The sequence below is a fragment of the Amphiprion ocellaris genome, chromosome 13 (assembly GCF_022539595.1).
Source record: "Amphiprion ocellaris isolate individual 3 ecotype Okinawa chromosome 13, ASM2253959v1, whole genome shotgun sequence".
In the NCBI taxonomy this organism is placed as follows: Eukaryota; Metazoa; Chordata; class Actinopteri; family Pomacentridae; genus Amphiprion; species Amphiprion ocellaris.
The window spans coordinates 13,846,417-13,907,364 of NC_072778.1; the positions used below are offsets into that span (position 1 = coordinate 13,846,417).

General features: G+C 39.6%; 1 protein-coding gene across 2 annotated transcripts; it reads left to right on the top strand.

The window, feature by feature from the left end:
• The first annotated feature begins 29,264 nt into the window (after positions 1 to 29,264).
• On the top strand, positions 29,265 to 59,948 carry xpnpep2 (X-prolyl aminopeptidase (aminopeptidase P) 2, membrane-bound). Of its 2 annotated transcripts, none has more exons than XM_023290599.3 (21): positions 29,265 to 29,388; positions 39,162 to 39,223; positions 39,472 to 39,582; positions 39,671 to 39,734; positions 40,424 to 40,528; positions 43,763 to 43,849; positions 44,016 to 44,159; positions 45,193 to 45,294; positions 47,977 to 48,058; positions 48,238 to 48,439; positions 51,058 to 51,147; positions 51,398 to 51,507; positions 52,263 to 52,340; positions 54,781 to 54,852; positions 54,945 to 55,005; positions 55,132 to 55,201; positions 55,373 to 55,477; positions 56,994 to 57,053; positions 57,505 to 57,581; positions 57,688 to 57,777; positions 59,462 to 59,948. In XM_023290599.3, exons 1-21 carry the CDS (start codon positions 29,280 to 29,282, stop codon positions 59,648 to 59,650), a joined length of 2,070 nt encoding a protein of 689 aa, XP_023146367.2. In that variant the 5' UTR covers positions 29,265 to 29,279; the 3' UTR covers positions 59,651 to 59,948. The 2 variants fall into 2 exon arrangements, with proteins under 2 accessions (XP_023146367.2, XP_023146368.2); XM_023290600.3 differs by lacking the exon at positions 29,265 to 29,388 and adding an exon at positions 38,294 to 38,469.
• The last annotated feature ends 1,000 nt before the right edge of the window (positions 59,949 to 60,948 follow it).

A 60,948-nucleotide genomic window follows, 5' to 3' on the forward strand; every position in this document is an offset into this window, starting at 1 on the left:
CCTGGAGCAAACGGAGTCATTGTAAAATGGAAGCGTATGTTTGGCTAATGAGGCTCAGCTGTCCAGTCAGTTTCACTCATGTATATCTCCTAATCTGGTGATGGGTCTGTGAGGATAAGGGGGGATTTCAGAGGCGATACAAACAGACAGATAGCAAAGTGCATGGCGGAGGCCTGGCCCAGGATGTCAGTGTTCAGGGTGGGTGACAGTGTTATTCCCTGCCATCTGTTTCCCAGGCGGCGGTCCAGCAGCACTATGTTGAATGCACAGGCATGAGGGAGTAAGGAGCAGCCCACCATGTCACACTATTGGCATTGCAGCATTTCAGATTAACATAGCTGTGTGTGCCGGCCTCCCGTGCCTGTTTTTAGAGGCGAAATGAGTTCGTTTAGGCTACAGACAGATATATAAAAAAAGCTCTCTTGCACTCAGACTGCCCATCTGTCTATCGTCTGTCTGTTTTTCATGTCTGTGGCATTCTCTCAACTCCAAGATAAAGGACTGGCACAGCCACAATTTGCTCCACATTGCTGAGCTATAAAGTTACAAAATGCGGACAGAGAATGCAGAAAATGGAGATTATTGAATTAGCACAAGTACGACTGTTTGTTTTCTCTCTGCATTTCGGCTTAAAGCTGTCGCTGCTTGCGAATTTCCCATGAAAAGCCACTTCAGCTCTCTTTTATGAAGGCGAGCAGGATGCTGAGCGGCGTCAGTGTTTGGTGACACTGCAAATGGCGTAAATGGCATATCATTTTCTGTTTGGGTATGTTACCCAAACAGCAAAGGAATGTTATGAGAGCAGTAGGGGTCTCATCGCTCAGCCTTTTATGAGAAGACCTCACAAAGGCCCGAATCACTCTTCCTCTCTGTCTCTGCTGTCACCCTCAGCAAAAGTGAGCACACCGTAAATCACGCTGGCAGCTCTGTGTTTTGAAGCGACAGACTGCCTGTAGCCAGTGTCATTTTATAGCTTGTTATTTCACTCCCAGTTGCAGTGAGACGGGCTCTGAAATCATGTTGCTTTAAATGCAGATGTGTTTGCTTGAAGTGGTGAATCAAAGTCGGGATGAATGGGGGGACATATACAGGGAGACGGCCCAAAGTTCACTGGGGAACCTAAATCCAACCTTTGTCCAGAATCTGAACCTCGAGGAATTCAGCTAATTCTTTTAGTATGGAAAGTGGAGGCTTTATTGCATTCTTTAAGGATGTGAACCTGAACGTATAAGTTAACTTGCATTAACGTGAGCTTTATGTACAATGAATTACTTTGTGTGAGGGCTCATGGGAGAGGTTTATAGAGAAGACTATAGCGGGTTTTGGTTTGGCCCATTCCTGCAGAGAACAAGTCCACGTTCTGCGTGTCAAAGTACAACAAACTGATAATAATTACCTCACTTGGGGAAAAACAAGATTTTCAACTTCAGAGACCTGTCTTAGTTTTCTGTTTCTCTCACGTGTGTGTTAAGTGTTTCTGTTTGATTTCAACCCAAAATGTTTAGTCGCAGACGCAGCGTGTCATAAGTGCGTGCATGCTTGCATGCATAAGTCTGCACAAATCCCAAAACAGGCTCCTCATAAGCTCTAGAGAGAGAGAGAGCGGGATTATTTCTCCCTGATGCCCTTTGTTTGAAGGAAAAGGTGTTGACTGACAGCTGAGCTTGGAGACCCTACTCAGCCAGGGTTCAATGCGGATGCCTGGCTAATGAGGTCGACTACAGGGATTATAATCAGACAGGGAATATTAGAGTTCTCATGTGTCAGTCAAGACGGGAAAACCTCCCACTACTGCAGTGTCAAACCCAGATTTTCAGCTTCCGATTGGTTCATATTTACCATACAACAACACAGAGTCGTGTCACAGCGTCCCCAGGGCAGATTTAAGGCGTCTCGAGCCCCTGACAGTTAATGGAGGAAGGAGTTATGGTGGGAAATCTCACCATGGGTCCAATTCCAAGGCCCCAGTGGATACAGAGGACACTGCAAAACGTACAAATTTTCTCCTGTCGACTTTTTGGCAGTAAAATGTGGTCGTTTTAACCTTGCAGTCTTTAACCTCACAACAATCATTCAGCGAAAGGTAGACTTCAAGCTGGGATTGAATCCGCGGATTGCACTGAAATGTATTAATGGGCATCACGTCTGACCCCCTCCAACCTCAGTGGCACTCACCTCTCTCTCTGTGCTCAGACCGTTTTAAAGAGCAAAACAGAGAAGGAGATGAGAGATGGGAAAAAAAACATTAGAAAAAAGCAGCGACTCTCGAGAGCGATGTGACATATGGAAGCCATCACAAGCCTGGACTCCCATCTGTGTCAGCAGTCATGGCCTGCTGGCACCCACCAGTCACTGCGCAGGATGGGAATAATCCAGGAGAGAGGATCCGTGGAATTGTGATAAGAAGAGGCAGAATCCCTTGAGGACAAGATTTCAGCGTGGTGGGGAGGGGTGGGAGGGCCTTCGACTGCAGGGTGGTATTCTGAGGTGCAAAAGCTTGCTGGCATTTGCAGAAAACAGGTGCCCCGACAGCTCAGTGGGGTTCAGCTGGGTTTAGCAGGGCTCAGTTTCTCACGTTTCTCCCTGCAATAAATACCCAGAACACGACTGTATCTGCAACACGACCGCTTTCTTGTTTTGCATCGGCCTGTAACAAACTCTAAATGTAAGCGACGCATTCCTTCACCATGAAATTTAAACAGTTTGTAATCTGTGCGTTTCCTGCCCTGCAGTCGCCGAGATACGTTTGATTTATTTCTGTTTGATTTTTGTTTGAACTACAGCAGCAGTTTTTTGGCAAACGTAACAAACTGGAATAGAACTAAATGAAAGGCATAATTGGAAAAGGAAATTGGTTTCTCATCTCAATTTACATGTTTGCATTGTTGAATTCGCCTAAAGGAATGAATTAAAAGTGTGTTATTGTAAGCCTCAGCGCTGAGTGGAGAGCTAATTTAGAAGTCTCCTGACCACATCTATTCAAGCTTCATATCCTGGTTCACCGGCGATGTAATCAGCAAGTTGAATGATATTTGCTCCCTCTAGTCATGTTCAATTTTGCTCTCCTTAAATTTGCAACATATACAAGCAATCAATCAAAAGAAGCTATAATTTTACAATTTTATGCACGACTGGAAAGATTTAAGTGATGGTTAATATTCAATTAAGCATCATTAAATCTGAAGCAATGCTTTGAAGGTTTTGTAAATCCTCTTGACAAGACCATCTTCTTCTTTGCTAGACCTCACTAACTGGCAAGTTTTTTTGTCAGTGAAAAATTTATTGTAAAGTGGTAAATTTTTTATCACCCCATTTCAGAGGACCCCTGATGGTAGGCTGTGGAGCTGTATCAATCTGAGAGGGAATGCCCTTTAGCATTTTCATGGCATGCATCCTGGCACACACTCAAACACGCTCTGAATTTACACACTCCACAAGATTCGAGGAGGACCAGCATCTTGTTTACCACTGAAATGAGCGAGCCATATACTTTCAAGCCACAGAATAAATGCAACATGTGATCTTGTGTGACAGTGCGGTCAGGTCTCTTGGGTCCTCCACCCTGCACAGCTCTGCGCTGCCCCGAGGCCACGGAGGGCAGGACCCTTCAGATTTAACACCTCACAGACACGAACACATGGGATTTATTAGTGAGCGAGCCCATGTCGCGGCATGCAGACAAAAAAGTCTTGGCCTTTGTCTTGAACAGAAAAGAAAAGTTGTAACTTTGGGCCTGTTTCCTTTTATTCTTCTTTACCTGCATTTCATCCGCTTCCCTGCTGCTCATCCATCTTCAGGGGTCTTTTGGGGAACAGGGGGAGTCCTTTCAAGCTTGACTAATATGGTTCAGATAGCGTGCAGGATGACGATGGGGGAGCACCTTGATCTGGGCCATACCTTGTTTGTTGTGGCGGCTTTACTTCAGCCGATTCCACTCTCCTTTTTTCACTCCTCACTGCTGCTCTGCTTCAGCGATTCAGTCAAATGAAAGAACAGCTGCCTGACCTCTTTTCAGCCTGGTTTCTGTGGTCTGGATCCTCAGGACGGAGCGTCATGTCGAGGCCGTGTCTCAGACAGGATGTAGACCTCGTCATCGCCGCGGTCAACAGCTCTTGCCTCATCTCCTGGCCGCTCGCTGTAATCAAGCTCTTCTCTTATCGTCAGGAAGTATTTCTGCAGGAGATATCTTTTGTTTGTTTGTTGTTTTTAATTATATTTATTTCCTTCAGTGCAAACGGTAAGACAACAACATCCTCGGATGGGGAGGGGAGCGTGCCAGTGCAGTGTTCAGCTGGAGGTGACACAGCATGCTGTGGTACAGTAATGGAGTCATCCATCAACAAGCCCCATTAAAACACCTTGACAAGCCAGCTGAGGCCACTCCAGTGACCATGGTGACAGTCTAAAGGCTGATGTTTGTTCTCAAACCGCAGCTGCAGAAATACAGTGGAGAGACAACCCCACTGAAATGGAACTGTTAATGTGTTTGCTGTGTATATTACAGTGTTGCATGAATAATAAGCAAAATAAGTAAGTGAAAGCACAAGTCATTTAGCACCTTGGTGGAGATCTGACTGATCATTACAATTATTGTGTTTACATATACAGAAATTATTGCCAAGGATAAGTTAATAATTCACTGTCACTGACATATTCGTGGCTAACCATGAGATAGACAGCTTTGCTCTCTGTGTTAACCTTTTGCAGCCATCTGTCAGTTTCAATTTGCTAAGAAACATTTGTTAAAAGTAGACATGTCTATATAGTGTTTTCAAATCTGCTAGAAGACATATAATAAGCAAAAAAAAAACAACAACAAAAAAACAGCTGAGTATTTGCTCCTTGAAACTGCAGTGTAATGACGATAGTCTCAAGAACACAGTTTCAGACTTCTGAGGTTTCATGTGTAACAAACCTAAGGACGCAATCATGTCGACCTTTCTGTATCATATTTCTTCAGAATCTTTTCTCGGGTTGAACATGTCTGGCTGAATTACTCAAATATTACAACTTGCCATTTTGTAGTCTCACAGTGTTTACACAGAGCCACATATGGTATTAGAGGGGTGTAGATAGAGGCCTGGACTTTATAGATCCTCACAGTATAAAGAAAGTATGGGAGCCCCATCTCCAAAAAATTACTATCTGTTATTCTGAATTAGGTTTGGAAACAAAAAGTTCCCCATCTGTGATCCTTCCTGCCTAAAAGATCCACAGACTGGAGGAGGTAGGTTGGAGAAATCAGGATCTTCACCCAATACCTTGTTCTTAGACTTCTGAGAAAAGGTTTAGCTTTCACTTGTTTAGTGAAGTTTAAGCACCAAAACTACACTCAGGATAAGGAAAATGTCATGTTTCGGCAGACACTGTCACAATTTTACAGCATGTTAAGGGCTTAGTTAAGGTTAGACACCAGAAACATGTGGATAGGTTGAGGAAAATTGCATAGTTTGGGTTCAAATACACCAAATATTCAAATATCTAATGTTTGACTGGTTGACTGAAAAGAAATGACTGTTAAGTAGTATAACAAGTGGTGAAAATATATTGATTAAAAATGTATTTGTGATACGTTATGAACAAATGTGGAGAACATATATTTACTTCAATAAATTTGGTTAGGAATGTCATTTTTTGTAAACAGGTTTGACAGTGAGTTACATATAACGCAAATTTCATGGAAATAAACTTTTAAATATGTAACTTTAATACACCGAGACGTAACATAGTACATAAAAAAGAATGCCCAAAAAAATAGTCCTTGAAACTGCTTTATCAAGGTTAGAAGTGGTCGTGATCTAGTTGAAGGTTAGGAAAACAGTGGTTAAAAAAGGACTTTAAGTCACACACATGAATCTAAACAGCACTGTAACGATGTCACAATAGACAAGACAGTCATTAATCGTCCAAAGATAACATAAACCAGCTTGTTTTACGGGTTTGTTGATGGTGTTGTATTTCCCCTGCAGACAGACTAAAATAACAGCGTTTAATGCTGTTTATCCAGCACACACAGTAACATGGATGTCCTATTTCACTCCTTTTTTCGGCAAACTGAGCAACTCAGGCCCAATTGTAATTCACATTGTTGCACTGCTTTGGTTTGTTATTTCCTGAAAAAATAAATTGCCATCTCAGTTTGCTAAATTTTCAGCTTTCTGCACCGGCTACTAGTTTGCTTTGTCTCTCCTTCAATTTGCACTGGGCAGGTAGCGTACAGTACAACAATCAGCTTGTGTTTGATTGTGTTGGGAGCAGCTGCCTGTGGTTTTATATAAACTAACATTGTTGTGGTTTGAGCATGAATGACTCTAATAACAATGAACACTGACAATCTGTCTATTTGTCTGTCAGAAAAATTTATTTTGTGAAAGAATTGTCCCCACTGTCACTCCTCACATCTGATCAAAACATCTGTTTAGTGTTTATTTTGTTTTTATCACATCTGTAGCCTGCAATGTGATTAAGTATATAAACAGTTGTGTGTATTGTGCAGAGAAATACATCAATAAATATTTTTTTAATATGAACTCACATGTGCTGCTGGCCAAAATGTCTTTTTTCTGTCCTTGTTGCTGTTTAAGAGCGCCACTGTTTGTTCCCTGCACTTTAAGCCCTCTGAGAATTCACTCGTGCTGAGATAGAGCAATTATGTGCAATTTCAGCTCTCAAGCCCGTCTTCAGCAATCACCATGGCGATATTTAAAATGTGGTTAGAGTCACACAGACACAGAAAGTGGCAATACAGTATGTTTCCTTTCTTGCTGACCATTCTTTGTCCTCTTGAAGTTTGGCCAGTTTATAAACAAATACATCCTTCCTCAAATCCTTTTCACCGGCTTAAATTATTCCTTTTTTGCCTCACCACAATCTGTTACGACCGGATGGTGTTAAATTATTGTGTTTTCTGTTTGGGACAAACATTGAATCCCCAAAGCCTTGCAGAGGGGTGTTATTTCTTCGGCTTGGAGTTTTTATTTTTCTTATGGCCCAGCTGAGAAAGTCCCAGTGATCCCCCAGTGTGTAAACTACCTGCGAGCAGTGATCAGGATCCCATTCAGAGAAGCATATCTCCTCCATCTGTGGCATGTCGACAGGCATCCTCCTGCATTCCAGTCCTTTTGTTTGCAGAGGTAGGGGAAGGACATTAATGAGTCTTCCATTCACTTAACATCCTTGGAAAGTCCGCCTCGGCCTCACACCTGCTGCCTGTGCGCTGCTGGAATCTCTGCTCCATCGCTGCTGAGGATGTGCAGCCTGGAAAAAATGCGGGCGGCTCAACGCCCCAAAGGTAAACGCAGCATGCGTCGAGGAAACGGTGAGGAATGTCAACCTGAGCATCGCATCCACATCCACCAGGACGGCCAAGAATGCAGCCATTGTTTAATGGAAATGGGCTCTTCATCATCGATATTGAGCACCTGTAGACTTAATATACTTTCAAGCTCCATTGTGTTGTTGTCTTTGTTTTGACGGCGTTGCGCAGGCAAAGGTCAGAATGTTGTTGTGTGGTGACAGAAGCATGATTGATGATTAATTACTTATTATTGTTTATTAACATAATGAAAAACCATGTGTTTATGAAGTCTGCCAAGAGAAACATTCAATCTACAGATGTGATAAGTGGCGAAAGGATCAAAACACAAACACCTGTAATGACACTTAAGGCCCCATAAACCAACAGCTTGTCATTTTGACACTTCTTTCTCTGCATAGATTAAACAAATAACAATCTAATGTGGTACTTTATGAGCTTCAGAGATATCTGTAGAGGTTTTTGTTATCTTTGTGCTAGTCTGACTCACTAGATGTGGAGTTTGGGTATCAGCCTTATCATACATTTCACTGTTTTTTTCTCCTTGCATGCAAATGTTCCACCAAAACAACTTCTTCATCACTATTTTGCGCCGTTACTGCATCATCAGCGTAGCACCAACACAACTGTAATTGGATGAAATACGGACTAACACACCAAAGCATTCACTTTTCACCAAAAGCAGAACGATAATGAGATGCAGACAGACCATTTTCCAGAAATAACACAGCAATGAGTCGATAGCTCTGGCTATGAAGGACTACCTGAGGACAGAGCCAGGCTAGCTGTTCCCAGTGTTTGTGCAAAGCTAAGCAAACCGATTGCTGGATGTGGCTCCTTATTTACTGTACAGACACAAGACTGCTATTGATCCCCTCAAGAAATAAAGTTATTGTATTTCTCAATATATAAAAACTATCTAAACAATTTCTTTGATAATAAACGAGGAAAATACACAAAAAGCTACAAAGTAAGCGACACAGACAGGTGTTGTAAAGGTTTTCGGAGGATGTCATAGGAAATAGGGAACCTGAAATTGAAGTGATGGATGGATTTATTTTTTGAGCACCTGAATTAACTTTTTTTTTTTTTTTTTTTTAGATTTTCTTTCTATGTCTAAGGCCAAAGCTTAACATGCAAAGGTGGTACAGCTTGACATACCTGACATTATATATCAGCAGTTCAGCCTCAAAGGTCTGTTTCATAGCTTTCAGTTAAATTTCTCTGAACTCTAGTCATTCAGCCTGAGCCTGGTTCTTTTGCTTAATGACACAATGGCACCACGCGTAATAAATACCAATATATTTACCTTTCAAGTTATGTGTTTGTATCACACATCAAAATGATTATTTGATCAAAAATGGTTGCAGCATCTCATGTGGACAGACTCTCTAGAGGTTCCCTGAAGCTGCTACAACCAAAACCGACTGGTTGTATCAGCGGTCTCACGTGAGCCTCAGATAAAGATGTACAGCTTTCTGTTTCCTTCCTGCCAACTTGAGCATCTGTGACGATGAGAGTCAGATGATAGCAACTGTATTTGACTTTGATATGTGATGGCACCTCTCCAAAGCCCCATACCACAGTTAGCAAATTTATCTGAGCTGCAGCAGCTGCTACTGTACATCTGATCATCGCTGTTACTGATTTATTTTGTCCCAGTGGAACTAGATCAGTCAAACATTAAAGAGTCTCTATTGAAGAAAAACGGAGGATCAAATCTGGAGCTATCAGCACTTAAATCTGTCCAGAGAGTTATTTAATATGACAAACGTGCATGCTTCTACACCAGTGTTTAAAAATCGTGATGGGGTTTAAATGGCAGTACCAGCTTTACAGACACCTGGTTCTGTGATCTAGAGATGGTTTATGTTACAAGGCCAAATAGACTCTTGAGACTCTCTCATGAAGACTTTGACAGCTCTGCAAAGCTCAGGACGAGGCTAACACCTGAACAAAGGCTCTCCTGGATAGACAGACAGGCAGACATATGTCACTCTGCCACATACATAAGGAAGACATAGTTAACATTTTGAGATCATGAGTTATTTAACATAAAATATGATCACTTTCTTTCAGAACGTTGCATATTTATCTTCACTTTGAACTGCTCTGTCTGTAATCTGGCTGACAAGAACTGTCTGTGCAAAAAGCATGTTACGCACTGCAGGCCATCAGAAAAATTGCTGAAAGGTTAGACACACCATCAGGAAATTCTCAATGATGTTTTGCAGCAGCTCAGCGGGGTTTCAGATGCCTGCTGTTCCAGCATGTCATGCCTTTCCCTTTCCTCCATGACCCCTAAACCCAGAACGTACCACAGCGCTGTGCTGCAGGAATGGCCTGGAGGATCTCAGAGGGGCCTCTGGGAGATTTATGAGTACCATACTTTTGTTTAGTCAAAGCGTCCTGCTTATTTTTGCTTCTGTGTTAGAGACTACAGGTTGACATAATGAATCAACAGACGGGACTGAGGTTATAGATCCACAGAGAGCTGCTCCTCAATGGTCGCCTGGTTTCACCATTTCTCTAGTTACAGTTACAGATAAGCTTCAAACACTCCGTTTTAAATATTGTTAAAAGGCTTTTGAGACTTCAACCACAAACAAATGGCACGATTTAGTACTTCAGTCTTCTTTTTTTGGCAAATGAAGAATATATAAAATATAGAAAGATAAAATATCTGCTTCCAACTGCATCTCCAAATAGTTTCTACATTCATTCATATAAAGCATGACACCATTAGCATAAAGCTCAAAGCACAACTTTGCTTCCCTACAGCCACACAGAGTCACTACGAAAGGAACTTCTTTTGCATCTATGGTTTTAAGGTAAAAAATTGAAGCTAGCAAATTTGATAGACAAGACCTCAAGGTAAATCTTTGCTTTTTGCTCTTTTCGCTGGCCGTTAAGCAGCAACATGTACAGATACAGACAGTCAGTGAAGTCAGAGTGAGAACTTAAACCTCTGCTTCATGCAACAAAATGTCCGGATTTCGTTAACAGAACTTAGCACATCACTTTCGCTTGTCATCAGTTATTTTGTCTATCAAAAGTAGGCATCAACAAGTCTACACCTATTTTGATAACTCATATATCATTTTAGTAATTTTGTCAGAGGAAAATGCAAGGCAGAAATCCTGATTTAATGCTTTCCTTTGTCATATATGATTGTCAACTGTTTTTTTTTTTTGTTTTTTGTTTTTTTTTAGATTTGGACTCTTGGTCAAACAAAGCACAACATCAACATAGACTACCTTTGGCTGGGGAAAATTTCAGCCGGGTCTTCTTGTGATTTTCCATTATTTCACAGGGAAATGGGTTAGTTGCAGCCCTAAATACATAATAGTTTGTGAACTGGGATACAAATTTACACATTGCTAAATCAATTCCTGGTACATAAACAAATAAAAAATATAGAGGATATGCTTGGTTTGAAGCCCATCATTCAAAGCCAGTCATGTGTAACCAGAAATATAATGAATCTGCAGCAGTGACAGACAATGACAATGCATCATTTTAGCCACTATTTTTCACTTCACCCTCTGAGATCCCATTGGTGTAGCATCAATGAAATGTATTATGAGACACAATACATTCCCTGTTCCTTTCTTCCCCAGTTATATATTCAGTGTTATGCTTGGCTTGTCAGACAGTCAGGGTTTGGCAGTTTTTAAAGACTAAAATAACATTTGTTCACAGTGATAGAGCCTGGAGATGTGGGCTGGTTTAATCACTTTAAAATGTTAGATAAGGGTACAGTGAAAGGTATAGCTCAGTAATAACACGGCTATAAATAGCATTTGCCATCAGAGCTGGGAGAAGAAGGTGTCTGGGCTAAGACGCAGCCTGGATGATATGTCGACTGAGGTCAGTGTGTGTGTGTGCCGACCTTAGCGCCTCCATTTTTCCATTGGTCACTGCTGACACCCATAAAAGTCGTGCACATGACAGCACTGCAGCAGCAGAGTCTCATCGCAGAGATTAGTTTTTATTCTCCTTCCAAGAGAGGCTTTAAAATCTCTGCCTTCAGGAACTACATGGGCTGAATTTCACATAAACCCTATTGTTCTCTCAGACTGACACAATAAGCGAACACATCTAAGAGTTCATTTTGATTGCAGTTTTTAATACTGCACAGTATATGTCACTCAGTGTCAGCCTTTTGGATTGAGGAATGATTTATAGCTTTACATTCCTATTAAACATCAAACATATGAATATTTTGCTCTCTTCTGTTTCCAGTTTATTCAGAAATAAAGTGTTTTCTCTGCCTAGAAAACTGTGACTCACCACTAACAAAGATTTCATCTTTACTTTGAGGTGAAGTAGCTTCGCCTCCAAGTTTGTCTCCAAGTTTGCTCATTATCTTTTTATTGTAACATAGCAATTTCCATGGAGGGTAATAATGAGATTTTACATTCTTTCAAACAAGCAAAAATGAGAATTGGCAGTTTTCCCCCCTCAAGTCTTCCTCTACTTTCCAAATATGCCGTATCTGCATCAAAAAAGCAGCTTAAAGCTCCCTGTGACAGCAGCTTCAGCTCTGTTTCACTGTTTGCCAGAGCACAGCTTAACCCCCAACCAGTGCACATAATGGGCCAACTTGACTGGTCGGGTTTGACATGCGGTCCTTCCTTTGTAATGGAGGTCAGAGCCTGACATGGTGGAGCAGTTTACAAGTGTCAGAGGAGAAGAGGAATTTGTGGGGACAAGGCAAAAGCTCCTGCAACTGAGAGGCAGATGCCTTTTTTTTTTCATCTGCTGCCTATTCGCAGTAGTGCAAAGGCCTTATTCTGGAGGGTCAAGAGGTCAAGTTAGGCACTGCACTAATCCCTTCACAAGCCTCTTATGAGCTCCTGAATGTGTGGACACGAGCTGTGCAATACTTTAAGTCGGAACCAAAGCTCTGGATATACTCTTATTGTTTTACCAGCCAAGCTAGGGTTAGGTCCTTTATTTTTAATGCCCCTTCTAACTCACTCCATAGAGAGCAGAATGTTAATGTAGGTATCTATGGTTCTCAGAACATGAATTGTAATAGAAGTGGGGATTCATTGACTTTTCCTCAAAACAGCACATCAAAGTTTATTTAGAGAAATATGTATTTATTGAGTTACCACCTAATTTTGTACAAACATCTGTGGTTCCCTGATGATATATTCTGCTGACTTTGGTCACCTACTGACTTTTTGTATGGTGCCACATTTGACTCTAATTTTAATTTTAGGCATCTTTCTAACTGTCAGATTGATTATATTATTATTTATATTTTTGTCATGCCCCCATATATGATGACAATAAAGCTATTCCAGTCTATCCGATGGCTATGAAATCTGATGCTGACATTCATTTTTCCCTCAGAATAATTTTTAAACTTTAACCAACATGAGGACCAAGGCTTTTGTTTATTCAGTCCTTTGTTTTATGATCAAATACTCAGGTTCCCATCAACCTTAGCTGCGGTTTATGCTTAGTGCCAATTTGCCATTGTTTGCATACTAACAGGTCAAACTACAGTGTAAAAAACAAAACAACAAAACACATTATAAAAGAGTAGTATTTTAGCAGCAGGCACACCAGAAATATACCGTAAATTAACAGAAGATAACCATCTTATAAAAATACACAAAATTTCCATAATCAAATTAAATTTTCTACACGAGATTATATGTATGTTTTGGATTTTTAATTCTTAATAAAGGATATTTGCATATTTGCCTTCGATTCAATTTTCTTTAAAGAAAATAGGTTATTCACAGTCGCAGGTTTTTAATGGTATTTTACTTTAGATGTGCAAATCACAGTCTGTTTTTTGTAATTTAATTCATATTTTCTCATCTATCAAACATACAAAATCAGTAAAATATGAAGGAAAAAATTTGTAAAACTACTATTTTAGATGGTGAGCATACCTGCTAAACACTATCATGCTAACTTTAATATTGTGAACATGTCAGTATGCCTTTTTTAGCATTCATATTAAAGCAGTGTTGTGTTTAAATGCAGCCTCACACAACTGGGAGCACAGCTGTAGACTTTTAGTTTTGTGGCCACATATAGGCAGAGGAAACACAGTGAAAACAACACTAATGTACTCTCACTAAAGATTTATACAGTGAACTCTTATTTTATTTTCTGATCAGGCCTGTTTTAGTCGACCGCATATTTCTATTTGTGTAAACAATATATTTAGTTGCTAAATAGTTAATTATGTTCAGCAGTCTGCCACATAGTGATGGGTATGATGCATACAGCTGAGTTATAGGTTATTTTCTTTTTTTTTTCCCTTAACTGCTGCCTGCTGTGTCTGAAAACAATGACAGCAGGAGCCATGAGAGGTAACCAAAGCAGTAACATAGAGGGCCTGAAAACCAAAACAATGAGCTGAGAAACAGGGGAACTTTAATAATGTTGAATGGAACGGCGGTGTCCAGTAATTCTAGTGACCCCTTCACATTACACATACAGTAGAAATCTGATCCACTGTTATTCTAAAAATATTGATTAGTGCAGCGTTGTGGCTCATTAGCCTGGACACCAAATGTTTCCACTGATTTCTCATTAGATTTTTCCTCCTTTGCTTCCAACCTGCTGTCGCTAATTTACTTAAAACTTATCCATGATTAGGGATTTGTGGGAAATATCCACTTCTAATCAAGCTGCAGGAATTGAGCCACGCAATGTCTGTTAGGGCTGCGGGAGCACATGTGCTGGTGTGCGATCACCCAGTCATCCATAGAGATTAGCGAGCACAATGGCATCCCTCTGCACGCAGCAACATCCTACGGAATTAAAAAGGAGCAAATTCCAAAGTGCAATTAATGATACCAATTATAGATATTGTTGAACAAACAAGCTGACACAATGACAGATTCAGTGGGACACACACATCCACACAAACGCCCACACAGGATGTCCGAAAGCAAGGAAACTGTGTGTCAATAGGAAACAACACAGTATGAGCCGGAGTGTGTCCCTTGTCCCTGAAGGCACTGCGCACTTGAACCAGGTGCCTTCCTCTGTGTATTTTCCTGTTTACCGACTCGCCTGCCTGCTTGCTTGGGTGTTTTCTTTTGGTCCCTGAAGTCAATATCTTCCTGTGGACCGTGCAGCTCTCTCCTGACTTCACCGCTCTTTTCTGGCCACCGGATGTCATTAAAAATGCTCAAAATATCAGCCAAGGGAAGTCTGATGGAGTCCAGTGTGCGGTGCATTGTCTTGAAATCATACTGGTTTGGGCTTTAGCTATTTCTGGAGCCCCAGAGCTGCCTCCTGCACATCAACTGTATTCAACTGTAAGAAGTAGTTATTGTCTACCCACGCCTTCATTGCCAAATAAAACAATGCCGTTTCCAAGGACTTCCTTTAAGTATGAATTCATTTCCTCCCTGTGGAGTGACAACTTTATCCGTCACTCAAACACAGAACATTTTTAAATGTCATGTGAATATAACAGATTTTACCTTTACAAATAAATAATGATTTTATTTGCTTGGCATCAGAAGAATTGATTCATTTAGTATTTCACATAGATAAATGATTGTTTTGGGTCAAATATCGCAACATTTGGAAGGATTTCCATGAAAGTTGGTGCCTATATTCATGGTCCCCCTCAGGATGAGCTGTTTTATGTTTGCTGATCTCCTGGCTCCATCGTCAGGTCATCATTTTTCCATTACTATGGTTTATGTCCAAATGCCAAAGTCCAGACAAATGGCATTCCTATCAGCTGGTCTTTGTACAAAGTGCTTTCAAATAGAAGGATGAGCATAGTAAACACTATACCTGCTAAATATCATCATGTCAACATGTTGACAGCAGCAACTGGTGCAAGAGGAAGCAAAGAGAACATTTCTGGTAGATGCTTTTGTAATATTTCTTCTGTGTATATGGTGATTATCACATCACAGAATAAAATAGCTGTCGTTCTGACAAATGAGGCTTATTCTTCAATACGGAAGATCTGTTTACTCACATTTTGCCTCCATTCCTCTTAGTAAATGCAGCTTTTCCCATGCTGTCAGAATTGCTTGATTGTCAATTTCAGTATCATCACTCTTGTCCAATGATCTGTCAGCCCCCAGGCCCCGTTCATTAAATTTATTGTAATTCTGTCACTCTTTCTTCCAAGTCACTAATCATGCATCCATCCTCTTCCCCATTTCCACATCATATAGGTTGTCCAGGGCACCTCAGTCAGTCTCCATTAGCCATCTGCTAACTTTGCTCCATCACCAGAGTCTAGACTCCGGGGGGTGTCTGGACTCCAGACTCCGCTTTATGATGTCGCTTCTAACTGGGGTCTAACTGCAAAAATACTTTGATTTAGCAAGCTCATGTTCCTGCAACACCCTTTTGTTCTCTACTTTCATACGATCTCTCCTTTTTGAACTGACAGCAGCAATTGGTGCATGAGGAAGGAAAGGGAACATTCTTGGTAGATGCCTTTGTAATGCAAAAGCAGTATTTCTTCTGTTTATATGGTGATTATCACATCAAAGAATTAAATGGTTGTCGCCACGATAACTTTGCAAATGTAAAATCCTGCCTCAGAGTATAACATATTGCTGTGCAGTGTTTTGTCGTCTGCTAAGTCTTGATGAAGTACTGCATGTGTAGACTTCAAGGTTACACCATAACTGCCATGTGCCTCCACAAATATGTAAATACATGTCAGGGCTGCGGCATCGATGGGGACCACAAAAACTGTAATTGTCTACCTGTGTTTTTCACGACATGTTTCTGATGCTGATGGAGTCTGTTCAGAGTGTAGACGATTTTAAGGAGGTTAAAGACTCTCAGTAGGAATGAGTAAGTATTCAGAGTAGCGAACTGCAGTTCCTTCAGTGGCCACTAGAGGCTGGCTTTAAAAGACAGGCAATCTCCATAGATCCCCATGTTGAAATGTCCAACTTTACAGCAGAAATAATCAAGTTTACAGCCTGGTAGAGGAAACGGCTTTGGTCTCTTTAGCTAACTTCCCCCTTACATGAAAACTATACAGGAGGAGATTTTTTTATAGTTGACATTATGATGGGTACCTTTACAGGACCGTCCATGACCCAGATCCAGAGACATTGCCGTGGTCCACCGCAGCTCCACTTAGTTCCATCTAATCAGGTATTGCCAAGATGGTGATGGCTGAGACTTACCACACTGAGGTTCAAAACTGCAGTCTAGACAACATTACAGAGGGTCCTTCTATCTTTAGATATATCAATTCTTCCTCAGGGACTAGAATTGAACTACCAAGACTGCAACTTGTTCTTCTACCTGAGTCACTGAGACACCACAAAACACCATCTAGAGTTACCTAGATGAGTCTTCAGTGCTATTAATCTTGGTCTGGTGGACACAGCCACTCTAGATTACAAAGTAAATGTAAAAACAAAGATAAAATCTGACTGTAAATCAAAGCCTACCATAGGTGCCTGCATCAGGACTCTTGTGTCAGCTATAAATCCTGGTTTAGTCAAACAGGACTCTTCGGATAACATTTCATGTGTCCCTAGTACCTGCAGCAGCCCCCCTCCACCAACACAGCCCTTTGCATTGTTTTAATGCAGGGCAGATTTCAGTCTGAACACCACTAACTCTGTTCAGGTTTGTCCACACTCTCTTATCAGCTCTGGGATTAAATTGAATCCTCCTCATATCCACTGACATTTCTGAGCCTGATTCCTGATGGCCTTCTTAACCTCAGGCTGTGATATCGCTCAGGTTTGGTTTTCCCATGCTCAGTATGTGGGTCACTGATGGCTGCTTTACAGTGTAACCTTTGCTTTAACATGTTATCAGACACAACATAGACCCCAGACAGCACAAATCACATGCCCATGCACAAATACACTCTACTCAGTCTGTTTGCTTACACACTGCAAAGCTCTACTGCTTTCATGCCAACCCAAGACAAACACCATGATAACAAAGGATTAGTCGGCCTTCTGCAGAATTGCTCTGCTGACTCTCAACATATCATACACTCACTCCAGCCTTTATCAGGCCTTTATCAATTGAAACCTGCTACTCTAGCACTTATCTACTGTACTCTCCACTGATATGTTCTCCCTCCCGCTTGCAACAAGTCGGGTTATTCCCTCAGCAGTTTGGAATTTGACACTCAGAGAGAAATGAAAGTGTAACAAGTCTCTCTGGTGAATGTCCAGAGGCACGGAGCATTGGAACAAGACTCTGTCACCTCACACCAAGCACATACTGTTATCATCCTGCACTCCACCAAACATGCCAAAACCCCACCAGCTGCACTTGGATCAGCCAGCACTTTTTTGCCCCCCCCAAGAATGACAGCGGCCTGCGCCCTTGACAGAACCGCCAGGACCGCTTTGGCAGTGGAATCTAGAGCAGTAAAACAACTTAAACTAAACTTGAGGACAGAAACAGCTCTGAGGTTTTCTATTTCTTCGAGTGACTCTTGTAATTGTACACTGACCTCAGTCTGCGTAAAACCAAAGTCAGTCTCATTTCCCAAAAACAGCCGTTGAATGTGAGCATGATTACTTCCAAACAAGCCTAAAGTATTGTGTGTTTAACCCAGTCGAACGCGAGATTCACCACAGAACAAGCCTCGAGCTGAAATGGTGTCTGTGGTTAGTATTTTTAAAATTGTCATCATTGAACTTGAGCTGGTAATGGGGGGCAATTTGGGGGTTATTCCAGGCTTGTTTTAGTGTTTTCAGATAATGTCAGGCTTCACTGATTTGAGGTGGTTACACTGAAGAATACCCATATCAGGAATTAATTCTTTTCACAAACCTTCTTAAAGGATCGTGGATTCCTTCACTGATACTTTCTGACACATTACGCCACCATGCTTCTTCTCAGCAGTACAGTATTTACACAGAAGGTATTCATGAGGGTCTATGGAAAGGAGCAGATTGCATGTGATGGTCTTGTTAAGGAACATAACTCAACCGTGCCACAAAGTTCTGCAAATTGCCTTAACCATGCTATCTCATAACCTAAAAGTCGATTACATTATTGAAGACAGACTTGAGGAATTGCAGACTCTGGCCATTTGTTCCCCAGAGCCCCACATGCTGCTTTACTGTAAAATGCGATACCTCTTCATTAATCCTGCTGATTGGAGCGCAGCCCAGTAGGATGTATGCAGTTTGAGGCCTGACTGCACAGCTGAGCTTTTGTGTGTGTGGGCATGCACACACATCTGCTGTGCTGTGAGTACGCTGGTGCATGTAGGTTTACATCTAAACACATGTGCATCTGTGCATGGTAAGTGAAACATTGGCGCCTCGAGACTCAAGCCCCTCCACCTCTCAGTGTGTACGTGTGTGTGATTTGAGCACCAAAGGAGAAGTCTTGCATCCATCTCATCTGACAGCTCTCGACCTTCCAGTAATCCCAGTATTTCTCACTATCTCGCCCCATTTTACCTCACACATACACGCACATACACACAGACGGCAGGCATGTGACCTACTGCAGCATCAAAGCCAGCGAGCTCATTCATCTGAATTGACAGGCAATCGCACTCAAGACTCCGATATCAGCTACTGGCCAAAGTCTGCTGTCATTCTATCTGCATTCCTGCTTTAAAGTTCGGAGTCCTGCAGTCCATGTTATATCATCTCTTCAAGCCTGATATGGAGAGAGACGTCATTTGTCTTTAGTAGCTGGAGAAACAGCAGACTCAACTGTGATGGGATACAATTTCTGCAACGACTTCCATTGGATGTTTGGTTCCAGTGATGGCAGTGTTGTTCTGTCATTGTCAGTCAGTCCAGCACTTTGGTCCAAACTGTGATGACTCAAAAGCTATGAAATACATTTCCATGAAATTTGTTGCAGTCATTCATGATCTCCAGAGGATGAATTCCAATGAATTTTGTGATCTCCTGACTTTTCCTGTAACGCTTCCATGAGGTTCACATTTGTGGTTTTGAGTGAAATGTCTTAACAATTGGATGGATTGCCATGAAATTTGTTTCAGACAGTCATGTCCTCTTGAGGAAAAATTGTTACAACATTGGTGAGCTGGTGAATTTTCATTCAGCACCACCATCAGGTCAAAAATTATTAAGTTGTTCAATGCTCTGGCTAGTGATGAAACACATGGAAAACTCACATTGGCACTTACTAATTCTACACTTAATCACGATATAGTTACAACACTAAACCCACGTCCATTTGCCATTCATAAGCAGCATATAAACATGTAATAAAATAGTTTAGAAAAGTGTTGACCATTGTTAATGTACTGGAGGAATGGGGTTAAAGTTATGGGGTAATTATGCTTTTCTTGTCTGTGTGTCCACAAGGGTCTCTAGGCATGACGTCAAATTAGTCATCCACCCAAGTCTACAAGGGTCTGTACAGACCCCTATGTGGAAGTCCACATGCAGTCCATAACTGTGACCATGTGACTGCACAGGTGTCAGGAAAACAGATGATGTTCAAAACAAAAGCTTGCCTTGAGGAGAGGCTGCGCAAGTAGATTCACCGCCATCCACACCTTTATAAATAATCATTAAAAGAGTTGTAATTAAAGTACTTGCTGCAGGATGTTAGAGGAGCCATCAATGAGGCACAAACACAGTGGGGACTTCCAAACTTTCCTAAAAACTTGTGTCTGCCCCACTGTGCTCAGTACACCTCAAGAATAATCACGTTGGTACGGTGCTTATAGCCCAATCTGTAACCATCCTCTATAGACTGAAAAAAGTGTAAAGTCACAGCAAACCTTTCAGAAACCACAGGGTTTTATCTGTGCATAATGTGAGGGGCAAAGCAATCAACCAACATGTACCTTTTGTAGTATGAATAGAACTGCAGGCATGTCTGGATTAAAAGGCTGCATCGGTCTTCAGACGAGAATGCGGAAACTATGAATTAGCCCTTAGGTGTTAATAACATTCCTGTCAACCTCAGCTTTACTTTGCCTTTAGTCCTGATTAGCAAGTGTGACATGGTAAAAACAAAGACAAGCATAGAAAACACTAAACCTGCTGAACAACAGCAGCTTAGGACTGAACAATTTTTTGATTTCAAATTGAATTCAGAATTTGAAAGAATGCATTCAGCAAATTACAAAGGCTGCAATTATGGATATATGATATGCAGCATGTCTGAAGCAAGGTTTAAAGTGTTACATCAATGGTTTTATAAATTAGTACTTTCTGTGAAGCACTCTTTTAATGGTACATCATGTGGTAATGCTTCTTCATGTGTTTTACTACTGTTACACAGTGAATACTGAGCCGATGAATACTTTTTTAATTATATCAAACATCAAATCGCAATCACATTATCTATTTGAAAAATTGCAATGATAGATTTTTTAGAGAAATGGTTCAGTCTTAACACTTCTGTCTTTATGAGCATATTAGCATGCTGATGCTAACATTAACATTAAACATTGTGCCCAAGTACAGCGCTGCTAAAATAGCTGTAAACTTGTAGTCCTGCTCTTCTCCTTTGAATGTCATGATCACTGCATCACTTATCCTGAAAGTGGTGTGTTGAGGTGCAATGAAACCGTCAGCACATCACTATACAGAACAGATTTTTATGGAAGCTATAACTCTCCTGATTGTTGCTACCGCACAAAGGTGTTAGTCCTGGTCTATATGTGAATCTCTGGCTGCAAACGTTTGTCTCAGCAGCATCTGATTTACCGCCAGTTATCTGCTTCCTCTATCTCTCTGAACAATCTGGTTTCACTTGGGCTCCCAGCTCTATTTAAGAGCACTTTGTCAACACAGTGAGAGGAGGAGGTATTCTTCTGAGCCAAAGCGTCCAAAATTATGTATTGTGTCGTAAAGCAACAAAAAAAAGGAAGACCTATTTTATATGGCTGGTGCTGAAATCTCCTAATTTCTTCAAGATGTTGGGATGTTTATGGCACAGATGAAGAGAAGTTCCATTTTTCCAAATGCAGCATATGTTTGTGATCACAGCTTATCTCAAGTAAAGTGTACTCAAAAAAAAGACATCATTCACAGTTTACAGCTTGTTCCAGAGTATGTATACAGCCAAAATGGATCTCAAAATTTAAAATTAGACTTCAGAAATATAATTTATAATATGCATGTGGAGATATGAATCAAGAGTAGATTAAATTTCAGGGTGACCTTAGACACAAAGATCTGGATGATTGACGGGGATTATGGTGACAACGATCAGATATAACTTTGTCCTAGATGTGATGATGAGAGAAACAAATTAGTAAAGCGGCTATATTCACTAGCATTTCCAAGTTTCATTTGCTTGATCTACAGCATCCACATTATAAAACCCACAAAAAAAAAAATCAATGTAATGACAGCCTACTCTATCTATATTTGAAGTATCATTGATGTGCACTTGCCTGGCATGTTTATGAGAGCATTTGGTGTCATTTTTGTGTTCTCGTGTATATGGATATTTTGCAAAACAACATTTGTGTGGCCAGATTTCTGCTCTGCATATATACAAAGTTTCTGACTTACTGGTGAACATAGCAGAGCATTTAGCAGATGAGAAGACAGTGTGTCCATCAGAAATTGGTGAAGACCAAAACAGAGCCCAAAAGAGAGTGAATATTGGGTTTGCATTCATCACATGGCCACAAAACACAACCACACATAAATTAGAAAGTTGCACCATGACTGCTAAAGCTGTGAATAGGCAACTATTTGCTATTTGACTGTTTTGGGGTTAAAAAAAAAAAAATTAAAAAATCTGCATTTGTAAGTTTAGACAATATCATGAATGAATCCAATGTGGAATTCAAAAACTTTATTGTATTCACCGATAAGAATGTAAAAAAGTTCACCCCCATTGCCAAGTTTGTTGTAATAATATCTGAGGATGTTGTGAAACCATTAACTATCGAATACTTGTTCATTTTGGTTGGAAATTTGGATTATGTTTCTTTATCCTATTACTGGGAAGCTGTGTAACTACGTCCCCTATGGGTTCATGGTGGAATAAATACAAAGTACAACACCATAACTTTGTACTTTGTCCCAGCCTTCCTGAGCAAATATGAACTTGGAAAGCCTGCAATGGAGCAGTGCAGAAGCATTTGACTGTTACATAGCTGTAATCTTGGGGAAGTGGCAAGATTTGTAATCAGCTTCCCCGGGCCTCTGCAGTGGCACAGCAAACAAAGGCAGCTCAAAAATTGGAAGTGAGTGACCCCAACTTGGAAGGTTGTTGTTTACTTTATACAGAGACTGATGGCTGCGTACAGGACTGCACTGTGTATACGTGACTGAGGTCACAAAATGCAATTGCGTAACAGGACAGGACTGCTAGTAATTAACTCTTTTCTTTTCTACTTATTTACGGCTCTTGCCTTTTGGAATTTGTTTCCAAAGTTTCCTCATTATCTTTCACTCTATTGCGACCTATTGTCCCCTCTGTAGACTACATTAGAAGGACTAGTAGGGCTCTGGAGGCTGGCATCCACTGTTTGCAGCACTTTAACTGATTTACACCCAATCCACAACAGCCATTATGGTCACTTTAAAAATGTCATGTACCCCTCTGAGATACAGGAGAATGTGCATCACAACCACAGTTCATCCCAACAATCCCAGAGCAGCAGGGGGAACACCCATGTTGTATTTCCTTCACTGTTTACTGTGCACTAATCCTTCATGTAGTGGAAACCGTTCAAACATCGCTGCACAAGTCATTTAATGTAATTGCTCTGGTTTACAGTGACTTAAAGCAAATAAACCTCTAAATCCCCGTGTGCCAAAACCCCAAAATGATTTCTCTCTTGTAAGAGCTCACCCATGTAAATGTCTCAAATTCAGCCCATCCTCTGACTCTTTTTGGGCACAGATGTGACACTGGTTCACAGCCAGACAGTATCCATGTTCGGCCAGGGTGCCCTGCCTTCCCCTCTGCCTGAGCTCCTCTGACTCGCACACTGAACACTGTTGCCAGGGCTACCATTTATTAATATTGGTCCATAACTTTGAGCCTCATCTCCAGGCTGCAGCATGGCCGATGGCTGACACAGGCACTGAACCCCCTGACGCATGCAAACGTACACGCAGAAATGACTCTGTGTCCGATTGACGTAGATTGTGAATGAGAGCACCTATATTGGAGGAAGCTTTTTGAAGAACAGGGTGTTCACTGACAATGGAGAGAAATGGAAGTGCAATACTTTGGACACTAGTGCCCCCTTATGGTCATGTTTGGTGAAGTGGTCATTTTTTCTCTGATGTGCCGTCAACCTGCCTAAACTCAGCATTTTGTATATTTTGCGTCCTAAATCCACACCACATGTTTACTTTAATTACTTTAATAAGTCAGTATGGTGTGAATCAAGAATGCTCCTGATCAAGATAATGACGAGTTAGTAGAGAACAGACTGTGAGATATATTAATTACTATTTCGAAATCTGCAACTTCTCATTAATTTCTAATGACTTGATGTTATGACCCCGAGTCATTTCTTTTGATAAGTCTGATCTCTCTCCTCATTTCAGCCTGTGTTGGTGTCTGGGAGTGTGAATAATGCTGGAAGAGGTGGTGCTCTGTGACTGGTCCACATGTAGGAATTGCGACTCCATTATTGGACCAGTCAGTCAAGGAAGCCTTTTAAAACTGAAATTCACATCCTTCTTCCATCACCAACGAATGGCCGGCCTTCCAAGTCTGTGTATTCTTTGGCAATTTTGGTGTGGGTAGGGTAGTTCTAGAGCCACTCTTTTGGACTTTTGTTGCCTCATTTGAATATTCTGTCGAGGAGAGAGATTTGCTTAGTTTGTGTATTTCAAATTTTTGTAAAGAATAGCAATCAAGTAGGAGTAAGAAGCCCTTTTTGATAAGAGTGTGAGGAGGGGAGAGCAGTACATGTGTCCTAAAATAGGTCTAGTCCTCCAAATCTGAGACCTTCACGTGACTGTCTTCTCATATATGTCACTTAGTTGGTCCTGGGACTGTTGTGAAGCTTCAGATATTGAGTTTTGTTCTGTTTTTTTGTGTGTTTTTTGCAAAGATCCCCGCCTCATGTTTCTTGTTTTATTTGCTTCCTTTGTCTGTTTCCCTCCTCTTTTAATTGCCCTAATTCATTTTCAACTGTACCTTGACTTTCTAATAAGTTGTTTCTGCGTATATAATCCTTTGTCTTCCCTTGTCTTTTGCCATTTCATACTGTAAGATACGCTCATGTTCTGTCTTCCACCTGCCTGATTCTCCTTGGCTGCATCTGGGTTGTAATTTTAGGCTTTTTTGGATTATGTTTACTTGCTTTGTGTTTGCCTGCCTGTTTGCTTTCCTCAACCTCTTCATGCCCCTTTGATTTTGCCTGTTTTGCCTCCACAAACACCAAAACTTTTCACCACTACAGAAAAGTTTGATTGAAGATCTTAAAAGTTCACAAGCCATGACATTTTCTAAACCTTTCTTGTTCTGATTGTCAGTGTTTAACTCTTGAAGCAACAGGAACCAGCTCATGGGAAGCTGTTCACTGTTCTGCATCTGAACCAGAAACAAGAGGGCATTGTGGTCATAAAAAATAATGGTCAGTACAAGACTTGGCCCAGCGTATACTACAAAGTGTTGTAATGCTCCTAGTTGGGCTACAGCCTCTTTTTTAATGGTGCTGTAGTGTAACTGGTGTCCCTGTCCAGTTTAAATGGGCGCATAAAATTTGGGGCAGCAAGTACAAGGTCACTGCAGAGGTGAGCTTTGGCGGCCAGACTGACCACTTGAAAGAGGATTTGGGACTAGAGCTGTCAACGGAGCTGCTAATTACAGGTTATTGCATAAGGCAGGATAATACCCAGCTATTCCCAGAAAGCAGCAGAGTTCGAGGAGCTGGGAAATCTAAGATTGCCCGCAATTGGTGGCAACAACACAGTATTACCTCGTTCAACTTGTTTGGAAGGTGGCTGTCACATTTCTCAACCCAAAGGGCACAATGGTGTGCTGTAAAAAAATATCCAGGAGCGATAAAGGCACAGATTTCAGAGGTACACTGTGTCAGCAGGACTGGCCAGTATCCTTTAAGGAGATCTAATTTGGTAACATACTTGGCAGATCTCACAGGATCACCATCAGTCATCCATGCATGAAAGTGGGAAAGAATCTGAGCTCAGTCTGATCAAGTTTGGGGACAAGGAGAAAAGGCGAACTTCAGAAGTTTTACTTGGAATGGAATGGAATGGAATACCCTACCCTGATCATTGTAGATTGAAATGAAAGATTTTTGTCTTGACGGGCCTTTTTGGTCATGGTTTCCACTCTTTTTGAGCAGATACTTGCTAACAAAAATGATGGAACTTTTCCCTGGGTTTTTCAAACATTCAAAAATACAACTATCATCAAAAGATGAAGAGCATTGAAAGTCCAAGGTGTAAACCTGCACTATGAGAGGAAAGTGCTCTGTTGGGATAACATGGTACAATAAGGTCATTAAGATATAAACAAGCTTGATCATTAAGAGCTTTGTATGTGACAGAAGGGTTTTAAATCTGATTCCAGATTTTATAAAGAGCCAATGAGGAGAAACTAATAAGAAAGAAATATATCTCTTGCTGGTTCCTGTCAAAATGTGTGCAGGAAAAAGGGGGCAAATGAGGTCTTTGTGGACTGGAAATGATGTCTGATATATTAAAAAGGAAAATATTTTTATTTTTTCTGAAATGTGCAAGCCTCAAATTTTGGGGAAAGAAGTTTCTGAGTTGTGGACTTCTATCTGCCAAAGTTCTGCCAGTGTTCCAGTCTTAATCCAGAATGTAGGAACAGTCAGAAGAGCCCTGAGGATGTGGCTCAAACTGGACCATATGAGCTGTTCTTCAGTGAAGTGAGGTATCAACATTTGTATTTCATAAATGGTTTCTCTATGGATTGTTGTTGTCAGAAAAAAATATGAGTGGGCCAGAATCTTTAAAATGACTAAAAGGACGGACCTGATAAAAGGCTAAGGCATAAAGAAGTAAAATAATGCAGAGATGTAAGCATAAGGGTTAGGGTCATCTGTAAATCATGCTAATTTCCAAATATAAACAAGGGAATTAGACATCCCAAATACATAGCCTAAACATCGTAAATGATACCAGTATTGCCCCGTGAAGGTCATGCATGACTTTGCTATAAAGTACACTCCTGGTCACAACTGTGATTATTTGGATACAAGTTAGTGTTTCCCAGAGTCACACTTTTTCTATTACCAGGGACACACAGTGTGTATTTGCACGTTGTAACTATTAGGCCCAGCAAAAAGCAGCTGTAAAATAGTGGACATCTACAAATACAACCAACCATAACAGACGATCACTTTGCAGACGATCACTTTTTGGCATGACACCTACAGGAATTTGATTTTTGCCTGACAAATTTAGAATAATAAAATGCAAAGATGCACAAACTATGCTCTTTTTAATCCCCTTCACCAAAATGTCTGCACCACAATAAGACTGACCTGAAAACTGTAGGACACCACCATAAATCAGAGACACTTTGCGCCAGATTTGCAGGATAATTATGGGAAGGTGTTTTTTCCCCCGACTAGAAAATCAGAACCCTCAGTAACGAATGGCCTGAAAAACCCATTTTATAAAGAGTGTCATGTGGTTTGTATAAAACCAACTGGAGACGGTATTTCACTATTTCTAGAAGGCTCTTTTCTTTATTGAGTGTGACAGGCAATGATGAGGTGTCCCTGGTTGTGCCATTAAAAACACTCCTGTGTTCTAGCGGCATCAGTGGGGTGACAACAGGAGCTTTAAGAGGATCTATAGTTTTTACAAATGGAACTGAATCACAGCAAACTGGGGAAGAGAAAACACTGCTATCTGTAAAAACAAACTCATCTGCCAAAACTGTGACAGTAGTGAGGGATGTTACTTTGTGCTCATTTAGGTAAATGACAATTTTTACAGGAAACTGATTTATAAATTACTCCATCAGTACGAGCTCACACAGATTATCCAAAGCTGTAACCTTACTGGTCTGACATTCTTTGTCAATAACAGCGCCTTTCTCTCTTGCAAACTGTACACATGTCTGGGTGGCAGTTTATTCACATTTTCTAAACTTTTATCTGAATGCTTCTGGCATCAACTCAAAACCACACAGAACAGCGGCTTTCACAATGTCATATTTGAAACCATCCTCAATTTAAGCCCTCCTAGAAAACTTGCATTGGAACAGAAGTGGCCACACACTCTTCGGCCACTGTAATGTTGCAGCGATGCACCTGAATGCATTGACATATGACTCTACCTCGGATTCTACAATAGTTGGGACTATAGTGCGATGTACCTACTCACATCAAAGCTGTCCTGAGGCCTTGGGGATGTGACAGTTTAAGGTGGAGGACTGACAGCTACAGCCACTTTTCGTTCCAACTCCAGGGCTCTCACACTTAAATGCTTGGCTTCCATCTCCAACTCCTGGTTTCTGGCTGTAGGCCATGTTGCTCTCCTCTGCAATAAAGACAAAGCTTGTTATTAAAATCCACTGATACAGTGTGTGGCTGTGACATTGGTTTGTATTCTGTTTTACGTGAAATACTCACAATACTGTCATAAATACTCATGTATACTTTCTTTGGTTTGAGGGTCTCTGAAAATTGTGGTTATGGTTTCTGTCAAACAGAGTCTTGCTGTCATGCTTGTTGTGGTTTCCTTTATGTTTCCATTGAGATGGTGCAATATATACCTAACTTTCTGATTGACAAAATTCTTGAAATTGCCTCTTTACTTTGTTTTTTCTTGTAGATCACAGACAGACATTCTCCAAGTTCCTTTGAGTTTGTGTGGAATCTTGTTTACTCGTGCCTTTATGTTAGCAGTGTTGTCCAATATCTGTCATCTCACTGGTACATCATATGAGGACCAAGGCAAAAGACTGTAGCACAGTGCCATCTTCTGGCTACATTGTTGGCCAGTCCAAGGCCTCCTTTACATAGACTTTTGCAACTTTGTAGCCATCGCCATACAACTCCTTTAGTAATTGTTTTGCTTTGTTGAGCATAACCTGCTAAAGTTCCATGAGGATACCACTCTTAATCAACTCCTGTGGTTATCCACTTGTGTAGTGCAGCAAAAACTGCAGGTGATCACGACTGTCACGGGTGCAGCATGTTTGAAAGACTTGATAAAGAAGTTATATTTAATCAGGTCATCCTTGAATGTTGGAATGCTGATATTTGGCAATGAAGATGCCCTGAGATTCCTTAGATGGCACCTTGTGGCATTGGCTGGCTGAGAGATGGCTTCACATTAACTATCAAGTACTTGTCCGTCATTGATTTCAGCGTTTGGTGCAGGTGGAGTTCTTTGAGTTGTCACTGAGGATTCAGTTTATTGTTGGAATATGCTGTGATGGTGATTGAAAGATGATTTTCATTCTGTTTCACCAATCTGCTCGTCCATTTTAATGATGTTCATGTCCACTTGTGTGAAGACGACTCAGGAAAAGTTGCCTTCATTGCATGTTTGCTTTCTATCCTTTATTGCAGCGTATATTCTTTGTCACTCAGCCCTTAAATTCATCCTCTTGCCATTACTCTTCTGCTTGTACTGGAGCCTCCCTGCATAATAATCTGTTTTCTCCTTCTCTATGGGAAAATTTTTCCCTTAAAGCTACAACCTTTGCCTTTAAGGATGTTTGCTCCTTTTCAACCTTTATTTTGACGATGGAGATGATGACACACTCCCACAGTGTGATCCAAGTCTGCTTTGGTGTTTCATGGTCATTTTTGATTATCTGCATGTGGTATATATATCTATTGCACTCCTTAGCCTGCACTGAGCATTTCATAAACTATTTTATTCATTTCAAGAAGAAATCAACCATTGAATTGTTTGTCGGTTCAAATCGACTCTTGTGTTAGTGCAAAAACTCCTCCTCAGCCAAAAATCATTGCAAACCGGAATTTACGTCAGCAAATTCTTGATGCAAACCACTAAAGTCAACACGCAGTTTGTTTGACAGCGTTCACGTTTGCATCATCATCTCAGTTAGCTTTAGCATGCTAAAGCTAGGACAGTTCGCTTGTACCTGCGTATCTGGACTTGTGTTCTTCTGCAGCCTTCCTCGTCATTTTTACTGTTCGTTTTCTGCTCTTTTCTTCAACCACGGTAAGAAAAGTTTTTATACTCGATAAAAATGTCCAAGTATGAACTTTACAGGATAATGCAGTCACAAAACCGTCCTGGAATGCTAGCTTCAATTAGCAACGCACAGCTAAGAACGTTAAGAAACAACTTACAGCTTTCTGTCTGCTTTTCCCAAACCACCGTCATGTTCGCGTAGTTTAGGTCCTTCGTTGTCTTGTTCTTGTCAAGCTGTTTTAAATCCACAAAGAGACAGTTTTTTTGGCTAATAATGTAAGTTCCAATTAATAAAGTCTGTGAAGAAAATCCACAGGACCACCCAGTAAAGTCGACCTGTTTACTTTAACTCACGCACAACAAAAATATTTTGTTCTAGGATTATTATATTTTCCAAAATAAGAACAAAATTGAGATCAGATAATTGCAAAGCTCCGCTCTCTGTTTAACTGCCCACTAATTAACCACCCCCCACCCATATGCACCTGGATTAAAACAGCAATTAAAGGCACACTGTTACCTGGAAGCTATGATCTCAGCCATTACAAAGGTATATCAATGTATGTTTTAAACATTTTATATCATCCACACACTTTAGTTGCAAGGAATAAAATTACTAACTTTACACAGGACTTAGTGTTGTTAGTGTTGTGTTGTTTTATGGTCTAATAGCTAAGTAATCCACGAATATTCTCACACAATGCATACTGTATGCATAGAATTCAGACATTATGGTTACTAAAGAAGCAAACCTTTTCTTAATTTTTTATTGGGATATGCTTTCTGACATCTATTATTGTTTAACAGAATCCAGGAGTTTCTACACAAACATACACATAATGTAACTGCACAGTCTTTGTATATGTACCTGTGATGGTTTTTGCTCCAGGTGCGTTTTGGCCTGCATTCTCTGAGGCTGCAAGAAAAATTGTGGAGCAATTTCACCCCCAACTGGCCATTTGAGTTTACTGCTAACTGTTGATGCAAAATTTGTATCAGTGTGACGATGTCGACATCAAACACTTTAATTTTGAGAAGCTGCAGACGCATGTGCTCTGTAGATTCCTTTGTAAGGTTCAAGATTGGTGATGTGTGATTTCAGTGCACACTAGCTTTTTAAAAAAATATCATCGGTGGTGGGTTAAATAGCTGAGTAAAATAAATATGCTTCACGCAGCCTTTTCACATGCGATAAATGTATTAACTGAGATAAAACTTTCATTTTTTTAACATATAAATGATTATTGGGCGACATTTCAGTGGGATTGCAGTTTTTCAGTGACTGTTTTTGTTTATTTTCTCATTTTTTTCTCATATGTTTTCAGGTAAATACACTTTGATCCCAGTTAAAGATAAATCTGCTTAAAAAGAGATGAAATGTGTAGAGTAGTGCAATGCCTTGTAAGAGTCATGAAAACCCGGAATGTGACTGAAAAACTGAAGAAAGAACTGATCAAACTATGAAAAAATTTGGGAGTGATTCAGACAAACCTGATTAGACAAAAGAACTTTGGTATTTGATAATGCTGGTGTCTCTGAGGTCCCAGTGATTTCCTGATGCTGGATCCTGCAGAGGATGGCAGTTTAAAAGAGAGTGGGCAGCAGTGCAGCTGGAAACAGCAGTTCTGTTAGTTATAAAATACACACTGAAGCTATACATGCAACTTCAGGTTTAATGGATATTTAAGGTGATATTGCAACATTGTAGATATAGTGATATCTAGTTTAATCTGTTTATAGATATACTTATTTTTTATTGAAGATTTTATGGAATTTCTGTTTTCAGTTCATTATACTTTTGAAAATGTTTCAGAAGCCATTCAGCATAATAATTTGGGTCATAACTTGGAATGTATTTTGTGATCTCTTCAAAATCTATTGATGTTTTCAGTGTGTTTGCTTGTAGTAATAAGTAATCTACATCCTAATCATAATAAGTGCTGATGATAAGCAACATGTTTAAGAAAAGAAAACAAAAGATTAAGGAGTGACCAAAGTGTCACTGAAGAGTAACAAATGAACGTCACACCAGCAACGGCAGCAGCATATCGAAGTCACTTCTTAAATTGACAGTATTTTTTCTTTTTTATTTTATGAAGGTGTTATGTGTGAGACTGACATGAATTTGGGTTTTCTGCAAAACTGACAATCTTGTAAGTTAGTTGGGTTCTTGAAGAAAAACTAACTCCAATACAAATAATTACAGTTACAACAAGAAAAGCACTCATAGAGCGCAATACTCTGCCAAGGCCGCTCAGTCGTATGATTTCCAACAGATAAGTCCGATAAGTCCGCAGTAATGCATTTGTTGTATGATCGCAATCATGTGATAGAGTTCACTTGTCATAGTTGTAGTGATGCTGTGATGCTATCTGGCAATGAGACAGAAATCTGTATTTCAGACTATAAGCCACATCACTGCCAAAATCTAATCAGGTGGTCCTTGTGTCCTTTCTGACCTTCCCTGAAAATTTCATACAAATCCGTAAGTCCGTTTTTGAGTAATGTTGCACACAGACAAACAGACGGAAGGACAAACGTACGCCATGCGTCACATAACTCCACCACATTCCTTGGCAAAGTAATTATCAAAACCTGCACATCAGGAAAATTGCAAGCAGCAGAGACACAAGCCGATCTGTGCACAGTGAGTGAATAAGTGACAAAAAACTGCAAAGACAATAGCTTAGTATATGCACGTTAGCACTATCAAAAATATTTATCTCAATGACACGAGACAGTAATCCCTGGTATCTTAGCAGATAGTACTTTGGGAGTCATCATGATCCCAAACTGTCAAACGCAGGTCATGAAAGCTTTACTGTAGCCTGAATTCACAGTGGTGACCCACTTATGTTGATCACAACCATCTTAACAGCGCTCTGCAATACACAGTCAGTGTGCTGAAGCAAAATTTGTCCTACTTTGTAAAGTTCAGAAACATACTAAACATGATTTACAACATATCATGGATTAGGCTACAGGAATACTTTTTTTGTTTGTTTTTTGCTATCAAACTGAGTCACCGTTGCAATCCTTTGTAACCCTTCCTTTCAATAGATCACCTTTTGTAAACCCTACGCTGGATACATGTTGCAGCAAGTATTTCTGTTTGTAACATCAAACCAGAAGACGATCACAGACTTTACTCCATTATATGAATTGTTTTCTGAGGATTAAACTTCATAAAGTGTCCCTGGACTCCAACCTCGTCCTATCATAAGCATATCACCTCCGAATAAAAGTTGCATAATCCCTTTTACAGCTTTCCTTTCTACTTGTATTCAATCTCTTTATGATATCAAGAAATTATGCAAACTGAACAAGTTCTATGACCAATGTTGGGTTTTATTGGCCCATGTGCAGTTTTCCATTCCAATGCACAATGACAGATGGTGGCCAAATATTAACAGCTGTATGTTGTAGCTGTCTCCCATCTGTAGTGCAGGTTACTCTGGTTCAAGGTTGAAACAGTAGAAAGGCTTTAGTCATTGTTAAGATGAGTGTTGCTACAGAACAGAAGATGCAGCTTTTACTGTTGTCTTGAGTCTATGTACCAGAGATAAGTGCTGCAGATTGTTCCAAGGTCACATTGCTGGCTTATGTTAATGCTGTGTAAGGTATAATGTTATGAGGATGGGAAATAAGCCAGATTGAAGTTACAATGAATACCAAGAATTCTTAAATACTGGCTGAGATGTTATGTAATGAAAGAACCTGGCTTTTATTTGAAACAGGCTTTTATTTGTAGCTTACCATGTTTTAAAAGTATAGTTTTGTTAGAACTTAAAATCTGCTCCTGTTGATGCAAACTCATAATTTCCATTATGTCTACCTGTTCATAATTTCTCTCTAAACTACACTTCAACATCAGTAATTCCAGCTGCTCAGCTGTTTGCATGTTTTTCTTTCAATGCCATTCTTTTTTTCCAGTTGCTTCTGGTTTGTTATGTTTCGATCCAAGTCCAAGGGATCTCAGCATCACCTTGCATGTTTCTCAAGGTCTTCCCAGCAAACAAACAGAGCATGTGTCCTTATGAAAGCTGTGGATGTTGCACTTCATCCTGTGGGCATGATGGATGTCTGTACATGTGTCTGCTCTGCCTTAAAATCACTGTCAGGTTGACGTCAGTTAAGAATGCTTTGCTGCATGTGATGATTATTTAATGATGATTATTATTGCATGTGATGATAGATGATTATTTAAGCTTAATTTATTGTCAAGACTATAATGTCTTTTTTTTTTTTTAAGTGACACCTGAGAACAAATGACCTATAAACAGAATCAGAGTCAGTGGTGCAGTCCTAGTCTCTACTCTCAGGCCTAAACACTAAACCCTCGCAGACTTTACTGAATCTCAGGTGCAGTGACTGAGTGTGTGAGTTCATGAGGTGGTAAAAAAAAAGGAAGAAATAGGGCACACTAACATGACAGCAAACATTGCTGGGAAACAGCACAACACCATTCAGCAAAAGGGAATTTGGACTTATGTGTCATTCACAGTTTGATCAGCTGCTCAGTAGATCACTCACTGTTAGTGATATTACAGTATTTATGCATTTTAGCAAACTACCAAAAGCCAGGAATATCTGTGCAGACATCTGCGGACGTTTCACTGAAAATACAGAAAGCTCTACAAATGTTCAGTAAACAATTACAACAGTAAGCTGCCACATGCTGTAAACTTAATCACAGATTTCTCCCCTACATCACCCATGCTTGATTTGTGTACATCCTTAGTGCATACGTACTACGGGCAAGGTCGGAGAGAAAAGGAACATAACAGCATTGAAAACTCCATATCAGAGTCCTCATGCACTTTTCAATTTGACTTTGTGACAAACACTCATGCACCTCGAAGTCGGTGTGTGTGAAAATTGACAATGCTGTAAATCTGCAAAACAAAGATTATTTGCAAAGCCTTTACCATGGCTCTTGATCCCTTCATGCCTTGAAACATAGTTCATGTTTCCCCAGGGTGATATTAGATCATTTTATAAATTCCTGTCTGAGTAAAGCCTTTCATATCACATTCTGTTCACATGCACCCGGCCTGAAATAAGATTTGCACTGTGTTCAGTGCCCTGCTGTATTAACACAACCTTGCCTGGCACCGAGATGAGACCTACTTTATAACCGTCCACTCACTATTTGCACAGCAGATGAATAGTACAAAAACTTTGTAGTTTAAGTCTAATCTAAATTCTGAACTAAAGTCAATCAGGCTTGAGTCAAAGTAGAAAATGTAAGTGCATCCCAAAGCAACCAATCTGCCATCTTCTCTTTTTTATAAAATCATCTTAGTTTGATGTATAGTTAATTAAAATGCTAGTTTTTCTTGTCCACACTGAAACATCCTCACCTCTGACTTTTTTCTGCAATCAATCAGTTTACATGTCCGTGTAGCCAATCACTGAGCACGGCTGTGTTCATTAACCTACATTTCTATTATTGTAGTCAGACAGCGTTGCAACCATGAAATAATGATTTTGCCTAAAGGAATGTCTATTTCACTCCTTAAATTAACAAATGTTGAATATGACACAGTCTTTTTGTTTGCCAGCTGAAAAGAGGGCAAAGATGAAGGGATTCATGTTGCCACTGTCTTAGCTGAGATCTCTACAAAAACTTTCTCACTTCCACACAACTTTGCACTTTAAAAAGTCTTCCACTGGGACTGCAGTGCATTAAAGCTTGTAAGAATTACTGACAATGCTACAGCTGGACTGTGATTCCTCCTTTTCAAAGGAGCTGCTGAAGCCCTTTGGGCAAACCTCTCTCAGGTCAATGTCAAAGTCAGTCAGGCTTATGCCAAAATGTAAAATGCGATGAACAGCAGACCACAATGCACCTGTAGCGGTTATTCTTTATATCTTCTCTACCTTCTTAGAATGAAAGTCAATCCTTTATATTTTTATTACAGGCTTGCGATTCTTAAAAAAGAGCTACACTGAGTCATGTATAATTTGATTTAAAAGGCTTTTCAGATTTCCTGTGTGACTTGCACACTGATTAAAATTCATCAGATGGTTTGCAGATAATAAAATGTCTAACTTAATATCTGGGTCACATGATATCTAAAAATACTGTTTGATCTGCTTTGAGGGTGACACTGGAAAACTACACGGATTTATGCTTTTGTGCTGTTGTACCATAGACGACAGACTTGTTATTCCTGCAGGACTATTTTCACACAAATCATATGGTACGCATGAAGTTACATTCATGATACTATATTTATATAATTGTATGTGGTTTGTTTTACTTTTTGAAAACACAGAAATCTTTTGCTACTTTAACCTTGCTATAAAGACCAACTTGTCAGACTGTCAGTCCTCCACACTTCTGTGACTGAAATATTTCAACAACTATTGGGTGGGTTTCTATGCAGTTTTGTCCACATTTTTATGATTCTCACAGGATCAAGTTTACTGACTTTTTCTCTTTCACCACCAACATGTTCACATGTGTGGCTTTGACTGAAATATCTCAACAACAACTGAATAGATTAATTTTGTATTCAGGATGAATTGTAATCGTTGCACCTTAACTTTTTCTGCATATGATCAACTACTGGCAAAGTGATGACTCTACTAATTAGCAGACATAATAGTTCAGTGCTATTATGTTATATTTATACAGTGACTATATAAAGTATTCACCTCTCTTGCAAGTTTTTCCCATTATTGCTTTTGAACACTGAATCATGTTCAATTTAATTAGGCTTTTTTTTGACAAGATTTTGCACAAAAAAAGACTCTTTAATGTCAAAGAAAGGATTGATTTCTATTAAGTAATGTAAATAATTAAAAAAAAAATAAATGTAAAATAAGTGATTTCATAAATATTCATCCCATTCAAGTCAATATTTAGTTGATGCACAATTACAGCATTCAACCTGTGTGGATGGATCTCAGTCGGCTGTGCACACCTGAACTCTGAAATTTTACCCCATTCTTCTTTGTAAAACTGCCTAAGCTCTGTAAGGTTGCATGGGGATTATGAATAAACAGTCGATTCTTGATTTTATTGAGGTCTTGGCTCTGACTCAGCCACTCCAGAACATACACCAAGCTGTCTTTGCGAATACTATTCGTAGGTACTATACCTGCTAATTGTTACGCACCAAGCACTGCTGTACGGCTGCAAACTGCGAGTACAGTTGTGTTTAATATATACGACATATACGACACAGCCTCTAATTGTTCATTCAGAACACGAGGACCTGCTCTTGTTTTAATTAAAGGGTTTATCCGATCTCGTCCCAGAGGCTGAGGACAGGGGCGATTTTAAATTAAAGGGGAATTTGATACCTAATCAGCTTTACAATTTCCTTTCATATTCTCTGATTTTGTAACTTACTGTGAACAGACACTCATCTTTGATCACTCTATATTATCCATGTTATATCGCAGCCCATGTTTTATTCCATCTTGCTGTGGTCTGAAGGTCTGCCAGGTTTTGAAGTCATGTTCAAAGCCAGTGGATCCCAGTGCACGATGGAGGTGCTGCCCTAATGAAAATGTATTCACATCAGGCAGTTGCAATGTCAGTAAATCACGGGATGTATGTGCATAAATCAGACATACCAGATTAATAAAGCAGCCATTACATACTGCTCTGAGGCTCTGTAGAGGTTTTGCAGCTGCTGAGCACTGACTAATTGGTCCTGTGATCTAATGAGAGTCCTGTCTGCTCTTGTAATAAGACGAATATTACATTTTATTTGTAGTTCTTCACACAAGGCAACAAATGTTACACTAATAACAGTAAATTGCATCAAGCGTAATTTGATGTTTTGCAAAATAATTTATGTTCTTCTGAGGATTGACACTACAATTACAGAACAATAGATAGTGTTCTTAGCACAGAGCCGGGGGCAAACAGCTAGCCAGGCTCTCTCCAAAGGTATCATTATTTCTTTGGTGAGCACATCGTCCAGCTTCTGCAACCTCACAGTGACAGCTAGAAGCACTAAAATGATAATATGATGTGTTAGTGAGCTTTAAAGGCAGCTGGAAGGTGACTTTTGTTTCCTTCATACGGAACCACACAGGCTGTTTCTCCATTTTTCCCGTCTTCATGATAAGCCAAGTCAACCAGCTGCAGCCTGTAGCTTCATTTAAACTGACAGGTTAGCGAGGGAGTCGATCTTATCTCACTCTAGACAAGAAAGGCAATTAGCGTATTTGCATAAAATGTCAAATTCGCCATTTAAAGAGGCTTGAATGAAATGAAGTTTTAAAAAATAAATAAATAAATAAATAATAATCCAGCAAATAATAAAAATGAGATGAAGATGTCTGAATACAGAATATGTATTGCTGCTGTTATAAATCTCCTGGTCAGACACTCTCCACTTTCTCCTCCTTCTATCAGCTAAAGTGGCATTATACATTTGGCATGAATTCAAGGATTTAAAAATACTGAAAGCATTTCTATGGGAATCCTTGCAGAATTACAAGAAGTTGCCTGTAATCTGTGGATCTGCAGACACTCGTGCATGCCTTCATTATCTGTCCACCCATAAATACTCTCCTATCACACACACTCAGTCAGGCTCTCTGTATAATCAGCTTTATCCATGTTGGACAGTGTGATATTTCTTCTTTGACTGCGGCATGAGCATCTCTCCACTTATATGTACAGTTACAATAAAAATATGTGAGATGACCGTGCATCTCAGTGTGAATTTCCACCATTCAGCCTTGAAATTACATTAATACAGTGAAATACCGGTGAGTCAGATGGAGGAGAAAAACGGGTGGGTGGTTGTTGTGGCTTGACACATATTTTAGGTCCGGAAGATTTCTGAGCACTAAGATCTGCTCCCAAAGCCAGTGCACATAATTCCTATCAGGAAGGGCCACGGGAGAGGAGATAGTGAGTGGTGGCAGAGGAAGAGGAGGGAGAGAGAGAGAGAGAGAGAGAGAGAGAGAGGACAGTCGTACACTTACTTGCAGACACCCACACACACTTTTTCACATACGCTGCATGTGCATCGACTCAGCAGCCACTCTGTGAGCGGATCTGCTCGTGACGGACTCGTAGTGCCAAGATGCCTTCCTATGGCTGGCTGCTGGCTCTGACCCTGGCAGCACTGGCAGGTAAATTAAAAAAAGTTTCTCTTTATCCTCACCGATCTGTCTCTGCTCTGTGTGAAGGCTTTTATTGAGCCACTGTGACGGTCAATATTTCTGCTCGTGTGTGATGATTACAGAAGCTGTGATAAATGTGAGAGCAGGTCACATGTAGGAGTTGCGATCATAGGACTGGTGTGCTTTGCAGTTTGATGCGTCTCATTTAAAACACCAAGAAAAGAGCAAAGCAGGCGTAACAAATTGCCATCTGCTCTTTTCGAGTCTGCTGGTTTACTCATCAGGATTTCTTTGCATGAAATTTGTCTTAGTAGGCGATAACAGCTCAGTTTGTACTCTCCACTGCACTTTCTTCATGTTCAACAGATCAGTCGTGAGCATGGACATGACTGAATTACTCTATCTTGACTGATTACTTTTGTTGGATGAGTGGTAGCTAATGCAGTTGATACAATCTCTGCTTGTCCAGTCTCCTTTACTTTCACTGTTGTCATCGTAAATCCTGAGCTTTGAGTCACATTGATCACACGGATTAGTCTGACAGTCACCGTGTCTTAAAAGAGCCAACAAAATATGTTCACTTGCCCAAAAAAAAGAGCGTCAGCTTACACGGATCTGAAAATGTGCGTATGGAGCTCAGTTCGGTCATTACTTTATGTCATTTTGCAAGGTCTTTTACTTCTGTTTTCTTCTAATTTCAGGAAACAATGCTGTTGCTGTGACATATGAGGGAACTGAGAGGAACTGCTCTGTGATCCCACCGGTGAGATTCAGCTGTCAATTGAATTTTAAAACGACCAACAGGGTTACATTTGTCGTGAAATTCCAAATGCAAGTCATAAATTTGACCTCAAAGAAGTCACAGAAGACAGAAGTTTTATGCAGTTACTGTTAATGATTACTGCACATGCTCTACAGTTAATGATTACAGAGGGAGATAATGGAAATGGACGTGTCAGCAGCTCCTCGGGTTTTTAATTAAATCTGAAGACTTTTCACTCTGTGTTGCAGTACCTGCCCAGCACAGCAGTAAGCACAACTCTCCAGCTGCAGGAGCTTCGATATCAAATGCGTCTCATGAGCATCTCTGCCTACATTATCCCTGGCACCGATGCTCACCTGGTACATCTTGCCGTCCGTCATAATTAGTTTGCTCAGGTTTTAGGCTCATGTCCGTGTGTCTGAGTGTGTGTTTGTGTTTCCCTCTCAGAGTGAGTATCTCGCACCACGTGACGCCAGGGTGGCCTTCATGACTGGTTTTACCGGCTCCGCAGGTACAATCTTCTCTGCCTCTTCCTCCTCTTCCTCCTCCCTCCCGTGACTCAACTCCCCCGCATCAGAGTGGTTACGCAGCTCCTCTACTTTCATCCCACATCCTCACCATCCATACATCCTGCTCCTCATTCATTTGTTTCCATCGCTCTCATTCCCCGCATCATTGCGTCCTCTCATAGCAATTTGACCCCTTAAATTGTGAAATCTATTTTCACGCTGTAGCAGTGAACAGAATTAATGATCACGCATACTTCTGTGCTCAGCTGTTGCATGGATGAGAGAATAAAAAGACAGATGGCAGTTTGGTGAAGTGCCGTTTACATCAGGTCAGACCTATGGGAAGAAAAGTCACATTGTCTGGGCCTCCATTAGGAGTCAGAATTTAGATGCAGGGGTCTCCTCAGCTGTTGCTGTTTAAGTATATCTATCTGATGCGAGGGTGCAACAGTGGAATGATAATGTATATCCTGATTATACATCCACCACACATCACCAGGTCGCTGTCTCCTTTGTGTTTCTCCCCCACTTTTATGTTCACCCCCACACACACACACACACACACACATCTTTCAAGATTAGCTGGCTCCTCACGTATTGTTCTAAGTCAACTCTGACATTTATAGTTGTTTGTAATTCACTGTCACTGCTGCCCTCTCTGTAACACAGCTGTTGTCCTGCCTCTCCCCAGGCACTGCTGTGGTTACTCAGTCCAAGGCCGCTCTGTGGACAGACAGCCGCTACTGGGTTCAAGCTGAGAGACAGATGGACTGCAACTGGGAGCTGGAGAAAGATGGTGGGGGTGATCATATTGTGCTTACTAGCCTTGCTTGGATTCCATTTTAATATCTGCATGTTGTCTTCCAAAAATAGCCCGTTGAGTGTTGCACATGTTACTGGAGGGTTTACGTGATAAAAATAGCTCACCGACAGGCTAAAGTCACAGATTGTTTTATTTTGTAAAAAGACTTTTAACAGTGAACTTGCTGAGTTTCACACGTCTGCAGAGCGCTGAATCTAATACATAGCTCACAATTAGCATTTGTCCTGATGCCTATTGTCAGTCAAAAATTTCATCAAAAAGAGCTCAATGCACTGTGAATCAGTGAGAACTTGACGGCACATATGCTGTGTAAATAAACATGCTGCAAACACAGGCAACACAAGCATATACAGACACACTACAAGTCACAGCACAACTGATATTTTTAAGGCATTTTCAAACCATGAACTGAGAAATTTGGTTTAAAAAAAAAAAAAAAAAAAGTAGATTTTATATAATTATCTTTATTTTTTGTCAGTCTTTTACTTTTAGAATCGTCTGTTCACCAGTTTCTGAGGTTGAGCTTCTTGTATGTTATGATTTATCTCTGTCACTGCGTAAAAGTTGCCATGTTTATATATTTACCTCCACCAAGGCGGCAGAGCCGTTGGTTGGTATGTTTGTAAGATAAGATAATCCTTTCCTGATCCCACAACAGGGAAATTGACCTTGTTGCACTAGCAAAAGAGATAACATAGATAACATCAGTAGAAAAAAAATTACAAGTAAGCTAGAAATATACCTAAGTACTGATGGCATTGTACAGATTCTCCTACGTGTCGAAAATCTACGTATTTCATGGATTCCTGTGGATGTGGAAAAGAATAATATAGTACAGAGTTATTCTGTAAGTACAAAAACATTGATATTGCATAGTTTCTTCCATAAGTGGAGAACAATGAACAGATTCTTCTCCATCCATGAATCCAATAATGAACCCAAATATGCAAAATATCGATAATGCATAATATAAAAAAAAACTTGTTGTAGAGTTGGAGCATGTGCAAAGGAATAACCTAGTAAATTTTGGTGCTGGTCTGAATTGTTTCCTGAAAATATCCCAACACTTATGATAGGATTTGTTCCAGATTCACACATCATAGAAAAGAAGACTATTGATCATAGTGAAAATCTTCTAGTTGTTTCCCCTTCCTATTTGTTCTGGTTGTTAAGTTGTTGCATCTGTTTCTTATTTTCTTATGTTTTGTTAAAACTGTAGAAATTCTGCATTTTTCTAGGGACACACAACATTTCCAGTGCAGCAATGACTGACTGAAAAATGAACAACAATCAGGGTTTTACATTTACAAACATGTTTTAATTCCAAACACAGATGAACCATTGAACCTCTGTGGTCACAAAAGTCTCAATAATCCAAAATGAATAACATGAAAGACAAAATGTGTTGTCAGTGTTCATCTACTGTACCTACAGTGCTTTGAGATAAAAAAATAAAATAAAATAGAAATCTATAGATAAATCACAAATTAAAGAAAAAAGCAACATAAATTATCTTAAGATGTTTGGCCATCAAGTGACAACAGTTTTAAAGGTCCTTGACATTCCTCCAAAAGATATAAGATTCCCTCATTTGATGTTTTGATGATGATGATGATGATGGTGAAGTGCTTGTTAGTATTCCACTGAGTACAATCGTCCACTCTGATATGAGATGCAATTTACAATCCAGACTAGATCCATGCCAACATTTTATTGGTTTCTTCCTTTGCCTATGCTCCACATCTCCACCGAGTTTCAGGAAAATAGACCTTGTAATTTTTACATAATTCTGCTGACAGTCAAACAGTGATAAAAACATAATGTTCTCATTAGGAGTCATAACTGATCCTTATCGTCTGTATGGCCGAAGGCTGACGCAACTTATTCCTCTGTGTCAGTATGCACCTTTGTTGTTGTTATAAACACACCATGGTACTAGAAGAAATGTTTTTTATTGCCTACGTGTCCTCTGAGCCTTAGAGAGGTGATCTGGTGGCTCTAGTTATGCTTTGGGGAGCTTTTTGCTACCAAGGTTTGGGTTCGGTTATCTGCTTAGAGGGAAGAGTCACTGCAAATCAATACAAAGTTGTTTTAAGTGATCATCTTTATCCTATGATTAAACATCGCTTTTCTGATCAAAGAGGTTTCTTCCAGGATGACAATGCCTCCATCCACAGGGCACAATGTGTCGCTGAATGGTCTGATGAGTATGAAAATGATGTCATTATAAGCTATGGCCTTCACAGTCACCACATCTCAACCCAGCTGAACACCTCAGAGTGATTTTGAACTGTTGTGACTCATGCATCTTTTAGAAAAATGGTGTTTCATCCCTGCAGAAGAGACTCGTAGAATCAATGCCAAGGTGCATTGAATCTGTTCTGGTGACATGTGGTGGCCAAATACTTACTAAGAAACTGTATTTTGGCTTTTCCTTTAATTTCTGAGCCATCTGTACATCACCCAGTTGCTGTAGATACTCACTTGAGAGCCAAATGTGAATTACCCTGCTGGGAAAATGGTTTCCAACAAATGCACTGGTTAATCCTGTTTTAGGGACATTTGCTAAAAAATACAGCAACAATTGGTATTTATTGACAAAAATGAAAATATAGAATAGTCCATTTTTAGTTGCAGTGCATTGAGCTCTTATGGATATTGTAGATTCACAACTTTGACAGTGCAGACGTAACTGTAATTACCAAACCCAGAACATATCTCACACTGTACTTACACCACTACATATGGTGCACCATTAGACTGTAACAGTCACTCTGCTTTGTTTTTCTGAAAACAATCTCCAGCAAGAGAGACTGAATACAGGCCAGATAGTCTTTTACTATTTATTAAAGCAATAATGCATGTTCATAATCACTCTAACATGTTGCTTATTGCACTTTTAAACCTTCAAGTGTTGAGTTTAGCTAAAGCGTACTAATGTTTTCTGCATTGTGATAATCATGTTGATAGAAACCTTGATGTGTAATCAGTTTTTTACTGCAGTTTAGTAAAACGAACATACAGTCTAATATTTCAGTCCAGATTTTGTTACATAGAAGTTTGTGCTTATTTAATTTAATATGCATGTTATTGGTTAAAAAAAAAAAAAAATCGAATATTTGCAGTATTGCTTCTCCAACTATTCTGTCACTTTCTCTCAAGTCAGTGATAACTTCACTACCGTCTGTCATGTGTGATGTTCTCCAGTGTCCGTCAGCAGCCTGGCTGAGTGGCTCATCTCTGAGGTTCCATCGGGCGGCGAGATCGGCTTTGATCCCTTCCTCTTCTCGCTCAGTGAGTCTCAGTTCTCTGCCCCTCCTGTCAGTCTAGGTTAACGTCAATAAAGTGCTCGCTCAAGTGGATGGAAAATTATTGATGGAGCCTCTAGACGCCACGCAGACTGTTTACTTGTGATTGATTCAGTTCTGTGTGTGTGATCATCTGCAATTTTCTCCATTAGAAACGCAGGAAGAGTACGCCATCAATCTGGAGTCGAGCAATCGCACCCTCAAGTCCATGCCTGATAACCTGGTCGACAAAGTGTGGAAGAACAGACCGCCCATCCCGCCTGACAGCCTCACACGCCTGTCGGACAGAGTCATACGTGGGTGTCCTTTCATGTGTGTGTATGTTGTATACACACACTGCAGTCTGCTGGTCTATCTGTGTGGTGCCTTTTATCAGTGTGCTGATAAATACCTGCAAATTGGATGGACAGCAGTTCATATTTTTATGGCTGGCTGACAGATCAAATGCTAACTTAGACAGATTGGCGAAGCCTCCGGATGAGGATGTCTTCTGGACACCCATGGGTCTTATTAGTCTTTACGGTCAGAGAATAGACAAATGGAACAAATGGAGAGCATCATAAACCTAATGGTCTGTGTGTGTGTATTTGAATACAATCTGGAAAAAGCATTCTGTACAGGGCAATAACTGAGTCTTTTATGAATGCTGTCTAGTAGATTGGACATGAAAGCTTGTTTTTATACTAGGCTGAATGTCTGAGTGGAGCTCATAAAGTAATGAGAAGTTTACAGATGACAGGAATGACAAAGAAAAGGGCTAAGTTTCTGGAATATCACTGATGTGTGTCTGCACCTAGTTGGAAACATCACATTTACAAAGAGAGCTACTGCACTAATCAATATTTTTATATAAATAATCACTGAATGTGTCAAACAAGGTTGTTCTTAAATTTACTTTATCGACTCTCGCCGTTAAGGAGCAATTAAGTGGTGTTTTGCTTTGCACTCATCCGCATCATTTTCAGTAAATATGCTCTGATGAACCCACAGTATATTACCGGCTCCAAACTGTAGACAAAGTTAAGCAACTGTCTGGTGAACATAGCAGAACAATTAGTGGCCCAATGCTTAATATTATAGAATTTGGTGGGGACCAAAACAGAGCTAAACGGAGAGATAATGTCGGACTTAGATTCATGATAGTGTTGCTCCATAACTCTATAGGTGTGAAAAAAAGCTAACATTTGTTCATTTTATCAAGTTTATGATATATTGATATGTCAGAGTTGGATCTTCCTATTGATCCAAGTTCAATTGGTGAAGATGCACAAAGCTCAGGTGAGAATGAAGTGTTTGTGGACGCAAATAAAATTATGTGTTTGTTTGCAGAAAGGTCCTGGCAGACAAAAGTGGAGCACATACGGAATCAGATGAGGGACAATCCATACGAGCCCACAGCTCTTCTGCTTTCAGCGCTTGATGAAACGGCCTGTAAGTAGCTGATTTACTGAGAAAAGCAGTCGAGGTGAGCATCATATAAATACATTACAAGGCTCTAATGTGAACATAGTCACTGCAGCTCATAGTAGCTCTTCAGCTCCTCAGAAACAGCAATGAGTTTCTCCTCATGGCAACTGATTGAACATTATAAAATACATTTAAATGTACAAAACTGTGTCTCACTGTATGTTACAAAAAGAACATATCAGTTTATTTTAAAATCCAAATGAAATGTAGTTGTTTTTATGCTTTTGTAAACTTACCTGCGAATATCACTTGAAGGTGTTTAAATGCTATTGTGGTCCTCACTCTTTAGAACCACCAACACCACGTTGTCTGTCAGTGACATGCAGCCACAATGTTTATCTACTTGGTCTCTTGTTCTTTAAGGTGTAAAAGCAACACTTTGGCTGCCTGCCAGCTGCTCTCAGTAAAACACAGACAGACCCTCAGGCTGGCTGAGAGAAAACAAAAAGCATTTCTGTTATTTTCTTATAAGAATAAAAAATTATTAACAATGCATTCCACCTCATTTCACCAAATGCCCCACGCCTGATCACTTCATTTGTTACCAATGACCCCAGATTTTACATGTTTACTTAATGCGCAGAATGCACAGAAAAAAAATCTGACAAATATGAGATGGTTAGGTATGAACTTTTTGTAACATTTGTTGAATAAAAGTGGAATGAGCCATTTATAAAAACACATTGATATTTATTTTTGTCTGCAAAAAGTAATTTTTGGAGTATAAAGTTACATGGACTGATGATTCCTAGTTAAGTGAAAAGTCCTCTCTAAGTATAATTATAATTTTTGTGTACAAAAAATCTAGAAATGTGACTCAGCAAATGTGGAAAGTAATAACAATGAAAACAAAACCTGTGGTTTATTTTTTCTTCTTGTTTGCAGGCAGCTTTGTGGCTGCAGGACCCTAAATAGCTGTTTAAGCTTCATGCTGGTTCTGGATATGCACTGATCAGCCCCAACATTAAAACCACTAACAAGTGAAATAAATAACATTGATTATCTCATTACAGTGGCAACTGTATGGTGGGATTATCAGACGGTCAAGCAACAAGCAGCTCTTGAAGCTTATGTGTTGGAAACAAGAATCTAAGTGACTTTGGCAAAGAACAAAATGTGATAACTAGACAGCCGAGTGAGAGCAAAAAGACACGGGACACCTTCAGAGGACTTATGGAATTGATGTGTATGATAAAGACCAAAACAATATCAGAAATGTGGTTTTATTGTGGCCGATCAGCGTATCGAGGAAAACACCACACACAGCAAAGTGTTGTCGTCTGAAGTGTGATATGAAGGATTGTGTTGGATAAAAACAGGAACAGTAACTACCTGCAGACGCCTCTAAAATACTTGATGAAAATATGCATATGATTCATTCTACCTCAATTCACAAAATGCCCCACACCTGACCATCTTCAATTTGACAAATTTCCTTTTTTTAAATGATGTAAAGGGGTTTAAAGTTGTTTTATAAAATGATTCGACGCACTGTGAATTAGAAAACCATGATTTTTCTTTGAGCCCAGTAACAGTGCTGTATAACTCTTACGGTTGGGATCACTTTTGGTGGTTTCAGACCTGCTCAATGTATGTTCAGATATTGGCCATAAATGCAAAAAACATTATTTCATTCATTTGTTTCTCATGAAGTATGCATCTGACTGGCACCATACTGTACATTTTAAAGCTCCTATTGGTGCCAATCACAGGAAAAAAATATTCTACCTCCGAAGGTGACAAATTCAGGTTTTATGGTTGGTGGAATATTGGATAGAAAGAAACATTGACACTTTTTCACCAAATTTACACCATCATATAACTTGTTTTGTATTGTTCTATCAAAGCAGGGTTGTACCACTGAATACCAGATGTACATATCAATGAACTAGAAAAATATCAGGACTCTAGCTACATTATTTCTCAAGTTAGAGCACTTTAAACATTGCTTCACACATATGCATGAAGAAAGCTACACAATTGAGATGACTCCACACCTCTTTAAGAATTTTTAAGTCTAATGTTACTACACCTGTAACCAAAAAATGTACACATATTTTTCTTACTAACATATGCATGCACTGAAAAAAAATTATGAGATGGTCAGACATGAAGTTTTTTAGAGATTTGGTGTGGAATTTGAGGTGGAATGACCCATATAACACGTAGAAGTGAGAAAACATACACAAACACTGGTTTGAATCAAGGGCTGATGGTGTCTTCAGGAGATGACCCTTCACTATAACTTGTATTATCAGTCAATGTAACGTCATAATCCATTATTATCAGAGACTAATTATTCACCTAAATTCATTAAATCTGTAGTAAGCAGGGTTTGAGGGAAGATATTTATCAGACTATGCCTGACCATTAGGTCAGCATCTTGTAAATGAATATTGAATTATTCCGAGGCCTCTTCCTTCAGACTAACACAGGAGGTGTGCTGTTCATCAAACCGATCCTGACACCGACTTCTGATTTCAGAATTAGCGAGTCTGTTTAAGATGACAGGGACACAGAGGAAGTCACGTACATCAGACACAATCAATAGATGCAGACAGCAGCTTTGTGGCCTTAAGTGGATCTCGTAGAAGATGTAAATGAACATGTGAGCTGTTGCTGACTGTCAGGGATGTTGTGTTTCAGGGCTGTTCAATATGCGAGGCAATGACATCCCATACAATCCTTTCTTCTACTCCTACACCCTTCTCACAATGGATGAGATCTGGTAAGTCCATTTTCCATGGCTTGCGTGTAAATGAATTGGATTGCTTTATATTTTTCTTCCTTATGTCTCTGTTCCTTTAACTCCCATCACAAATGTCAGACAGAAACCTATTGTCAGTGCCTTTGTATTATGTACAAGGACATGGAGCATTTCTTGTACTGTTCTGTCGCATCTGTCAGGGTCTTTCTCCACATGAACCGACTGACTGATGAATTGAAAGCGTATCTGAACTCCTCCTGTACCGGGCCGCTGTGCGTGCAGCTAAAAAACTATGAAGATGTCCTCGGCCATCTGAAGACGTATGTGGCCCAGCCTGGAGTTAAAGTGTGGATTGGAACAGAGTACACAAACTATGCACTTTATGAGATCATTACACCTCAGGTATGCATTTTATCTCATTCTAGTTACTGTATGTGACCATTTTGTCCTCTCTTAGTGACAATTTTTTTCATCCTTTACCTTCACTGTACTTAATGAACGCAGCTGTAGAGAGTCAATACCTGTCTGCAGTTGCTTGGATCAATATTTTTTATTAAAGCTGCACTAATCAATTTTTTTAAACGAACAGCAGATGAAATGACTATGTGTATGTGAAAGAGGCATCCCCAGACTGTTGCTCAGCTCAGTTTCCTTTGACCCTTTAGAAAAACACGACACGAAAAACTAAACATTGTCCATGTTCTGATCTAAATTATCCATTGTTCTCTTGTTACACTAAGCAAAAATATAAATGCAGCATACAAATGGTCTTCTTTTTCGACTTAGAAAACAACTGATGAATTCTGAGTTGATGCACTTCCTAATCTGCTTTAAAGGACAATAACCAGATAAACTCGGTCAAATTATCATGCATCACAATGTTTCTTTTCATTGCTATGCGGACGACATACGGATATACCTCCCACTGAGACCTGCTGAAAGCCTAGCATCTGTTTTTAACTGTTATAACGATATAAACTGTTGGATGGCGCAAAGCTTCTTACAATTAAACAACTCAAAATCTGAAATCATACTGTTCAGCCCTCCAAATCCCCACAACAGTGTCACTGCCAACATCCTCGGTCCACTATCCACAAATGTAAAGCCCATTGCCAGAAATCTAGGCGTCCTATTCGATTCTGACCTCAGTTTCACATCCCTCATCAACAAAGTCATCCAATCCTGCTTCCTCCAGATAAGAACTATTGCCAAAATCAAATCAATCCTCCCTCGGTCAGACCTTGAAAAAATCATCCTTGTCCTCATTTTGTCCCGTCAACAAAACAAAAATCCCTCTCCCGCCTCCAACTGGTCCAGAATGCAGCAGCTAGGCTTCTTACTGGTTTTAACAGACAGCATCACATCTCCCCTGTTGTAGCTTCCCTCCACTGGCCCTCTGTCTGTTTTAGAATTGATTTTAAGATTTTGCTAATCACTTTTAAAGCTTGCCAAGGCCTTGCCCCTGGCTTTATTTTAGACATAGGTCCCCTCATGCAGCTTTAGATCATCAGGTGAGTCCCTCCTAGTTGTTCCAAAGTCGAGGCTTAAATCCAAGGGTGACCAGGTCTTCTCCATCAGGGCCCCTCGGCTTTGGAATGACCTGCCTGAGGAGATGAGGCTCGACAAATCACTAGATTCTTTTAAATCACTTCTTAATGCCCACTTTTGTAGACTCGCCTTCCTGCAAAGTTCTCTTTTATTTCTCTTTTATCACTGTGTTCTACCTGTCAAAGCACTTTGTGAATGTTCTTCTGAAAGATGCTATACAAATACAAGTATTGTAATTATTATAATTATTATTATTATAAAGTGACCAGTACACAAACTATCCTTTGACCAGTGACTATAGAAGGCCTTAAAATACAGCTTTATTCAAATGACATGATGCCACAGAAGACAAGAGAAAGATGAGAACAAGCTGTTTGGCTGCTGGATGATGCTACTCGAATGTCCACAACTTAACCATTTGTCATCTGAGAAATCATTTCAAACAGCTGTGGATGGACATATCCAGCAATGTGATCCTGTTCTATGAAATGTCCACCATCTTAACCAAATCCTTCTGCAACAGTAGGACAATTTCCCACAAACCAGCATTATTAACCTCATTTACTGCTGACTCTTTACTGACTTGTGATTTCTGCTTTATGACCACACTCTCATTCAGATCATTAACATTTCCAATGTGATTATACTTGGTTGTTTCATGACGTCCATTCTGTTGTAGAGATGCCGTGTGCTGGAGCAACATTTTTTATTCTCTTTTGTTGAAAAGAATAGATTAAATTTAATTAAACATCACATGCTGCATTTCGCATTTATATTTATTCAGTATAAAACCCAGCTCAACCTCCTCCTTCTCCTTCTCATCTAACAACCCAATTTAGCTCTGTACTCCTAATTTATGCACATTTGACGGATTTAATTCGCTCCAAACCCACCGTATTTTGTTTCATGCAGATATATGACACATTACAGAAAATAAAGACGTTGCAACTATGTCCTTAACCTCATTGTTGTAGCTTTATGTCTGATCTGAATGATTTTTCTTTCAGCAACATTCTTCCTGGTGCATCAGGTGTTTCTAACAAAGAAAAAAAAGCTCAGATAAATTCAGCGAGAAACAGCAGCTGACTGACATGTTAGCTACTAGTTTGTGAACATTGCAAAGCATTTAGAAGCGTAAAAAAGCCGACACGTCTTTTCAGGAGTTGTTGGAGATCCACACATAAAAGCTAAAAGGAGAATTAATATTGCACTTTTATTCTTTGTGGCTGGAATGCTGGTTTAAGTGACAGCTTTATGAGGTGTTAATGTGCCAGACTTCAGAGAGCTGGTTGCAGAGCCAGCGCATCAAGTAAATGAATAACTGCTTATTACCTTGTGAGAGCAATAATCCATGTAGGGTTTGAAAGTAGAGGAGACGAAGAAGACAAAGCCTCTCCAGTAATAGGTATTACAGTATAATATTTTGTTCATATTAATATTTATGGTAATAAAGATATTCTTTTTCCATGTAGGACAAGTTGATGACGAGCTCCTACTCTCCTGTGTTGACAACTAAAGCTGTGAAAGATGACAAAGAGCAGCAAATACTGAGAGATGCTCATGTATGTCAACCACATGTACATGAACACAAACATCTATACACACCACTTCAGAAAAACACACTTTACTGTCCAATTAGCAGGACATTTATTAATGGTTTTCATTGACAGGTTGAACACTTCAGTGAACACGCCTGCATACATTTGTTATCCCATCCAAAGATGTCCAAATATGTCATTTAAACTCTTTGTTGCGTTGCTGTGATTGATCCTGAGACTCTCCTAGTTAGCGTGTCTTTGTGACTCTGTGCAGGTGAGAGATGCAGTCGCCGTCATCCAGCTGCTGATGTGGCTGGAACAGGCTGTTCCAAAGGGGACTGAGACTGAGCTGTCTGCTGCAGAATATGTCAATAAGTGTCGCAGGTGAGAGCACATGCAAGGTGGAGGAGAAGAAACATGCAGTATTTGTGTGCTTCTACTTTTAAATTACAATATATTTACATAGAGTATCTACACCAATTAGGTATAACATTATGACCACCTGCCTAATATTGTGTTGGTCCTCCTTATGTGATCAAAAATGCTCTGAATCATTGGTCCTGGACCAGAGGACCTCTCAGGGTGTCCTATGGGGTCTGGCACCAGGACGTTAGCACAGGATCCTTTGGGTGCTCTGGCTTGTGCAGTGGGGCCTCTGGGAATCAAACTCATTCCACTGCATCCTGTTGATGCTTGATCAGAATGAGGTCTAGGAAGTTTGGAGGTCAAATCAACATCTTGAGCGATTGTTGTGTTCCCCACAATATTCCTGATTGTTTGATGTTTTTGCAATGTGGTGGGGTGCATTTTCCTGTGGGGGTAGACCAGTGACATTCAGGATTTCCATTTGCATGAAGGAGTGTGCTTGTTCTTGGACAAGGTTTATTTGGGTGTCTAAGTCTCATCAACACGGATGCCAGAATCCCAGGTTTTCCAGCAGAACACCACATAGTACCAATATGATCAATGCTATTGACTTCACCTGTCAGTGGTCATAATGTTGTGGCTGATCGGTGGATATATGTAGAATTAACTCAGACATTTTAGATTCTGACAAAAGTTATGTCAGAAAAATGATTAGAATTACAGTTACGGTCAATTCTTAGTTGGTCTAACAGCTAATATGAACATCTTTACAGCCAACAGAAGGACAGCAGAGGGCCGAGCTTTGAAACTATATCTGCAAGTGGACCCAACGCTGCTCTCGCCCATTACAGGTAAAATTAACTCATGTTCTTCATCTTCTTACTGACATTTTTTGGGCGGATGTGGCTACATCCTAGGAATCAAGTATTCAGGTATCCAGGACTTCAGTGTTGATAGCTCATTTATTACAGATATAAACTCAGTCAAGGATATGATATGTTTGCCCTTTGCAACAAAAAATAAAAGACTAGAAAACAAAAAGTTGAAGTAAAAATGTAACTGGAGATTTCATTGTAGATCTGTGTTCCATAAAGAGGTTCAAATCTGAATTCTAAAAGCTTTACATTACACATCTGGGTTTATGATTGTAGGTTGTTTCACAGCAAGGCAGCAGTGTAAGAAAGGTTACATTAATGACTCTGCATCATTGTTATGTTAATGATTTGACGTAGTTTCTGTGGTACCCTGTAGAATAAATCTCTAACAGCAGTTTTATATTGTTACGAGGGAAGTCAGAGAACCCAGGCGCAGGCACAGAATCAGACAAAATGGTTTCAGCAGGAAAAGGAATCTTTATTTAGAACAAACAAAACTAAGGATACAAACTAAGGGGGAACTAGAAAGAGGAGGGATGACTGGGCAGGGAGGACGGGCTAAAACCTGACAAACCAAACGTAATTGAGAAAACAGACAAGACCACAAAAACAGAACTCTAAACTAACTACAGAGGGGAAAACCAAGAAACCCACAGAAGAATAAACTACAACCAATCCAACAAAACTGAATACTCACAACAGGAAAAAACTAGACTGAAGGGGCAGGAAAGCAGACTCGGGGAATCTGGGGCTGGCAGAACACAAGACGGAGTTACAGCAGGCTGAGACAGAACAAGGCAGCATCTTCTTTTCCATTTTACCCTCCGAGCATCTCTCTGGTTCATTGCTAAGACTGAACCTCAACGACATCATACTCTGATACTAATAATGCAGAAATGTTTGCGTTTCTACAACAAGAGTTTCACATTATTTCTCCATATTTTAAGTAATGAGATCCTAAAATAAACTTCTGTGGCACCTCTCATATAATATGTTTAGGTTGTAGGTAAACCGTTTTACAGCACAATGTCCAAACCCTGTATACTGTAGCTTTGACACCATACGATTCACAGCATGAAAGGCTGTTTGCAAATCGAGACAGATCCATGGTTTTGTTTAACATCAGCAAACAGATGAATAAAACAGGTGTCAGTGGAGGATGCTGCTCTGGTGCCAGACTGAAAGTCATACAACAGACCGTCTGACTAAATACTCCTCAGCCTGCTCAAGCATACGAGGCGGACGCATCTGATGTTTGAAATGGATACTGGTCCGTCATTGCCAGCATCTGATTTGCTTTTATTCCTAAAAAGGGGCATAATGACAGTTCGGCTCAATTCTCAGTGGGATTTACCCTGACGTACGGGTAAGTGCAGTGTGAGTAATTACACCAGAAACCACGCTGGCATCGTCCATCAGAAGTCTGGCTGGAGTAGGATCCAAACTGGTGGCTACACTGTAAAGAAAATCTTTTATGTTATTTTGCTGTATTTTTGAAATATAGAAAAATGTCAAGAAAATTACAAAAATAGACAGTAAATTCACAAATCTAATGTAAAATAGTACAAAAATGTAACTTAAAAAAATCTTTTAAAAATATTCTTTGTTTATTTGCAGGACTGTTAAAATATGTGTGTAAATTATCATAATTTCACAAATTCTCACAAGTTAAATCAGTATACTTCTAAAACTAGTGAGAGCAAAAAAGGTATTGATCCTGTAATATTAAAATGTTGAAAAAATGTTTTATCATTATTTTTAATCATTATGTATTATAGGTAATGATATTGTTTTTACACCTGTAAATACCCTTCATTAAACATTACACATGATCTCATGTAAAATTCAGGTAAGAACATGTATTTGAATTATCAAAATTACTGCATTATTCCAATGAGATGGTTATTTTATTGAATTTTTAAAAAATATCTCTTATATTACGGTATTTTTTTCTCTGTTCCTGTTTGTCTGTCTGCGTTTTTGTAGATTTGTTTGTGCTTTTTTTGCGGCTCCAACTGGAATATTTTAATTTACATTTTAATTTTGTTCTTGTTGTTGTTGTAAAGGTGTTCCTGGCTGGAAATCAAACCATCATCTCTCTGCTTGGCATCATTTGTGTCCATATCGTATCACTCAGCTCACTGTATTTTCCAGACTTTTGTTGTTGTCGTCAAATAGAATATATAAAAGTCAGAACAGACCAAAACCAACATAGAACTGATCTTCCTAGCATCCCAAAGAGCTCCTCTGTCATCTGTTAAACTATTAAAATCATATCACACTTGAGTTTTTAACCCACAAAGGCTTCAGAAAACAGTCATCTGTCAGGTGTTTTTTTTATATCTAAAGCTTCACCCTTTACCTACCAGCACAGGTGTGTAGTGTTGTTATTGTTTCCTATTTTTCTGTGCTGCAGCCCTACAGAAGAAACCAACAGGAAGCTGACAGTTGATGAGATGTATCTTGTTGACTCCGGTGGCCAGTATCTGTGAGTAAAAACTCTCTGCTCATACACTCTCCCAGTTTCACTTCATGTTTAGTGTGTTTGAAATGACTCACCCTGTCTCTCGCTGCCATCAGAGACGGGACCACTGACATCACCCGGACTGTTCACTGGGGAACACCCACCGCCATGCAGAAGGTAACTCATTCAATTCAATAAGACATAATTAAATGAGCCAGGAATGTTTGTTTTTTAATAAAACGTTTAATTCACACACTTTATAATGCCGTTTCCCTGTCATTCACCTTGTGTCCTGCTTCAAAGGAGGCCTTCACTCGAGTGCTCATGGGAAACATTGAGCTTTCTCGAACCATTTTTCCCTCAGGGACAAGAGGTATGAATGGAGAACATTCATGCATGTTTAAAGTGAGATTTACAATTTATCGTCCCTGAAATCCTTCCTTGTTTTACCACTAGAGCGCCCTCTTCCTCCACAGCAGTTGTAAGTGGATGCAGCAATGTGTCTGAAGCGAGCTCTTTGTGTGGCCTCTTTGTTTCTCAACAGGTGTGAACATGGAGATGCTGGGTCGCCGGGCGCTGTGGCAGGTGGGTCTGAACTACGGCCACGGCACAGGACACGGAGTTGGAAACTACTTTGGAGTTCATGAATGTACGGCCCTTTTTTATTTTCCATATTCTCTTATGCAGATTCTCGGACTACACAGTCCTAAAACACAAATTAAAAACACATTTAAGTGATCTATGTACTCTAAAACCACCATGAATATGATGCACAAGAGCCTGCTTAAGATTTTACATTAAATAGAATTGGATGACAGCAGGGCTACTGACTGAACTTGAGAAAATTAAGAAGCTGGCAAGCATTTATGACATGTGAGGCAGCCACTTGTGATGTGACTACATCTCTAAAAACCCCAGGACAGTTTAAGAGGATGAGCCGCTGGGTGGCGGCTTGGATCTGAAATGTGAAGCTTTTTTAATCTTAAACAAACATTACACTCCAAGTTGTCCTGTGAGTAAATATTTTCCATGTAAATGCCAATCCTTGACATGCTAGGCTGCAGTAAATATGTATAAATATCTAAGTGAGTAAGCAACAGTCGCTGGTGTTTCCCAGGTGATCATAAAATACTAAGAATATATAAACAAACATATAAAAAACTATCAACGTGGTGGATTTTTAAAGCATTTTAAATGTGGGTGATGGTATTTTGTTCCACAGTTTTGGATCGAAACAGCAAAACCATGATCCTCCTCAGACTCTTACATCATTTAGTCCCTGAAAAGTCCTTAAAAGCAAAATATTTTCAGGTTTGTCAAAAAGAAATTGGAATGTATTAAAAGATTCACATTAATTAAAAGTCTTAAATATTTCTTCTAGATAGTAACACTGGTTATAAAATGTTTCCACTGTGTGATTTTGGCAATACAGTAGGAAATCCTCAGTACAAAATTCATATGAGAGCTATAAATGAAGTTGTGGTTTTGTTTGACTGATCCATTCATCCATTTTCCGGGTCACAGTTATGTTTAACATATAATAATAGGAATAATAATAATAGGAATCAGGGCTATAGTTATGATTGTTGTTTCTGTTACATAATTGTTTACTTTATACAACAATGCAAAACAAAAAGAAAAAAATACTCTTTAGAGGCTAAGTTGATGTTAGTCAATGTTTTGTTTTGTCAGCAGTGCAAAAATGCCAAAATACTGTAAAAAGAGATAAGAAAAGCACATTTCAGAAGGTGGAACCACCAAATGTTTATATGAGTAACTAATAGTTTGACTGGTGAATGACTTCAGTGCAAACTGTTACATGGCATATGTAAGAACTGACCAAAGTATAATTTATTGATAAAAAGGTGAAGAAACTGATGCACTGAGTTAATGGGCCTTATCATACCTGGTGGTTTTTATTGGTATTTGTCATATTCTGGGTGGCATGCGTATGAAACTGCTTTAAAGGTCTTTAAAAGGTCTTAAATTTAACCTTGTATTGGTGTACCGTAAAACTTGACAGTCTATGTTGGTTATAAAATGTATAACAGCATTGTGTCATGTGTCATGACAAAAATGTTTTTAAACTTCTGCTTCCACAGGGTTTCTTTCCTTATTATTTTTGGTATATACCTTAGTCACATAATATTGTCATATTTTCTCAGGGCCGGTTGGCTTCCAGAGCAACAACGTTCCCTTCAGACCCGGCATGTTCACGTCTATCGGTGAGACTATTTGCTTCTTCAAAATAGATCCACATCCAGCACAAACAGCTCCACACGGTGATTATTCTGACCCTCCAAGGTCTCTGCTGTCCTCAGCAGCTGGAAAATTGACAGATTTTTTAAATTTTTTATGCGAGGACTTTGGCTGCAAGTGTAGAGACCAAAAACACCTGCATAGTTTTTTGTGTTGTAAAATGTGTTAAATCTCATAATTTTTTTTTTTTCCTATTTATGACATGATCCGTATAACCAGATAATCCAGACCATGCAGGAATAAAATCAGTCACTTGTCTTGCACCTTATGCCAATTTCTATATACCGTAGTAGAAGGCAGCAATAAAGCAACAACAGTGACTAAGACCTCAAAGGTTTAGAAGAAATCAACCTTCCATTTCATATTCCAAATTTTAGAATGGAGAAAAACACCAAACTGACAGTGTTTCTCTCACAGAACCTGGATATTATAAGGACAATGACTTTGGGATCCGGATTGAAGACATTGTGGTAATTGTACCGGTGAATACAAAGGTAGGAATAAAGCAGTTCTTTACTGAATATTTAAGTCAAGGATGTCAATAATTTTAATGCCTGACAAAAACAATGTAAAGACAATTTCTTCTTTTCTTTTCCACAGTATGGACACAACTACCTGACCTTCGAAACAGTGTCACTGGTTCCATATGACAGAAAGCTGATCGACACGTCGCTCCTCAGCTCAGAGCAGGTCAGAAATAGTATCTGGATGCATAATTGGTTTTCCCATTACAAGAAGTCATTTGATGCTTAAGAGAGATGATCTGACACATTTAAGAAAAGCCAAACACCAAGGTTTAATGTGGCTTTACTTTCCTTAAGCTGTGCGATCAGTTTCCTGTTATACTTTGCGAATACCTTTGGGTATACAAGAGTGTGATATCAGCCAGGTCTTTCTTTTTCCTGCTATGCGACTGCTGGTTTCCTCTTAAAATCCCCCTTTACACTTCGCAGTGACGCTTCTCTGCAGTTCAGAGATCACAACAGTCTTAGAGAAAACAAAACCACGTGTGAAATTCACTTCTGTGTTTGGGTTGTTTCCCTCTGAAGTAAAAGTAACTTAAGTATCACTTTACTGAAATGAGCAAATGAGTCTTCACCAAATACTAACTTTCCAAAAACAAAAACAAAAGTTATTTTGGGTAGATTGAGGTATAGTTTGAGTTTCATTTTTTAATAATAATTTTAAATCTCAGTTTAGTGTGTAGTTGTTTTTTTATCCATGTTAGCGGTGTGGCTCTGTTGATGGTGACAGAGTGAAAATTTATTATGTTTTTGACAAAATACATGCCAAAAGCAATGATTTTCCCAAAGTGTCAGCTATACTTCCTGTTTCAAGGTAACTACATATCAGTATACTAACACACTGAACAAAGACTGTGAACATGGTGAATATTATCAGTGTGCAAGATGCACCAAGACTTTTGGGCATTTCTTTTTCAAGGTCAGAAACTATGATACAACATTTATAAATCACTTGATTTTGCTTTTTTTGATTATAATTAAATTTGATTAATAGGGGCATAAATAATAAGAAAATGCAAGTAAAGTAGCCACTGCTTAGTGTCTTTTAGCAACATAGAGAGTTAGGTTTGTTCTTCTCTTTCATTTTACGATGGACTGTCTAAAGAAGATGGACGTAACCTCAGGGTCAGAAAAATGGCGTCATCGCGGAAGTGACTTAAACCTGCATTCTTTCTAACAGCCAGTAGGGGGCGACTCCTTTGGTTGCAAAACAAAGTCAGACTGCACAGAAGAATCTTACTTATCAATTAATTTGTTACCTCCATATATATTTTTCCACTTAGTTTATGGTCTCACGTACTACTCCCAAGACTCCTTTAGCACAGCATGACGTTCATTGTGTAAATTATCGTCCCCTTTTGAGTAAAATAGTCGACAAAGCAGGACATCTTGTGATTGACAAGTCTTTAACACTGTGAACGAAGGCAGTGAATGAAGATCAAATTCTGAGTTTGAAAACTTCAGAACAGTAGTCAACATGTCAGGGTTGCCACCTTTATCTTTAACACACAGTCTGTGGCTGGCATCAAGGACTTTTTTGCCCCAATCTTCTCACCATGCTTTAATTGTAGAGGCTTCGATGGCAAGAGTAGCTTGTTTTCAGTGGAGCTTGTCTTAAAATGAAAATCCAAGCTCCTCCTGGCTCTCCTGTAGTTCTCACACTGAACATTATACCTCCTATATTCCCTATAGAACACCTACAACACGATCACAGTTGTGTGTTTTCGTGTAGGTTCTTACACTGTTCGTACTAGCAGGAATATTAAACTATATCATGAGGCTTTTACAACATTGTACATCCTCAGGGCATGTTGATGGGTTTTAGTAAGAGTGGTTTTCTCTCTCTGCAGCTTGAGTGGCTGAACAATTACTATAAGACAATCAGGGAGCTGGTGGGTGCTGAACTGGACAAACAGAAACTAAAAGAGGAGAAAGACTGGATGCTCAAACACACAGAGCCTTTCTCCTCGGCGTCCGTCTGCTCCTCCTCGCTGACCGTCGTCGCTCTGGCCATCGCTCTGCTCCACAACCTCGTCTGAGCATCTCCAGCTCCGCTGCACTCACAGCAGACTGGCTCTCCGATGTTACCCCTATGCAGTCTCTACCGAGCAGCTATCCCAGGTTCACAGATGCACTGCAGTTTAGCGTTTTTTTAATTCAAAGATATATTTAATAATTTAATTATATGAATAAAAGTATGACCTTGTGGTGTTCAAAGTTTACAGTGATTTTCTGCGTGATTTTTGATGTTTTCGCTTCGGAGTTGTTAAATTGAACGTGTGTTTGACCAGCTGATATAATTTCTATTTTATTAAAGTAAAACTCTTTGAAACTGAAGTGGGGAGTCATGAATTTGATGATTTTTGAAAAAAAAAATCATAAATTAGATAGATAGATAGATAGATCACTGAATTTCAAAGGAAATAATACAAGTTTTACTCCACTAAACGTATTTGACAACTACAGTTGCTTTGTGGAGTTTTTATAATAAAAGCATATGATCAAATTGCTAACTACTACACCAAAATGGACAGATTCTGTTCACAACATGCAAATGTTCCAATTAAATGGACAACAGGTGCACTTAGAATCACTTTATGCACTCAGGAGGTAAAGATGTCAATTTAAACCAGCAGATCGATAAAATATACTCACCTTTAACTTCAGTTTGAATTTCAGGCTCAGATAGATAAAAATGGAATGAAATGTGAAAAATATCTCAAACAGAGGCAACTTCCACCTTCTTTCAACACCTCTAAGTTGAGGCAATTGCCGATGTTCTTCTTGCCAGCTAGGAGCTAGCGTTAGCTAGAGACTTGGTTGCCAGGCAGAGTTGCTAAGCAACAAGTGGGCAGTTTTCTGCTCCACTGACAGGTTTCAAATAAAAGGCTGTTTGGGCATGCTGTCATATTTAGGCCACTTTTTGTATCTGGACAATTTCCACAAACTTAAATTTCAGGCAGTTATCCAGTAAAGTGGCTCCTCCTCTCATCTGAGTAGAATGACCGAGAATTAGAGGAAACTGAGTTCAGTGGGCTCAACTGAAACCATGGCTGAATAATATCATATAAAAACAAAAAAAAATCATTTAATTGCTAAAACTAAGTAAATAAATCAATAAATCGTATTGCACTTATTTTGACAGATGCTGCAGTTGTAATATGAGTGACAGCTTTAGTGGGAATGATACTTTTCTACTAAACAGAAAAAAAATGACCTCAAGATCTTCATTATTCTGTCAGTCTGTGGTCACAACTGTGTAAAAGCTCATCTATTCATATGACAAACAACTTTTGTCATTTTATGTCACATCATCCAGACGAGATAAAACTTAGAA

What these genes read in the sequence shown, in the direction of transcription:
- xpnpep2 (XM_023290599.3), top strand. Translation starts at nt 29,280, where the DNA reads ATGCTAAAGCTAGGACAGTTCGCTTGTACCTGCGTATCTGGACTTGTG. An exon ending in TATGTCAATAAGTGTCGCAG is followed by an intron (nt 51,508 to 52,262) that starts GTGAGAGCACAT and finishes ACATCTTTACAG; the next exon opens with CCAACAGAAGGACAGCAGAG. An exon ending in GCTGCTCTCGCCCATTACAG is followed by an intron (nt 52,341 to 54,780) that starts GTAAAATTAACT and finishes TCTGTGCTGCAG; the next exon opens with CCCTACAGAAGAAACCAACA.